This window comes from Betta splendens, chromosome 9 (assembly GCF_900634795.4).
Source record: "Betta splendens chromosome 9, fBetSpl5.4, whole genome shotgun sequence".
In the NCBI taxonomy this organism is placed as follows: Eukaryota; Metazoa; Chordata; class Actinopteri; order Anabantiformes; family Osphronemidae; genus Betta; species Betta splendens.
The window spans coordinates 17271261-17338482 of NC_040889.2; the positions used below are offsets into that span (position 1 = coordinate 17271261).

The window sequence follows — 67222 nt, forward strand, 5'->3', positions numbered from 1 at the left end:
TTCATAATCTTCCCCAATGAAGTTGTCGTTTGTAAATTGAATTTCTGAGCTGCTTCCCTAAGCAGCTTTCAAAAACCGCAGAGCGGTGAAGCAGTTCTCTTCGTGAGAGTGACCCACAGTCTTTATCCGGTCTGGGGAGTAAACGGTACGGATGTCCGGTCACTTTCCTGCTTTAGCTTTAGCTTTAGCCTGGGCGGGCTTTTTGCGCTGGTGCAGGGGGGGGCAGGCGGGGGGCAGAGGCCTGCGGCCTTGGTGCGGCCTGTTTCCCGGGCAGAGCAGCGCCAGATCTCTAGGCAGGAGCCGAGCGCTCTCGCCCTTGGCGGAGGTCAGTGTTTCTGACTTGGCTCGAGGGCCCATGACGACGGGGGCGCAGGTCTTGGGGGTGATGGTGGTCATGGTCCGAGTCAGCAGCCTCCCTCTCCTGGAGGCCGGCGCCGGAGCCGCCGCGGGCTTCGGCTTCTTGTCCGGACCCGGACTCTGTTGCATCTTCCACTGCAGGTCTCTGAGAGCGTGGTCGGTGTAGGCCCGCATCTCTCTGCGCATCTGGGAGATCTGCTCCTCAAACGCGTCCTTCAAGGCTTTCTGACTGTCCGCGAGCTTTTTCTCGAACGCTGCGCACAACTCGCCCTCGGCCACCTCCCCGTCACCTGCGCCCTCATCCGTGCACAGTCCGGCTCTGGTCTGCGCCGCAGCGTCGACGCCCTTGCCCTCAGGCTGAACCATCTCCATTTCCATATCCCGGACCTTTTGCACCAGTTCCATCATGCTGCTCTTCATTGCCTTGTTCCCCGCTTGTGATCTGATCTGCTTCCGTACCTGCTGGAATGCCGACTGCATCTTTGCCTGCGCCTCCGTCTCTGCAGCGCTGACCTCGGAGCAGTCGACGTCCGCGCAGACAGAGGCCTCCCCGTCGTCCCGCTGGCGCTCGCGCTGTTCACCGTTCACCAGTATTTGTGGATTGGCTTCAGTCATCGTGCTTTCTTGCCTTGAGATCTGCGCTGCTTCGAGCTGAGCTACTACAATGGGGGAGAGCTGCCGTGGGAAGGACCTAATTGAGCCAGGAGTCTGTCCTTAGAGAGGCCGATTACCAGAGGAGTTACGCTCACAGTCTAGCGTAATGCGGCAGCTCGATGTACGAGATGAACTTTAACAACATCATGGTGCAACAGCAATGTAACTTACATCAACTAATCAAACATTCAATTCATTAACATCCACTTTTTCAAGTACTACTAAAAGTTAATTCCTGTAATACTCTGCTAAAATAGTATGAGTGCTACGTACCTGCAGGTCTGTTTACTGCTACTTACTGCTACTGCTACCTCTTAAATGGCCAGGTTGCTGCTTCGAAAATCAGACGTAATTGTTTAATGCTCCATGTTGTTCTCCTCTGCCTGCATGTGCGTAGCTGCATCCCATGACAACAACAAACCTCTTGGCGTCAGGGCGAAAAACAAAAGGCCTTCAGGAACAGTCGCAGTGGGAGCTGTGGGTTGGGGGGGGGGTGTCTAAGTCCTCCTGGTGAGCTGTTGTTGGAATGCTGAGCTGCAGCACACAGTGATGTGCTTGGGTGCCATTAGGTAAGATGCACATTCACAGATTGTCCACATTCAGCACCGACAGTGCAGAAGGGGAGACGGCCACTCGTACCTGTCCATGCAGGCCTACACCGACCACACATGACTGGGCCTGAGGTGCAGGTTTGACCCAGATGAATCAGATCACACAGACACGATTAAGGAAGCAGACAGGAAGAAAATACATATTCAACATTTAAGGGTTCTGAGCATTTCAAGACCTATGAAGGTTTTTTCAGTTCAGTCGATGTGAGCCAATGAGAGTCCCGCGTGAGTGATCCTCCTCTCCATGCTAAATACTAACATATGGGCTATTTTCCTCTTCTAGGAAAACACACAATGTAACAAATGCTAAGAAGAAAGGCAGAATAATCACAACAACAGATGTTTGCGTCTCTATGCTGATATGTGACTAAACAAAAGTAGTGGATTCTTCATTAATGCATTATGAAGCACAAAAAAATCCTTGTCCACGCTGTGTTTTATTTAGAAAATGAAGTGATCCTTGTTTAGTGTGTGTATGTTTACAAAATGCCATTTATAACAATTATAAATGACACATGGCACTGAATAATAGGGATGAACATCTACACATCAGCGCTGGTCACCCCCTCGCCTCCTCCTCCTCCTCCTCCTCTTCCTCCTCCTCCTCCTCCCCCTCGCCACCGGGCGTGGAGTTAGAACCCTTCTCTTCAGCTTTTAAAAGTTCAATGCAGATTTGCATCTGACAGTCCGATCAGGTCACTGGGAGCGAGATGGTGAGTTACCGTTTGACTGTTTTTTCTGCCTGACAAAGTCAAGCAGAAAGGATCAAAGAGTTGCTTCATTTTCCTTTATAATATGATGATGACGTTATAATCTCCTGTTTTGATTACAGACAACGTACACAGACAAAGGAGAAAAGGTGGGTAACCCAACCAAATTCACTGTATTCTGTACTTATACACAGAATATTTAGTCATATTAGCATTTATCAAGAGTACTAAGTAGAAGGTCACTACAGTAATACAAGCATTTTTGTGCTGCTAGTCCAGCAGCGCGTCTCATGCGCGTTTAAATTGATTTTACCATTTTTTCTGTACAGACCAGCTATTAAAAACCTTTCTCCCTCCTGTCTCCAGCATGAACAGGGCAGATTCCTCTGCTTTGATCACACCACATTCTGGGTTGGAAATGCAAAACAGGTGAGTTGGGCCTCACACAGCTGCTTCTGGCTTTGAAGGGGCGACGTTTTGGGACTAACATGTTGCACAGACAAACCTGGAGACTTGTAGTGGACAAAGCGTGCAGGACTCTATGTCCTAACGTACTGAGTGAAACCTCACTGCTCACCAGCGGAGGGCACTGTGACACAGCGTGAAAGATCTCTAATTCAACTCAATGTTTTTCCCTCTGTCTCCAACAGGCTGCATCATATTACTGTAACAAGCTGGGATTTGAGCCTCTGGCTTATCAGGGTCTGGAGACAGGCAGTCGTGAAGTGGTGTCTCATGTAGTCAAACAGGACAAGGTAGGATGGTGGCATGGGCAGATTCTCATTACTGCAAACAGGCAAAAGCAGCTGGGCTGATGTTATTGTCCATCACTATCATTTTTCTATCACAGCTGAACAGAGATTGTGAATGATGTTTGCCTTGATATTGTCACATTGTGTTCGACAGATCATTTACGTGTTCTCGTCTGCCCTCAATCCTGGAAACAAAGGTAAAGCTCGGTTCAGTCCCAGCTGACGCATCCACCTGAGGCACAGTTTTAAGCTCTGTAAGACTGACTGCACGTGGCTTGTGTTCAGAGATGGGAGAGCACCTGGTGAAGCACGGGGACGGGGTGAAGGACGTGGCATTTACAGTGGAGGACTGTGACTCCCTAGTTCAGGTAATGCTACAGGCTGCTGTGACCCCCCCCCCCACGCTCATAAAGCACAATGATTTTCACTACCTCCATCCCAGAAAGCCCGGGAACGCGGTGCGGTGATTATAAAGGAGCCTCACACTGTCCAGGATGAGAGCGGCAAAGTCAGGCTGGCTGTGCTTCAGACGGTGAATACGAATCCTGCGACGTCAACGCTTCTTCAGTCAGTAAACAAGTGACAGGACCGGTGCTTGTGTTCGTTGCAGTATGGCGACACCACTCACACGCTGGTGGAGAGGACGGGGTACCGTGGCTTGTTCCTGCCAGGCTTCCGCCCTCCTCTGTTTGAGGATCCTCTTTTGAGGAAACTGTGAGTGAACGGAGCTACCTCAGGTTCATCACATGCGAGTTTCACTGTGACGACATGCGTGTGTGTGTGTGTGTGTGTGTGTGTGTGTGTGTGTGTGTGTGTGTGTGTGTGTGTGTGTGTGTGTGTGTGTATTGGTGTCATCTCTCCATGCAGGCCGAGCGGAAACCTGAACTTCATCGATCACATTGTTGGAAACCAGCCGGACAACGAGATGGTTCCGGTGGTGGAATGGTAATGAGCACTGTCCGCACGCGGGGGGTCGATGAGAGGTGGAGTCTGAGAGTCTGCTTCTTACGTAACTTTGCTCAGCATCAGCATGACTGTGCATTTTCTTAAGTGGGGTTCCAGCGGTTCTACACATCTGGATCTTGTTTCTATCAACACAGTAGGCGAGACAGGCAGTGTTCTAAGTGAGCGAGCTCATTGGTCAATCCCCGAACGTGGGGCGGAGCCCGGGCTGCAGGATTATAGACGTGAAGACGCTCGTGTCATTAGCTCACAGCTCAAAAAGCCACAGGTTCACATTTAGCAGCCTGCAAAGCAGTGAAGCACAAAAGTGTGTAATTATTTGACACATGGAGCCCAACGCAGAACGGTCCCCACAGGGCCAACTGTGAGTGTCTGTCACTGGCTCCTGACCTCTCAGGTACCGGAGGAACCTGCTCTTCCACCGTTTCTGGTCGGTGGACGACAAGCAGCTCCAGACAGAATTCAGCGCCCTGCGCTCCATCGTGGTCGCCAACTATGAAGAGACCGTGAAGATGCCCATCAACGAGCCGGCCATGGGGAAGAGGAAGTCACAGATCCAGGCATGTTGCGTGCACCAGAAGCAGCTCTACGACGCGTCCACCATTCACTAGCAGCTGGTTTTCACCTACAGGAGTATGTGGAGTACTACGGGGGTCCTGGCGTGCAGCACATCGCCATGAACACCTCAGACATCATCACTGCGGTGAGTATATGAAACCCACCAATGGATGCAACCCACCAGCGGCAACGATACCGGTCGGACCGATGGCTTGTTTGCAGGTTCGTAACCTCAAGGAGCGCGGGATGGAGTTTATGTCTGTGACGGACACCTACTACGATCAGCTGAGGGAGAAACTGAAACAGTCCAAGGTCAAAGTCACAGAGGACCTGGAAACCCTGCAGGTCAGAGCATCACAGGACTGGGCTGGTTCAATCACATGCATGCGTAGTAATAAACGGCAAACCTAAGGGTGGAGTGACTCACCACAGACACTTTATCTTGTGATTTTGCTTGTGCTCAGGAGCTGAAGATCCTGGTGGACTACGACGACAGCGGCTATTTGCTTCAGATCTTCACCAAGCCTGTTCAGGACCGGCCCACGCTGTTCCTGGAAGTCATCCAGAGACACAACCACCAGGTGAGGGCGCCGCCTGCCTCCCGCTAACAAGGAAAGTCAGCAACACTGTCCAGGATGTGAACTGCACGCCTTTCCCGCAGGGCTTCGGTGCAGGGAACTTCAAATCTCTTTTCGAGGCGATTGAAGCCGACCAGAACGCTCGAGGAAACCTGACGGTCCTGACGCCAAACGGAGTCGCAAAGAACCTGTGAACCCAGTGGATGTTCAGCAAAGTTTACCCTTTGCCCTTATTTTATGGCTCTTCATAATTCAGAAACAGTAAACCGCAGCATTTAGTATTTTAAGTGTTTCTTTATTCGATATCAACAAGAAAACCAACATTATTGAAAGCTTGACTCAAGCAAAACACAGTTTTATCTCTCCAATATGAACAGTGACATCATTTGAACAATGAGTTCAACTTGTATTTTGACAGAGGCCAGTAGCTTAGTGGGACTGAATGCTCCCTGGTGGAACAGATGCATGTGACATGTGAGACAATAATTGCCTGACTATGACTATACCTTGGAAAATACAACCATATGTAACCTTTAATGCCTTTTCCTTCTCAATAAAATACATTTCCAAATGCACCGTGCTATTACTGTCCTACATGCTGTTTATGTGTTTAACTCCAGCATTTGCCACAATGAGAGCACTTATGATTAGTTCAAGGAGCCCCTGCAGTTATCTGCCCCACACAGACAAGGAATCTTTTCTTCCTCGATGGGGAACTTGTAGTCGTACGTTATCTCTTCATCGACGCTTATTGGCTGCCGGGAGTAGATCACGATCTTCTTCTGGGACTCCACAGTGATGATCTTTGCATAACAGTTGGGCTGCAAGACATAAATCAAGATGTAGAGTTCTGTTGTATGAAATCCCGATTCTCATTAAACAAACAGGCCCCTACTCACATTGCAGCTGTGGTTAATAAACCGGGCCAAGTTCCCACATTTAGTGGCATCAATGATTGTGTCCTGGTCAACCCGGAACAAATAGCTGCTTCCGATGCCCTCCTCCTCATACCGCTGCTCCCTCATGTCAGCAATGACCTACACAAGCAAACACATTCACTATGCTTCTCCTCCAAAATGCTGTTTACCAAGATTTCTGTCTTCGCACCCACGGAAACTACCCAGAACAATGGCAGGGTCCCAGTGGGCCACTGGGAAAGTTCTGGAGCGTTAATGATGGCAAAGTGGCTGGCTTAAAAGCATGACTGTGTCCCTTGCTACTCGCACTCAGAACCTATTCCTAGTTTGTTCTTACTTGTCTGATGATTTGGCCCACATACTCGATCACCATCTCGTCCGCTGCTATCGGCTCCATGGCGAACAGGCCCCACTCGTGGATGTGGCTTCGGCTAAAACGAATCCTCTTCTTTCGGAACTGATGAAAAAATAACAATTAGAATGTGAGGCGCCGTTGATGTGGCCTCTATAGAAGAATCTAACCAGAGCAAGTCATGTATATCTGGACAGAAACATATGAATGCAAAACATCCCAGATACAGTAGTTGTTTACTACTCTACCTTCAGCTGGTTAAACTTGACCAGGTCACTGTCACAGCTGAAGGAGGACAGCAGGCGGCGCTGCTCGGACCTGAAGTCGGATCCCGCGCGCACCGAGGTCTGATGCTGGGCTGGGATGCACGTTCCCTGTTGAGATTCATGGTTTAGGCAACAAATCACAGCGCGCTGGCAGAACCACGACGTTCCCCATTTATTACCAGAGCACTGATAGCTGGAGGCTCGTTGGTGGCTTTAGTGTCATTGAGGTATTTAAGTTTATCCTTCCTGCTGATTCTGTAGAAACCTTCGCTGCGTGCCGACCCGGTCCTGTGCTTCGGTAGCCAGGATCTGTGCTCCTCACTTCTGTCTGTGGGGACTTTAGTCAGTAAGAAGAAGTTAAGGATGTCCCGCACACAATATGATGGAAAACTACTAAAAAAATCTAAAAATGTCATTTTTACATTTTTACAAGGATTACAATTTGACTTAAGTTACAAAGGATATGTGGGTGATGAATCCAGACAGTGTCGCTGAGCCACCCAAAGCCACTGTCCTGCTCCTGCAGCCTTTCATAGGCGCACAGCAGCAGCCTCGCATCCTCTTCATCAAGGCCCTCCTTCCAAACACTATGAAGGATCCTCCTCGCTTCGCAGAGCGAACGTCGCCTTCGGGGACGACCGTGAGAGGACAGTGAGCTGGGATTTCTCTTCGCTTGATGATCTCTCCATCGCCTCTTTAGCCTCCTTCGCCGCAGCAAGAACGCCTCCTTGCCCAAAAGGCCGGGCATGTTCTCCAGCCCCTGCAAAGGCTTTGTTCTGACGCACGAACTACTCCACGCACTCCTGTCGTCGGGGGGGTCGGATGAGGGGAGAGAGGCGCTGCCTGGAGAAGACGCTGAGGTGGGAGAGCCATGGAGGGAGTCGTCACATGGCAGAGGCCCTGCGGCTGCTTTCCTCCTGTGGACTGTCGCTCTCCTGGGAAGGATAATGTCTCTTCCAGGGGTCTTTGGGGCTGTAATGTAGGGATTCACAGACAGGTTTGAAGGAGGTGGTGGGCTGCTATGGTGCGTCACCGCGCTCCCTTCCAACATCTCTCTGCCCGGTGTTGCTAGAGTCCTCTCAGAGGTGCACTCGGTCCACCCGCTTCTCTCCTCCTCTCCGGGGGTTTTAGGCATCTCTTGGTAAAATGGGCACGAGGCCAGTGGGAGATCAGCAAGAGCTGGAACAAAGTCACAGAGAAGTGGGGAGAGGGCTTCACTGGCTTCGCCTGAGTCCTCGCCTTCAAGCTCGGCCACTATTCCCTTGCCCGGCGTTTGTGGCCTTTCCACCTCCTCCGCAGCCGGGGAGGTTGGTTTGCTTTTGATCAAAAGCTCAGGGTCATTGTCCAGCAAGCAGCCAGTAGGAGTCAGAGGCCTCACGGCCTCCAAGTTCTGTGGAGACTCCCTCGTCCATTCAGGGCTTTCCATCACAACCTCAAGGTCTGGGTCCACTGTTAAAATAATAAATGATCATATCCACATGAATTAATTATTGAAATTGATGTGGATCACAATTTTTTACATTTACTACCTTTTTCCGTACATTGGTACGGAAAAAGGTACCAAAAAACAATTTATCAAAACAATATCTATATAATATCTGTATGTGATCTAATTCACGGTGCTGGAATGAAGCACTGTACTATTACCTGGTAGTTCTACAGGCGATGGAGGCTGCAGGTCCTGTGGTTCACTATCGTGTAGATCCATCATAACATCCACCTCACAGATGTCTCTGTGGCAGCAGCTGGACTGTCTCTCCTTTGTTTGGTCTTTATGAAATGGATCCGACCAGCCCTGCAGGCCCAGGTCCAGCTGTGCACCCGGGGTGAGAGGGGCCGAGGGCGTGTGGGGGGACTCGTACTCCATCGACTCCTCATCTGACGATATCACTATGCACTCGACGCTCGCGTGGTCCCCGGCGTCCTCCTGCATGTCTTCATCTTCAGGACCTGTGTCGGAGAAGGAGGAATCCTCAAAGCTCTCAGAAGAGGCCGAGTCAGAGGAGCTGTACTCGGACGAGTTCTCGCTTTCCTCTGAGGCGCTCTCTGCAGCCTCTGTGACTGAAAACAGAGACAAAACGCATGTTAATCATCGCAATGAAGTTATTCATGTGGATGTCGGTATAAGTTGTGAGCATTTCATTGTACCCTCATCTGAGCACTCTGCTCCATCAGCGGAGGTGGTACTTTCATCTTCATCTATGCGTTTTCGTGTCAACTCCCTCTCTTTAGAACAAAAGCTTTCCTCCACATCATCCTGATCATTCTGCAAGAGAACATCATCCATCATCAGAATCTTCCCATATTAGCAGTTTAACATGTTAACATTTTACGTTTTTAACCCATCATGTAACTTAATAGTACAAACTTTACCATTATTTGAAGAGCTTCGCTGTCTACAACAAGATTCTCCACTTTATCTGGTTGTGCTTCTTCAACACACGTTCCGTCTTCACCTTTCCCTTCAACGTCACCCTCATTATCATCATCATCATCATCACTGTCAAGCTCATGAGGTCTTGCATGTCTGCGTTTCGGTGTCACTACATCATCCGCCAGTTTCACAACTGAAATCACAGGTTAAAAGAATGAAAACACAACAACTGAGCAGAGAACAGAGATAAAGAGTTAATATATTAAAGTAAATTGCATTAAAAGAACTGACCACTGTTTTCAGAAATAGAGCTCAATGGTTTTTCTGTCTGTCGTGTTGTATGAGGTTCATCTGGTGTTTTCCTTTTAACCTGCACAAGAACATGTTATTTTCAATAATAGTCAATTGGTTCATATACAGTAATGGTCAGTGTAGGAGTTTACCTTGAAGGACGGTAATGGAGGTTTTTTGGCCTGACCTCGGATGTGACTGAGAGGATTCAGAAGTTTGTTCCTCTCCCCCACGCTTCCTGCTCCACTTTTAAACTGAGGAACTTGTATCTTAGAATTAAGGTGGAAAAAGAACAAGAATATAATCATAGGCAAAAGAGAAACACTACAAGGAACCACTTATTCAAAGGAGACACCAGGAATATTACCTTTGTTTTCGTCTCCTGATGGTTCCACCAGTCCTCAAATGCCTTGAAAGCAACTCCCTCAATCATTCTCCGTGTAATGTCCTTCTTAATGATCGATTTCAGTTCATCCATGAGGACTTTCAAAACTTGGTCTACCGTGACCCTGTGAGGGTTTTCCTGCATTGGCGTGTAGTGTGGTGGGGGCACAAACGGGTTAAAGCTGGGAAAAGGTGGAGCGGACCAGGGTAGAAGAGGGAACGGTGTGCTGCCGTGCCTCGACAGGGTCCCGTTATTCAAAGGGCCTGGGGGCTGCAGGTGTAAAGGGTACATGTGTGCCGGGGGTGGAAGAGAAGGGGGCACCATCAGAGGCGGAGGGGGTCCTAGGAAGCTCGGCGGGGGAGGAAGAGAGGGTGGAGGGGGGATAGGGGGAGGAGGAATGGCCATACTGGTGTGATGGCTCTGAGGGGGGATCCAGCCTGGAGGTGGGATGGGGATGGTGCCGTTGGGCAGACGAGGTGGGACGGGCGGAACGGATGGGGGAAAGGGAGGAGGGGGGAAGGCGAAAGCAGAGACCGGCGGGCGGGAGCATCTGGGTCTGGTGGCAGGAGGGTTTTGGGGGTTAAAGGGAGGAGTGGTGTGAACGGTCTGAGGTTGAGCGTCAGTCGGTGCCAGAGCTGCGAGCTGAGCGGTGTGTGAGTGCTCCACATCCCCACTGGCCTCACGGTGGTTCTAAAGAAGATTAAAACAAAATATGAATGACGGATTTTCATCATGTCATAAATACAATATATGAGTGGAGACATCAGTATTACCTTTAGACTTGGCAGAGACTGGAGGTCTTTATCATTATCTACACCCGCACTCTGTTCAAGTACGAAATCACACAGAGAGGGAGACTCGGAGTTCCTTGTGAGGAATGAAACCGCTTGAATAGTTTCATCTTCTTCATCTTCCACTAGTGATTCTGTACCCACACCCCCCAAACCACTGCACCGTTGCCTGGTTGTGACAGAGCCACAGGACGCTGGGCTGCACGCAAGCGAATCATCTAAAAAAGGGGAGCTTTTAGCCGAGCGCGGCGAGTTGGGGCTGTCCTGAGAGTGGGCGGCAGCCTCCAGCGCCTTCCTGGCAAAGTACGACGGCTCGGACCCTCGGCTGTTTATCAGCAAACTCTCAATACGAGAGTCCAGGCTCTCCGCGTGCGGCCGCGGGCTGCCGGAGGCGCGGCCGCTGGCAGGGCGGCGCGGCGGCCGCGCCTCCGGCTCGTCTGAGAAGGAGCTGCAGCTCTGAGGGAACGCCTTGGGCTCCTGACACGGGGAGGCGGGGTCTTTTGCACCGTCGTGGCCGGAGGCGTGGCCGGGGGCGTGGCCGGGGGCGTGGCCGGAGGCGTGGCCGGAGGCGTGTCTCTGCGGCGGCGGCGGCGGCTGCCACCTGAGGCACCGGGCAGGTTTGCGGCGGCAGAGCCTCGAGTCGCCGTGCGCGCTGCCGGCGGGGGGGTCCCCCTGGAGGACCGGCGTCGCCTGAAGGCTGGAGTAGCAGGAGTCCTGGGAGAGAGGCGTCGCAGACAGGCAGGGCGTGCGCGGGGTTCCCTGAGAGCGCGGCGTGAGCCCGAAGCTGCAGGGCGTGTCCTGCCACAGGCCGGAGCAGGCGGTGTCCAGAGAGAGGGGCGTCGCGATGCTAGCGGGGCTGCACGCGAGGCCCGGCCGCTGCCGGCCCACGCCTGCCTGTGAAAGGCGGAAAGGGAGCGCCTGCTTTAAAGCGCACTCATTCAAAAGGGCAATTACACCAATCTTCACACGGTTACACGCAATTACCAGCAGTCGGTCGATGAAGGTATCAAGGGCTCTCTCACTGCTGCCCACTGGCAACGTCCAGGGTGTGTACAGGCCGTGGAGGAGGAGCTGCAGGTAGCGCGCTCTGTTTTCACCTGAGACACAAACACATAGGAACTTTACACTCAAGAGGGATAATGTGTATGTCAGGTGAGTCGCCGGTTGCATCCGTGTTACCTTTAGGGTCGATCTCGACGTGAATGATGTTCCCCATCACGGACGTTTGGTCAAGGTGCTGAACGGCGTCTTTTGCAGCCTTCACTGTGTCAAAGACGACCTTTGCGATCCCCAAATGCTTCCTGTTCTTAGGATTGTAAAAGATCTCCACCTCTTCTGCGTTTCCATGCTGTTTGCACATGTTAGTCAAGAAGGCCTCCCTCACATTGTCGTTCAGGCCGGAGAATGTCACTTCCTTGGGAGGAACAGGGCCGACGTACCACCCGTCCACCTGTAATAACACAGGTACAGAGGCTGTTACTAACAATATGATGACAGGGGCGTTTTAGTTTTTACTTTTACAGTAAAAATAATACCTTAAATTTAGGCACTACAAGGTGAATCGCGTTGCTTCTGCTCCACAGGCGACAGATGCGCGGATCTCTGACTGTATCCACGGGAAACAGGCCCAAGTCCTCGACCTGCGGAGGAAAAAGTCAGCGGGCATTATTATGGGAAACACCGAGAGTGCGTCAGTCTTAACATATGCGCCATGATCCGCGGGAGACGAGCGCGCAGGTGGAGACGCTCACGGGTATGTTGAAGTGGCGTCCGTCAAAACGATACACTTTGTACAGGCCTTTGGTCAGCGCCGGGTCAATCATCAACTTGCAGCTTCTCCAGTGCTGAGGCGACGTGTCTGTCTCAGTAGATGGGTTGTCGCTTTCCATCACATTCGTCAAAACCTGCGAATACAACGAACAGGCCGCCGGAGCCGTGAGCTCGGCTTTCTTCCTCCAGGTTAACACGCCCCAACAGGTGATGGAGAGCATCACCTGTTGCCTCGTTCCTCCGTGAAAAGACGGCGCACGAGACGAGTGGGTTTTTACAAATAAATAAGAAAAAATACTCGGAGTTAAGTAGAAGACGACGTGTCAGTCTTACCTGTGCCAAAGTGTCATCCTTTGAGGGGCCAACATGGTGAAAATGCGGGTGTGATTTTTCGGTGTTCTTGCAGTTCGACGCGCAGGTTGATAACGGATTCATCCGCGGGTACACGGAGACAAAATATAGGTCCGTATGGGAGGCGGAATAACACTGAGTGCTGAAGTCAGGCGGCTTTACAGGTAATAACAACACACAAATGTTTGTGAGGTAAAAAAGAAAAAACAATAAATAAATGAAACGTTTTAAGTATATATCCACCCACATTAAAAAAAATAATATATATATATATATATATATATATATATATATATATATATATATATATATATATATATATATATATATATATATATATATATATATATATATATATATATATATAATATAATATAAATATAATATAGAATCTGTCAGATAATCTTGTTTAATAAGTACATTAAATGCATTTGATGTGTAAACTCACTGGCCACTTCATTGGGTTCACCTGTACAGTGTAGTTTGGTCCAATACAGCATCATCTACTTTAACAAAGTTATTTATTCCTAGTTTATGCCTCTGAAATCATCCCGTCAAAGATCTGTAAAAAGATTGTCAACCTTCTTGGAAATCAACACAATTATGCATGTGTCTATTTCGAGTAGTCAAAATAGTGCAGTTAATGTGGACGACATCACATGTCTTGTCTTTATAAAGACATTTCACACTGTTGAAGGGTTTGGGTTTCAACTCTTTATCAGTAGTCAGTTTCACAGGAAGCACACATTCAAGGTAATTTCATGCATAAGAACGACATCTTATCTAGAGGCCAAGTGCAGTAGGAGGGTTGTTGTGCCTTTCTGTGATGCAGGCCTAAGGCTCTGGTTGATTGACAACATAGTCTACACTTAAACTGCATGTCAGGACGCATTTCCTGTGTGGTTCCCTTGACTCGACTAGATTATGTTTCTCTGTCTTTGCCGGGAATATGTATTCAAAAGTCAACACTCACAAATGGTTTCAAATGTGCTTTATTCAAACAAAAGTTCTGATGACTATCACCAGATTAAAACCACACAAACATTAAAAATACAGTATTTGCTAAGAAAAAAAACTCTTTTTAAAGCTCAGCATTGACACAAGCAGCGGCGTCTGTTTATGTACACTAACATAAACAGGGTTAAATAAATTATTCACGTTGGCATTGATCTCTCTAAAAGAAGTGTGTAACATCAGCCTGAATAACATACAGTAAGTTATAAGTTGATCAAACTGTCAATCAGCCCTGAATGTGAGAGTGTCCGTACCATAAAAAGAAAAACAGTAAAGAACTTAGCAAAATAAAATAATAATAAAATAATGTACCAGAAGATAAAGAGCATAATAACCTATATTGCACGCAAAAAAAACATAATGTTTACAAAATGTATGCAACAGTTCCATTTTGTGCATGCTTTCTATAAATAAAATCAATACTTCTTACAGTAACCATTTGAGTAGTATCGATATTTAAGTGACAAAAGCAACATAAATCAGCAACATTTTCCTTTGTTTTAGGATGAATCCTCTGAAAGAAAATTGCATTTTAAGCACGGACGCTAGTCTTACTGTACTGAATGATTGACATTTGGTTTTGATGTAAATATTATTATGCTGCAATAAACGAGAGCAAAGCCTGACAAGCACTTATTCAGTAAATGCTATGTTGCCTCAGATGGCATATAAATACTGCTGAATGTTAACATTCATAACACATCCTGTTTTGAAGGGATTCAAATTGTCCCATAATTTTGACACCATTTTATCACTGTAGTGACTCTGGTCACGTGTATGCTATGAACATCTGTACATACCAATAAGGCTTGATAATTTTGTTTAGATGTAGTCAAACATGAGTTGCGGAGAGATCAGTGCAGCCCATCCTGGGACACTGTTACAGTAAGACCACAGGTGGGGGGGGGCACAAGCGGTGGCAGGTTATACAGTATATCTGCATCAAAACAGAGAATAATCTGTTAATGTGACGGCTTTAAAGCCTGAAACCACAGCAAGAACAGCACCACTGAGGTATCTACTTGAACTACCAACAGGCTTCACTGCAGACATTGAACAACATTTTTCTTTTATAATGGTAGATATCTGTGAACATGCATTATCCAAATGTGGACTGAGTCAAAACCTGCAACAGTCTTCTTTTCAGCAAAGTTTTTAAAAATGTCAAAAGCTTTTATGTAAAATTTCAAAATGAAAGCACTGCTGAAGGTCGGCTGCTCTTGCATGCTGATGGGCTGTGATCAGGGGAAATGGACAGCATCCTTCAGGTCATCGTTCTCTGCCCTGTGGTCCAGCTGGTTTTGGAGGCGAATGACCTGCTCCAGCTCTCGTCTCTGTCGGTCCGTTTTGTGGCTAACCAGCGTGCGGTAAAAATGCACGGCGAACATAATAAAAACAATCCCAAATGGCACCATGATGCAGCTGGACGTAATGGCTGCCGCCTCGCCGGAACTTACAGTGCTGTTGTTTTCCCCAGTACTGCTTTTGAGCGGTAAGAACTTGACCCAGCATAGGAGCATCACCTCTGTGAGAAAGAGCAGGGTGCCGATGACCGTGGAGAAAGCCCAGGCCAGTTCGATGTGGCGATGCATGCGCTCATGGGGAGACTCGTTGACAGAGTTGAGGTTGTGAACGTTGCTGACAGCCTCGAGGTTAGGGAGGATGCAAGTGCTGATCATGAGGGCAAATAGGTGAACCGCAACCAAAACTGTGGTACAAGCACTGAAGGCGATCAGCAGCCCTGGAGGATACGGATAATCCCGCTCCAGCTGTACCTCCACCATGGCAACCTAAAGAAATAAAACAGGTACATTTATAAAGGTACACAAATATCTAGGCTTGCATCACCATAACACTATCAGTATCTGAAATAAAGCTGTTTTTCCCCTCAACGTAATTATCAAAACCACATTTCAAGCTACAGCTACAGGCTACATTTAAAACAAAGGGACTGTTTGCTATGATAGGACATATGTATTTGTTCTCTGCCCTATTGTTACATTCCTGTCAAGGGTTAATGCACAACTGAAAACTGCTGTGCTTGTCATAACAGCTGCATATAAACAGGCACCTATGCAAATATTGTAACATCAACTCAAACCAAACTGCACTGGTGACACAATAAATATTATGTTCACAGCTCCTGCACTATTGCCATTTTGCTGAGGGGGTTATTTAAAGGCACCTGGAGTTAATTAAAACATGTTTTTAATATAAAATGTAATGTAGCAGTTAGAGCAGGACAAATGCATTACTAAATATAGTTATTGACCATGCAGCTCATGCAGGACATTAACTATACACCTCCAATAAGTGTCAGATAAGGTGGACAGATATAGTACAAACTCGCATGTGTTAAACCGCCAGAGGAAGGACGTGTTAGAGCCCACTACAGGATGGACGGGCTGTATTTGTGTTCAGCGGCTCTGCACCTTGTGAAATGTGGAAGTTGCTGCAATGGGTAAAAATGAGGAGGAGCCTATATGGCTATATAGTAGTCATAAAGTTATTATAATTGCCTCTTTTAACCCTTTACGTTACATTTCATTATTTATTAACTGACGCACATTAAAACGAAGGGGGTCCAAAAACGTAAGTGTTCTCGACCCGGTCCGTTATTTTATTGTTGCGCTGACATATCACTAACAGATTGTTTCTGACCTTTTCACTGAGTTTATCACTTTCATAACTAAATATTCTGTTAATATTAACCGGTGGGAATCACTAGGCCCGTGTGTCAGCGCGGTTTTTGAAGCCAATAATCTGCGTCACATATTTACGGTTCGTGGCCAAGAGAGCGTTCAAACACATTAATAAGTATAAATATTTTGACCCGAGCGACGGGAACCAGTGAAGTCAAGGCAGACTCACCATAGCGAAGCCCGACAGCAGGGCCGACGTGCGGCTGGTGGCTTTTAGTTTGGCTCGACTCAAGTAGAGTTTTCTCCATGACAGCGCCTGCAAAGAGTGCTCGTTCAAACTCATTCCGAAAGTTTTCCAAACAATCTAAGGGCTGTGGTTGGAAACCGGGATGGCAGCGACGGATGAAACGCGCACGGAGAGGACGAGATCTCAGAAGAGGAGTCACATCTAGTAAAACTAGCAAAGCTGGGGAACTATGTCAAAACTTTGCTGCAGCAGCTGACACAGTGTCTCGGTCTGTCAGGAAACACACGATACCCACAATCCATCGCTCCTCGCAGGCGCCGCCGCAGCTCGCCGCCTCGCGCCAGTGACGAGAATAATAAGAGTAATATGCTGATGCAGAGTTCGGCATAAACCGTGACCTGTTGCTATTGACATTTCATTAATTCATACAAACTTTAAATATGTTGAAGAAACGATAACGGAAAATGAGATTTTAATTTCACAATAGTATTGCTTTTACATGTGTCATTTCTTGCATCAGCTCATAAATCTCCTATTAAACAGACCAATCCTTGTTAAAACCACATAATCCCATGCTCATACAAAAAATAATGAAGTAAGTTTTAAGAGGACCAAGGAAAGTTACTAAATTATTGAAGTTAGGACTAATATCATCATTTACAGTTTGACGAACTTGAGGAAGTATTTCTAACTTATAGTGACATTTTGTTTACTCTACAATATGTAAAAAATGACGCTGTTTAATGCAATGTAAACGCTAATTGTCTACCCTAATACCAAATTCTGTAAAATACATTTTACTGAACAGGCAGTTTTTCTTAAGGCTCCTCTTTCGACAGTACCATGTTCATAATACCACCACTGGGTGCCGCTAAACACGTTTCCCAAACCGTAAACACTGTATTTATTACATAAGACACTATCACTATCCTAGAGTGCTGGCCTCAGCAAGCCACTGGCACATTCCTTGTTATGTTGTAATCAAATACAGTGGCTATTAAATGAAGCAATGAGCATGAGGTTAAGGTGCTTAGTATCAAATCTGAAAGTGTTGATCAAATTTAGACAAATTAGATAAATAGGACAAATGTGGTAACGATATATGTTTATTTACAGTAATTAGATAGTTTTTGAAGAAGCTGTGTGGATTAAATTACAATAAATATTTATACATATTTTAATAATTTCCCACTAGGGTTTGGTATCTTCAGTGCATTTTTATATTGATGGCATTTTGAGGTTGACATCATCTGCCACACCTGCTCAGGTGGAATGAGGTCGAGTAACTTACGTGGCTAGATGAGAATGAATCACTAAATTGTTGTATGTTGTTTGGCCACTTACAGTAAGTAACCCCCCTCCCCCCTCCCCCCAAAAAACATTATTTAAACACAATATACTATACACAATCATATGCAAACCTTATTGAAAGCGTGTCGCCGTAATATGCGACCATCACAAAACCTGCTAAATGAAATAAATAAAATTAACGTTTAAAGCATCTACTGTCCGTTGAATCCCACATGCTACCAAAACCCCAAAAAGCTAATTCGGATATCGGTGGGAGGCAACCATCTTGTTTAGCTTGCTTATCTTCATTTCCTGTGCTGCGTTCCATTAACTTGTAAAAACTAGTTGCAACGCTAGCGTAGTCAGCCAGTCACAGTCACACAGTTACATTTACGCTATTTATTTAGACTACTGCAAGAAGTCAAAAATATCGTTTAGGATTTATAACGCTCGTGTAAATCTTATCATTGTCTTCATGTTTTGTTCATCGTGTGTGGCCAGGTTAAACAAGGGGGTGGGGTTTCCCAGCGTCTATGAACACAGCACAGCCAGTGAGCCGATCGGCTACTGGTGACGGCGCTCTGTGGAAGGAGGGGTAATGAGCTGAGTTGCAGCCCTGTTCAGCCATGTTAGTTTTCTCTGCTATTCACGAACGATGAGGGAGAGGAGCCATGGCCTTGTCATTGAGCGGAGACGATGAGGAATATGATTCAGAGTCCGAGCAGGTCAGAGCTCTAAAATATCTTCATGTGAGCCCTACGGTCGTTCATCTAAGCGTGTTGCGGGTAAAAAACAAGCCTTGCGTGGAGTGAGTGGAGGTTTTCTCCAGGTTAACGTATCCGCTCTCCTCTGTATCTAGCTAGCTTTAGTCGAGTGAACCGGGGGGAAGCTGTCTTTTAAAGCTTCCCATTCCCGTTCCAAAACCACGGAAACGACTAATTTGCTGAACTTGTACTTGGAGTTCCTTCGGACTTTGGCTCATTTCCAGGCCCGCCAACCCGACCGTCCAAACGAGCCGCGTCCTCCGCTCCTCGGACATCTCAACTGACCCATTTTGTGGTGTCCACCTATAGTTTCATCCAGTGTTGCTAACTCATGGCTGGGACCAGCACCTCGGCGCCCCGCAGTAACCTGGCGTAAAGGCCACTAAGCCTCGTACTGGTGGACTGGCAGTGATTCACACCAACTTGGCACATTTCTCGTTGTTTTTCTTGTGATCACTTTTCCTCATACTTCCTAAACAAGCCCCACCACTCTGTGCCTTTAAGACGGCTTTAGGCAAAATGTTGTTGAGGCAGGGACAGGGGAGGGGGGATGGGGAGAAGGAACAATGAAGTGGCTACACTTCTGTTTCCTGGTAGTCTAGTGATTACTAAAGTAGGCTTTAGTGTCCACTCCAACACCTGCCAAAATTATGCTGGGTGTGACCACAATGGCATTTTGTTCCCTTGTTTTCACCGGATGGAGAAAAATACTATATTGCTGACTTTGGTTTTGCATTGCATTCAACATGCTGCGTCTCATTAAGTTTAATAGGGGGAAGTTGTGATCTGAGCATCTGTAGTGGGCTGAATAGCATGAATGATTAATAACAAGGCTTTCATGGGCTATTGCACAAGTCTCCATTAGACACTTGGCATGAAATATAAGAAGAGCTCCTTGTGCTTAAGCAGTGTTTACACCCGCAACACCCACGAGCAGCTCCTCATCACAGAGTGCAGTTTGACTTCTGCTGTTGTGACACATTGTTGGACACTGTACATGAGCAGCAGGTGACGGGCCTTGTGACTTCCTCCCAGTGAAATCGATGCTGAAGCTGAGTCAGAGCATTGTGCTCGCGGTGTAAGCCGTGTTTTCGCTCACTAGCTTCTGCAACCAATCCCAGATTCCTTACATATTACTGCGCAGAGTTACAGTAAAGACGCGTCAGCTGGTCATTGCTTTGTTTGGAGGCTGCGCTCGGCGTGTTGGCTGAGGCCGATCTGATTTGTTTGTAGCCACAGTTTCTTTTCCACTCATTTGTTGTAATCAGAGGAAGAGCTCAAGGCGGAGGTACATGATGTTCAAGTAATGGAACAAACATAAATAATTAGTCGTGGTTACTGTGCACAGACAACTTTCGTTTAAATTGCTTCATGTTCAAAGTCTTTGCCAACACCGAACTTGGATATGATTTTAGAGAACACTTGACTCAGACACGGCCAGGATTGCTGAGAAATCTATACTACAACACATGGTGAGACTTCGATAGTCGTAGCCACCTCTGCAGCACCAGCAGCTCTTTATTTGATGCCTCCTTCCCATGTTTCCATGGTAGTAAGAAGGATTTGCAGAAAGCTGTCGAATGAATTAATCCCAGTTTTGACAAAATTAGCAACAGCCGTGAAAGAATAACCTGCATAAATGCACAGTTTAGAATAAACTTGGTGATAAATTCACAAAACTATCCTCTTGAGACAAATCGCTTAGAGGAGCAGTTAGTGGTAAACACGAAGGACAGCTCTCCTGATTGTATCAGCACGCCCACATATCGTTGATATGCTGAGGAGGAGAATACAATAAGGAATGTTTTGTCATGTTTTTTTTTTCCTCGTTTTACTGGTTTCGCCTGCCCCTCCTGCTCCCAGCCCTGTCTTATGAAACAAAACCCACAAATGGTATTGAACAGAATGTTTCATGTGAACTGAGTGGTAATTGCCCGCAGGGCTGCGTTTACTGTACCATCTGTAGTAGGTGGGCTGTGTGTAGCGATCAGTAACACATGACACAAAAGGTGTTCGCAGCCTCGTACTAAACCATGTCCTTCTCTGGGAGCTTTTTTTATCCATCTCTCTCTGTACTGTATTCAGTTACCACCACATGTTGCCAAGGTAACGTCTCCTGCAAGAACAAGCAGCACTGTAATGATTTGTCGTATTTTCACAGTGCCTCACAGTCCTGCCCTGACAGCTGCATGTGCTGTGGACTAAAAATACATGTGAGAAATGTGAATTTAGGGTCATAGATTTAATGCTGTGCATGTGGGAGATGAGACTCATCCCTTGTGTACATTTAAGATGAGTTGATTTACTGTGTTACCTTTCCTTTCATGTGCTTACACATGACTCACGCACACAGCGTATTTATGTAAGTCACCTAGAAAGGTCAGAGCACAATACGTAGGAGGTGTGTCACACTTTTTTTGTAAATGTAAATGCCGCTGGATGTTTGAGGTATGCTAATTCTTTTTCTTTTTTTTGTACTTCCTTGGGATTATGCTCAGTAGAGCATTACTGTAAATCAGTTCTCTGCTGAAAGAAAAAGCATTCATTTGGAACACCGATTGTCAAACATGGCAATAAATAGAATGATTCTAGATATTTGATTATTAGTTGCAAAATAAGATTGGGATATGGGAATTATGTGACATTGTAATGTCATTGACATAATATGTAATTAGTTTTACATCAATAGCTGTAATTGTAAATGTATATAGGAATAATCTATAGCTGTTGTGTCTTCTATATTCTGTCTTCATTATGTTGAGTTTATAGTGTCATGGTGCTTTAATTCATTAATACAACAGCTAATACAGTTATGGCAAAATATTAGTAGCCTTAAATTTCATTGAAACAGTTCCTTCTAAAAATGGCTACTAAACCTTTTGTGTGTATTTATTCAATTCGTCAACTAAGGCGATAAGCCTATTTAAATGAACTTCTTTTTATTGTGTCATTTCTGATCATGAAAAAAAATGTCTCATGAGATAAGATCACTGAATACTTAAGCTGCTGCCTGAGAGGCAGTTGTTTTTGATTGTTTGAGATGTTTAGTCATCCTGGTTACTCATGGTTCAAAATTTCAAGCTCACAGACACAAGGTATCAGTGAGTGCTAACAGGTCACAACGTCACATTTATTTGGGTTTTATCATGTATTTGGATACACTGTATCTTAGACATTTAAGTGTAAGGTATCTGTACCAACAGGTTTAACCACAGCTGACCTTATTGAGCCATGTTACAGCAGCCTCTGGCCTCACTGAAGCCTAATTTCAAACTCCCTGTTTGTCTTCTAGCAGCGTGCAGCCAACCGGCCGAAGCCCAAGATGGGGGTGCCATCAGCTGTCAAGCTGCCGTCCAACCGCAGCTCGTCCGGAGCCAGGCGCAGGCGGACACGCTGCCGAAAGTGTGAGGCCTGCCTCCGGACCGAGTGTGGGGAGTGTCACTTCTGCAAGGACATGAAGAAGTTTGGGGGACCAGGGCGGATGAAGCAGTCGTGCATTATGAGGCAGTGCATCGCGGTGAGTCAGCAGAATTTTGGAGTTCACACAGAAGCAACTGCACACTTGTGTTTTGGCGATATCTCATGCAAACGTTTGGTCTCCCATGTGCTCAGCCCGTCCTGCCCCACACAGCAGTGTGTGTGGTGTGTAAAGAAGCAGGGAAGGAGGACTCGCTGGAAGATGAGGACGACAAGTTCAACTTCATGCTGATGGAGTGCTCTATCTGCAATGAGATTGTCCACCCCAACTGCCTCAAGGTATGTAACAACCCCACCTTAGTTAAATCATTTACAGTGAGTAATGTGCCATGATTCACAAGACATTGTAATACAATGCGAGTCGTTCGAATGACTGTAGTCAGCAGGTAATTAGATCTAGAAATGTTCTTGTTTATATGGGGCTGAACATACTCATCATTCTTACATAACTCACATAATTTTATGACTTCACCAAGCTTATTATGTCTGTGTATTGTAATGTGACTTGTTATCACATACAAACTACTACATACTTTGTTTTTTAAATTATTGTGGCAGACTAGTGCTAAAGAGATTTTATGAGGTAAAGCGAAACAAAATGTAAAGCAGCACAAAACCTGTTTGCAAGTCTTATAACATCAACTGCTAGAACAGCCGTGGTCAAACCAGTTTTTCAAACATGTACTGTCTAGTTGTGTTGCAGCATACAACAACCAAGGTACAATATAGGTTCTTCCGCCATGTCTATGGTGTCACAGAGGGATTAATACATTGCACCAATTCAGAAGTGTATGTTGAAGTTCTCGAAGTAACATTTCACCCCCACTTCCGTTTTCCAGCTTAATGCCTCTGCAGACTGTGCATGTTAAGTGTAGCTGGAGTTGAACTGTGTTGACCTGCCTGACAGGCACATGGCATAACAGTCAGTTTCACTTCCCTCCGCCAGTTTGTGTAGAACTGTATGCAGGAATCTGTTAAGGGTTGCTGTTTTAGTAAAGCTTGTTGAAATCCATTGCAATTCCTTCCTTGGTGGTTTTCAGGTAAACGACGCTACAGGAGTGGTGAACGATGAACTGCCGAACTGTTGGGAATGTCCTAAATGCAATCATGCCGGGAAAAGTGGAAAAGTAAGTACAAATATGCGCGAGTCATAGGCTTTAGATTAGGTAAGAGCTTATTGAGTGTGGGGGTTGGAAGGTTTTTTTTTACTTTCAAATGTTCAGTCACAACTAAATATTTTGTTAGTTTAGGTATTTCTTGTAGACAATATTGTTTTCACTATTTAAGTATCGGCCTGCCACTTCCTGTTTATACTTTGTGAAAGTCATTAACATGTGACTGTGTTACAGAAGCAGAAATTAAACTAGCCCATGATATGAATGTTTTTTATTTGATTTATTTATTTCTTGTGTTTATTTAAGCGTAGTTATTTTTAAAATGCAGCTGGTTTTTCATTATTGCTATAGGCTAAAGGTATAAAGTTGTCTTGCAACTTTTGTTCCTTTTGGTATTGAAGCAAAAACGCGGTCCGGGATTCAAGTACGCCTCCAACCTCCCCGGCTCTTTGCTGAGGGAACAGAAGCCTATGAAGGAGGACAATGATGCTTCAGCTCTAGCCAAGAGGAAACCTGAGAGAGAGGAGACACCCAGGCACAGGCCCGAAGAATCTCTCCACCTGCCGCCACCACTGCTCTCCCCCAGCAACCTGCCCCGACCCAGACCCGAGGACAAACTCAGAAAGAAGAGGAAGCTGTTTGACGATGAAGAGGATGAAGATTTCGGGGTGAGGAAGAAGGTTGGTAATCATTCACAGAGCTGCTGGGTTTTAGAGGAACAACATATAGCACTGACACCAAGTGTTTAAAATTGGTACTGCAGTCCAAATCCCTCTATCTTCTAGAAGGGGCTGAGGGAGGAGGAGGAAATGGTGCAGCTTGTCTGCTCCACCGATGTGAACAATGGCCTTTAACATAAGCATGACAGTGCTAGCCAGCACTAGTCAGGGTTTCTTTACTGGCTGTGTGTCACTGCCTATTATTTAGTGTTATAAATATTTTTAAACTCTAAATTGTTGTTTTTAATTATGGAATTAATAAGTGAAGCTCATACTATTATTTTTCTCTAGGAAAAGTCAGATGATCCATATTTTGCTAAACTGCTTCACCACATCAAAACAGAAGATAAGGACGACGACGCATATGAACAGGAGCTTGAAAATCGACGAGAGGCTCATTTTCACACTGCTGTGGAGCGCAGGTGGCACTTTGGTGACACTGAAGAAGAAGTGGATGAAAAGGAGTTCAAGCATGAACCTTTGAATCCCTGCATTAAAGCGTCTTTGGGAGACAGTGACCAGTCTTACTGCAGCTCTCCACAGGCCGGCCCCAGCAGCGAGGGTGGAAGCGAGACCCAGGAAAAAGGTCCCCATCCAAAAGCTCGGCGGAAGCGGCGCTTACCTAATAAAGAACTGACCCGAGAGCTGAGCAAGGCCCTTAACCAGGAAATCCAGAAGACTGAGGACTGCCTGGCAAACGAGAACTGCCAACCCCTCAAGGTGGAGCCGGAGACGGAAAACACGGAACCCAAGAGATTGTTCTGCAATGGCAATGAACTTGGAGATCAGCGGGCTCACCTCAAGGCCAAAGAGATGAACGGGACGCCCTGGGAGCTGCGGCACTTCTACCCGAGTCAGATCACCCCATTAGGCTTCAACAGGAGCACTCCTACTAATCGACCGGTGCCCCCACGCTCCCCACCCAAATGTGTCCAAATGGAGCGGCACGTCATCCGGCCCCCTCCGATAAGCCCCCCTCCAGACAGACTGCCCCTAAAAGACGGCAAAACACACATGATGCAGCGCGAGGTTTGGATGAAGATCTTTCGCTACCTCACACACCAGGAGCTGTGTGTGTGCATGCGAGTGTGCAAGACATGGAACCGATGGTAAATGCAAAGCACACGCGTCACAGATTTTTTTTTTCAATCTGTTTGAGTGTACAAATGTGCTGAGACCAACTGAGATCGATCTAAAATGCAACAAATCTTGCTTTCTGTTTCAGGTGTTGTGATAAGAGACTTTGGACAGTGATTGATCTCAATCGCTGCACCTCCATCACTCCACTCATGCTAAGTGGGATTATCCGCCGACAGCCGGTTTCCCTGGACCTCAGCTGGACCAATATTTCTAAGAAACAATTAAGCTGGCTTATCAACAGATTGCCAGGTGAATAATAAGAGAATTCTTTCTCCATCTGTTGAATCGTGTTGTTCCGTTTGTGCTTCAGTATACTAAATGCTGCTGTGTGTTTCAGGTCTGCGGGTTTTAATGTTAGCAGGCTGCTCTTGGGCCGCTGTTTCTGCTCTCTGCACCACAAGCTGCCCTCTGTTACGCACTCTGGACGTCCAGTGGGTGGAGGGTCTCAAAGACCCACAGATGAGGGACCTCCTTTCACTGCCCACAGACAACCGACCAGGTATCTCACTCAATGCAAATAACTTTAGTGTTTTTTCTTTGTAAAAAGTTTTTGTTTATTGCAAGTTAAACTGTGGTTTTCCGGCATTTCATTTGTTTGTGTCCATATTGGCATAATATAAGAACTGGTTGGTCATGTTTTCTCTGGTGATCATGTGACAGGTCAGCTGGAGAACCGCTGCAAGTTGCGAAATGTGGAGGACCTACGGCTGGCAGGACTGGACATCACTGATGCGTCTTTACGTCTGATCAGTCGGCAGATGCCTTTGCTCTCCAGACTTGATCTGAGCTACTGCAACCACATCAACGACCAGTCAGTCAACCTGCTGACGGCTGCAGGGACCACGACCAGAGACTCCCTTACAGAAATCAACCTGTCAGGTGAGAACTGGGATCTTGGGAACAGCCGTGTGAGAATGCGCCAATGTGGGTTTACCAAGTCCGGTTTTCAAGGGGTGCAGTTAATAATGTAAATCGGCTGCAGGTAAAGAAGAGCTTAAAGATTAAATAAACTAGGGTTTAACCATTTAGACTTGACAATAACATGTCAGAGAACTGTCACATAGTGACAGGCACAATGGTGGATCCCTATTAAATTAACTGACCAATTTACATTCTGAAGAGTTGCTCACCTTTAGAAGTTGCTCTGTGGTTAAAAACTCTTAAAGGAAATGTGGATGCTATTAGGAGAATGAGTGTGGGATGAACCCTCTACATAAGTTTAATCAGGGGTCAGTAAAATGACCTGTGTGCTGCACCTCTATGAAGGGAAACATTATCCAAATGCTCAAGGTAATTGTTTTTTTGTTTTGTTTTTTTGGCTGAAGTGTGGCCCCATTTTTAGTCAATTTCTGTGCACATCCATTTTTTAATTTCCAACTTGTGACAGAGTATTTTACTATTTGTTTCTTTTTAGTTTGTAACCGAGTCACAGACCATTCCTTAAACTTTTTCAAGCGCTGTGGAAGCATCTGTCAGATCGACCTCCGTTTCTGCAAACAGGTGACCAAGACAGCATGTGAAAGGTTCATCGCAGAGATGTCTGTGAGCGTACCGTTTAAACTGAACGAGGACAAACTGCTGCAGAAGACGAGCTAGTTCCTAAGACTTATTCAGAGACAGTCTTTGCACTTACGGAAACCGTTTTCTTCTCTAACTCTGTGTGATCAAACTGAGGAGACTGATATTTGGATGGACACCTTAAGGGGACTTTAATTTAAGGAGATAAACATTCACTGGACAGATGAGAGGAAATGGCTTGCATGTGTTTGTGTTGAGATTGTTCTTTTTTTTTTTTTTTTTTTTTTTAACAAATAGCTTGTAAGTAACTGTTGGGTTATTTTTATTCTTTAAATATGTGAAAACAGTATTTTTATACACGTATCATTTCATGAGTTTACAGTGTCTCAGGAGCTAAATATCAGAGACTGATTACCAGTGTCTCCTATGTGCCAAAACCTGTATTTGACTTTAAAACAACTTTAGTATCAGACAAGAAAAATCTGTACAATAAAACATATGGCAAAATTATAATGTTCTGAATATTTGCAGCATATTTGAAAATATGGCATCAAAATTTTAATTTTCCTGTTGCTACCTTTTCAGTGAACTGTTCAATGTTGTGTTTGATGGCGTTTTCATCATTTCAACATTAATTTATTGATATTTTTTATGATAGTTTGTATTTATTCCTTTACTTAGTAACTTGACAGAAGAACTGGGTCAAATAATGTTTGCAAATAATTTATCGGGGTGTTTTGAGCCTGTCGCAGCACCCACGTTGTGGGGTTCAAACCCGAAGTCCAGGTTCAGGAAGCTGACTCCTTCCTTCACACTGACTTTCTTTACAGCCGTCAGTCCCACAAATCTGGTTCACTACACCGGTTTATATAATTAACTAGACCTTTGCAAATATCTCCTTTGCAGAAATGAACTTCACACAGTAGGTGTTGTGTGTATTTTGGGTGTTGTGCTGTAATATGCTATCACCTCAAGTGAATGTGACCATGTTTATATTTGTATATCTAAAATCTAAGTGCTAATATGCATTAAAAGAATTTGTACCATGATTGAGGCAGAAGTTGTCTTTATAATGGAACTGATGGAACTGAGTTTTATTCCTCCACTATAAACATGACAATCAATAGTAATGTTTATAGTTACAGTTAGGTCACTGGTTTCTCTTGTCCAGCAATTCCAAGTATTTAAAATAATATACAATCCCATTATTTTGACTAGATTTACCTAACAGTGTTTTTTATTTTGGTATATAGTGTCTTTCATCATCAAGTGTGAGATGCAGATATTTACAATCACTTGAAACAGTTCCCTGCCATCAGACCACCCGGTGTTTGAGGCTTTTATCTTTACCTACAGCTGCGCTGTCCTATGACTGATTGGTCTGGTGCTGGAAATTAGAAGGACACAGTCTGTAAGGTGTAATTAAACAAAAACAGACTTGAATTAAAAACTTTAATTACCAAAATAAAAAGTTCAACATACATTCTCAAAGGACAGAACCTTACACACATACACCGTTTGTAAAGCAAAAGTGCAACCTGCTCTGCTACTGTTTACGATTCTAGGGGGCGTCTTCACACTAATAGCAGCAATGTTAACTTTGTAGGTACAGTACAGAGCTTGATGCTCTCATTGAGCAGTAGGGGAAAAGGGGAAATTGGCTATAATGCAGTGAGGTGGCAGCAGCTATAACCAGTGTTGTACAGCTGTCTGTCGTGCCCTGGTTCAAGAGGGACAGTGAACACATTGAAACCACCACAGAGATAATAACCTGACATTTCAATTATGTGATTTAAATGGAAAAAATAGAGATTATACACATCTCAATGATCAATATATTTAAATATACATTAGCAAGTAATTAGTCTATATTTAAATAGCAGTAACACGTGTCAGTAAACTCATTGGTATTTCCTTGAATAGTTAGATACATATTTCCTACTATGACAATCCACTTAAAAGGATTAAGACACTTCATTCCACTCCCAACAATATCACAACAAAATAAACATTCAGATCATTGCATCCACAGCTGAGCTGGAAAACATGGATAAAGAGTTAGCACCAGGTTTTGTCTCATCTCAACAAGTGCTGAGACAGGACAGAGGTGACAGTGAAGATTTGCTATTGCTCTAATGAAAGCCTTAGTGTTGTCATTTCATGTGTAATGCAATAGTGTACGTTATTTAATAACATAATAGGCATGAGCTTCATCATAAATCACCAACATCCGTCACCATGGTGTTCGAGTAGTGGTGAGAGAGCATCTGATCATTTGTAGGTTGAACAAAACTAAACAGAAAACAGAAGGTCAGTGAAGTTTGGACCAGAGAAGATCAATGCTACCTTAACCACTTATACTGGTCATAGCTTTCACTAGGTGGTGTACTGCTTTCTGGTGTCACATGCTCAACAATCAACAGCTACACACTAGTGGACTCTATGCAGGGGGGAAAACAGATGATGTCCACAAGACTCATTTGGCACCTGGTGTATTCGCAATCTCTCTCCCTCCTGTGGAAAGGTCCAGTATGTCCATATTCAGTGTTACAGACACATGCAGCAGATGTAATGAGTTGCTCTGAAGAATATTCAGCAAAGTTGAGTACCAGCTACCATTCATAGGTAAACCCAAAAGTGTATAGCATTTAGCAAAACTGAATGCCAGTGTTGTGTTGTAAGGAAACCGAAACAGACAGCTGGCAACAAACACAAACCAGATACCTTTACTTGAGGATTGATTCATAAAATATGCTCTGCCCACTGGTGAAAACAAAATCTTTATGACGAAAAAACATCACTTATAATAGTTCAATGTGCAAATAATGTGAGAATATTAAGAATATAAACTTGGAACATCCAAAATGTCTTTTAGAGATTCAAAGGTTATGAGCTGTGTGGTTGTGATAAGGTTCGGCCTTAGTTCGAGGTGCTGGAGCCGTGCAACGGGGAGTTAGGACTTGAAGACGTGCACAGCCCTCACTACATACTGCCTGCAGATTGGGCACTCGTTCATCCTCTTGCCGCACTTGGTGCAGGTGACCATGTGACCGCACTCCAGAAGAACACAGTCAATCACAGCATCCATACAGATTCTGCAGAGGTTGTCGTCGTGGATCGACAGTGGACCCTTCTCCCCATCTGCATCAAACAGACCAATATTATTTAATGCAACACGGATGGTGCAAAATTCACAGCTCTTCTTATGAGGCTTATATTAATAAAGGTCATGCATTCAATCTCATCAGAAATGTCAATGCTTGTTATGACTGTAAGTCAAGATGTTTCCATGACAACCGCTATCTTTATCCAATTCTCAATGTCACTAGTGAGGAGAGGAAATCTACAACAATAACATCCTGCAAATCTCACTTTAAACACTGATCTTATATAATTATGACTGATGGAGACAGATGGTGAAAACATACAGAATTACGCAACAACTGCTTAAACAACAAATGAGAACAGGTTTGAGGTGAACATCGATGTGGCGTAGATGTGATACTATTTGTGGAGAGTCAAGTCACTGGCTCATTGTGTGACCACAACGACATTGCCAAGTAACTCAGAAGCCTTACCTCCGATGGCGCCATTACAGATTGGAGCAGGAAAAGCCACAACTTTAGCGTGGGAGAAGTAAAGTAAGCAAAACATACTGTGAATAAGTAACTCATTTAAATTAATCCCTCCATAGTTAGATGTGATCTGTGTTGCTAGTAAAAATTATTACTCCTGCATATAGAGATGCAGATAAGGTATTGAGTTTCCCGTGTTAAAAACAGGATGTGGTATGTGATAATAATATCTAAGACAATGTGAACGCATAGGTGCCAACTTACCTGTGGTTACTGAACTGCTCACATTTTCCACTGCAAGAAAGACATCAAAATTAAATACTGAATAGTAATCGACATGGTAACTTTTTAGTATATACACACAATATACTTTCATGCATACTAAAACTATAGGAAAACGCTGACATCATTATATCCAAGTACAGTCAGATTAAATACCCACATGATTTCCTGTTCTCTTCCGTCTCTCTGTACAGTCTGCTGACACGTTCCACTAATTCCCACTTTTCACAGCATCCTGAAAAGTTGACAAAGTTCCTGGCCAATATTTCTTTGAGCTGCCTCACGGACAGACTTTCAATGTCTCTCAAGCTGGATATGTCTGAAAGAGATGCTCTGGCCCGGCGTCGCGTCTGAGGGCTAACCTGGTGAATCACAAACAGTACTAAATTACATTTTTGTAAAAACTAAACTTGTTTGCTTTGTTACATAAACAAAAAACAGATAGCTGACTGACTATCGTCTTGCCACTATAGATGGTTTTACTAAAATCTGGAATAAATTTTAAATTTTAGGTAATTTCTTTGGAACAGGGTCTTTAAAACTGGTGTGCAACTAAGTCCTAGGCAATAAATACGACTTTGCAACCTGTAGAACACTCAACAACAGATGTGAAATTGATAATTTTAGCACAAAATGTAACCAGTCACACCTCAGGAGTGTGTCCACTTGGGTCCAAATTGAGGAGAGACTCTGATGTGCCATCGCCTATATCCTGCAACACAGAACAGGAACAACAAACATTAGTGTTCACTCCATGCAAACCTCAATTAACTAATCCTCTGTAACTGAAGATTAGGATTAGAATCTCTCCTCAGCCAACCCTCTGATATTTTAAGAAGAACAATGCCTCATGCATTCATTCATAGAAAAGCTTACTGCAAAGCAAGCCAAGTACAAGTATTTATAGGGGATTGTGGCTGCTTGGAGCTAAGCTTCGTTTCCAGCAGCAGCTGTGATGTTTATTCATTCTCTTCATGTCTGCTACTCTGCTTTCTGAAATCCTAAATCTGTTTCCTACAAACGGTATTATAGTCAGCATGAGATGAACAATAAACCCCACTATGTTTCTATATTTGTTGTTTACATGTCTAGTGCTGCACATAAGCTCCTTTGTCGTAACACTCTTCGTAAAGTAAAGTAAACACGAAAACTAATTGTACCAGTTAATGTGTAACCTTATGTGGTCTTCACAAATGTCAGTCTAGAACCTGCAAATGTTCATTAATAGAAAGCTTTAATTTAATAATTTAATTAATTAATCTACCCAAAATGAAACATTTCTGCACACATAATGACCTGATTATTATCAGAACTATCACTCCTGCTGAGCGGTTCCTCCTGAGAGGTGACGAAGGCAGACAGCTCAGAGGCGGACTGCGTAGTAGAGGGTGTTGGTGTATACAAGGAACGTGAATGGAGGCTGCCTGTTTCAGGGTCCTCCTCTTCCTCAATGCCTTGGTGACAGAGCACCAAGTCCACCAAGTCTTCCTTTTCCCTGCAGGTATCTGTGGGGATGTTCCGAAGCTGCAAGTACTGACGCAGATCCTTTACTCGTAGACGCATGAGGCGAGGTCGCTGGAAAGCCGTTGCTTTCAGCAAATGACATGTGGTACATATGCGCAGATTCTCTTGAAGCACAGTGCACAGTGAGCAGAAGTTCCTCTTGCAATCGCAGCAAATATACTAGGCAAAAAAAGACAAAAACAAAACATGATACAGCTTTCCCCCCCTTTCTGAATTAATCTGACTTTTTACATAGAATATAAGGAAAACAGATAAATATAGCAAACATTTAATACATGCATCCTCTATATCAAAGTTATATCACATGTTCTCTACTTCTCCAGGCACAGAAACAGAAGGTAAACCCATTCTTTTATTGACCAGTTAGTTAGTGAAGCACAGGGTTCCAACAGACACCCCCATGTGTCACAAATGATGATCATCATCTGTGCTGACATTACAGAACCAGTAGGTTGCCCATCTGTCTCCGCAAAACAGACGGGTTTTAAAGTAATTTCACTCCTAGCTTAAAGTCTTCTGATTAGAAGCATTAAAAACAACTCATTATGAATGTGGAACAGTTATAAAACATGGACTTTCCACATGCCAAAACCTACAGTAGATTCTTCCCTTTCCATTGGCATGTGCATATAATTACTATTTCTGTAAACCCTGTATCTGATTAAGTGGCTTTACAAAAGGAGTATCCAGGTACCTACCTTCCTCCTGAAGGCTGAGAAGGCTTGCTCACAGGCGTTGCAGACAACACTTGGAGTCCCTGAGCTGCTGGGCGGGTATGTAGAGTATCCTGCACTGGGGGCAAATCTGAAGGGTCCAGCGCCGGCCCCAAACCCTGGCTGCTGGCCTCTAACTGCCCCAGTACCCATGACTTCATTTAGCAAACCACAGCATGAAGCCCACATGGAGGAGGCCCCTGCCTGTCAGGGACAAAACACTTTACTTCCTGTACAATAGTGTTGTGGTACATTATACCTGAATAGGTGCAGCGGCATAACTTGGTTACCACAGAAACAAGTACCATTCTGTGTCACCAATGTGTAATTAGCTCCCATGTGGGAGCTAATTACACATTGGTGACTAAAAGCCTTCATCCACGGGACTAGTTAACACATTAATGCACAATAAAAGCGAACAGACCTTACGCAACACCAACACAATTAAGCTGGCTACATAGTTCAATTATTTAAATGGTCAAGTGACGCAACCTTGAGAGAAAGCAGGAGCATCGCTTAACAAACATCCACTGACAAACGCAAATATATCCATAGAATTACACAAGAAACATATCTCGATAAGCCGTGTTTAATGGAACCAGTGAGGGTCGGTTTTGACAATTAGCATAGCTAGCAACGACTCGACGGCTAAATAGCTAAATGTGTGTATTATGTAAGAAAACTGCACCTTCATTGCAGCTCCGGCGTGTCCACTGCAAACCAGCACACGAACGGTGTAACCATTGCAGTACGGAACGATACCTATTTAGCTGAACTGCCTGAATGCGTCTTGATAGGATGAGAGCAACTGTAGGAGCCCCGATACCGATGTCACTGCTGCCTTTATTTCTTCCGCCCCTTCTTCTCCTATGTGACGTCGCAGCAGCCAGATCGCAACGGAGCGCTACGCTGCCCCCTTCAGGTCAAATAAAGGAGTGAGCTCACTGTTTAACTGAAATAAAAAGCCCAGTATGACTATTACTTTTTCAATATTTGTAAAATGTGAATAGTTTAAACCAATGAAGCTGAAGGTTAAAAACCTTAATAATCAAGCTGAGAGATTCACAGACGTGACATAAATACTTTTAATCATGGTCAAAAGTTATGATACAGTAGATATGACATAATGATATAATAGTGTACTTGTGCCTCGCTATTTCTAATATTCAGCTACAGCCCTGCTCGTCGTAATGTATATAATATGAAAATCAGGATTTTCTGAGCGTTATCAGACTCTGCATTCTTAATATGCTAAAAAAAATCTTTGAAACTCAGTTCAGCAGATGTAATTTCTCAATCTTAGAGTATTAATTTGTGTCCCACGGTTCTAATGGTAAAAGAACTGTTTTCTCAAGACAATATCTAAACAAATGGAAATATCTACATTACATTTTATCTACAAGGTAAAACGTAAAAGTCAGAAGGATATACATATTTTAGGATACGCCAACTCTGCAGGGGACGACTTTTTTTTAAAAGTATGATAATTTTTGTATAAAAAATTATAATCCTAAGAATCCTAATACATACTTATACAGTATGCATTTTTGTTGATGTGGTAAACTTGTGCATATACTCCCTGATGTAGCCCCTATGTTGTTTACATGGAGATTTTAGCTGCACATATATATAAAACAATCATTAAAATGTTTTAAAATAAAACCAGAAACAAAACTTCCGGTCCCGCTCTCTCCGTCTCGCGAGCGCGCTAATAACAAACGTCTCCCCCAGATGACGTCACCTGCGCGTCACCATGTTTTGAGTTTCAGCGCGTTTCCACTCCACGGGTCGTTGCTTGATGTCACCTGCGGATTTCAGGATGGAAACCAGCGTTAGTTTGATGATCATGTTTGAGGACGAGTCTGTAGATGTCCGCTACGTTAACGGGTCCCAGTTGCAGCTGTCGCCGTGTGGCTGCGAATTCGTGTTGGTGAAGGCCAGAGACCCCTCAGGGCATCCGCTGCAGCCGACTGAGAGAGTCCGACAGAGGACGAGGTTCACCATTAGCATGTACAAGGTGAGGTGGTTGTCCACAGTTTGGTTTGTCATCTTTAATCATTCTCACTTCAACCCTTTGAATGTGCTGTCATCTTGCAGGAGTCTATGGCAGCTGCATTGCTCTTTAGGAATAAGTACGCAAGTCGCCCATATTTGCCACAGGAACTGATCTCTGCTGACCAGAAGAAGGTACCAAGAGCGTGTTCACAGCTTATGCTTTCAAATTATGTGTAAAATATGGCTACTTGCGTGTTCTGCTTATCGTCCTGCAGCCTTTTTTCAGCCTTGACTCGGACGTGCTGTGGCCTGAATGGTCTTCTTGTGAGGCTGAGTTGGGACCGGGGCGCGAGACCATCGTGAGATCCGAGGACGGGCGAACCGTGTTGGTGTTGTCGCCCTCGGGCGAGGATTTCACCATTGAATTCACATGCAGCCTGAGTCAAATTCAAAATCACCATCAGTGTGTCGGCACAGATCACGTTGAAGCTGGCAGTCGGCAGAAAGGAAGCAATGCGATTAATCAGACGAGCTGTGATGAGACCCAAAAGACTTATCGAGGAAGAAAGAATGAAACAATTAGGCCAAGGTCCTGTTCTCCTCAGTTCAACACCACTGCTCAGTCAACGGTAACGGAGGGACCTATAAGCATTACTGCCTTAAGGTTAATATCTTTAGTTTTCTATATTTATAATTTTGTATTTCATTTCCTACAGCCTGAAGACATGTACCAGTCCACTAAGGTCATCCAGCATCATTCCTGCTGTGCTGTTCCCTACATGTGGTCCTATCCGCTTTCCTTGGCTCTACACCACTGGACAACTCATTTGTCCAAACCTAAAGATGTCAGGACAGAAGGGTCCAGAGAGTGTAGCCAGGCAGATAAGAGGTCAACCATGTCAGACACATCCAGTGAAAGGAGAAGGTCCTGCCTGCCTCAGGCGCTGCCTCTCACATGTCCCTCACCACATTGGCACAGGTTAGCTCAAACTAGTACGTAATGTTTATTAAATGTTCATTATACTAATGATTGATTGATTTGAGCTTCTGATCATATGTGCATTTGAGGTGGAAGGTTAAAGACCCTCTAGCCTTACCAGAACCTTCAGACCAAGACCTTCCAACAGAACCAGTGAAAGTGATGTGGTGTCAAGGAGTCACCTACAGGTAGGCATACTTCATTGATCATCCACAGAGGGAGATTCCAGCAATATGATCATTCAATCTGTACCCACAATTACATACTCCACAAGACAACTGCTGAGCAACAGAACTTTCAAAAGGCAAAAAATGGCATAAATTAACTTTTAATGATGCCGTGTAGGAATTGAAAATCATTCTAGGGGCCTTGTGAATCTGATGGGTGTGGGAAATTTTGTATAATGACTCGCTGTGTCTCTAGCTGTGGGTTGTTCAAGCATTTGGTGGAGGGAGAGTGGAAGCTTTACTGTGGTTACCATGGGAACATTAGTAACGAGGTAAAAGGGGCTTTCCTGCATTCACGTATATCAAAAAGCAGTCAACATTCCACATGGGGTTTGTGACAGGGCATGAATACAGGTCTTGTGTCCTCATATATGATGATACTGTATATTTCTATACTTTAGGTCTTCACTTTGTATGTGACTGTATCTTCTATGTAGGATACTGAGTGGCGCTGTCCCAGTTATGGAGGTTTCCCCAGGAGATGGGTCTGTGATTCGATCTAATGGTGTCCTTAACAACTATTTTACCCATCACAAACCTAACCTTCAGTTTGGCCAGGTATGCTTAAGCCTTAGAATTAACCACATGACATTAAGAATACAGTGTGTTTATATTATTATTATTATTATTATTATTATTATTATTATTATTATTATTATTATTATTATTATTATTATTATTATTATTATTATTATTTAAAGATCTGCTGCTTTCACAGGTCAAAGAAGTAATTTACCATTTGAATAGTCTTCCACCTGATGTATTGGGACAGGCCTATTCCATAAGCTCCATTGTAAGACGTGCTAGCAGGTAAACTGCCACTTAGTCATGGTCTGATGAATTATATAACTGTCATTAATGTTCCAACCAATTGAGTCACTGTTTTACAGGATCCTTACATGCTACAACCAAGTCAAGCAATCGCTAAAACTACCTGCTACACCCAGCTGCTTACACGAGGTCAAAGCAAGCCCTTTTTATACAGCATTTAAACAGTGTACTACTATTTGGTAGTTACAAAGAATCTTCTCAACAAATAATAGTATAATTTGTTTGCAGGATGTACATTTTGCTAAACCAGTGATACTTGAAAAGCATCCTTCTACTGCTACTGGTGTTGAGCAGTATGTGAGTGGCACCCAGACAGTAGAAAGTCGGTGAGGTATTTTTAGACTTCCTGGTCATCTCAAATTGGTTACGGTTTTGTGTAAAATTTCTATAAAACACAATATGCCCCTCTTTTCACTCCAGGTCAGACATTGTAGCTGCAGAACTGGAAAAGATAAAACGGTTCAACTGTATCCTTTGATTGGAAGAACCTTTTAGTTGTGGACACAAATTTGTCTATGACAAAGGCACGCCTACTGTAGCACTGTTCACGTTGAGGATGTCTGTTCTTTAACGTCATACACTCAGTCATCCTGGAGAACAGCCACCTACTAAAAAGTGAGAAAAGATGTGTTGATCTGAAAGCTAACACTACAGAAGTGATAAAAGAGAGCTGCATCAGCGAAGCTCTTGTGACGACATCCAGAGTTATACAGGACATTGATGCACTCATATCTGAAACCATGCTGAAACAGTGAAGACATGCTCAACCTTAAAAATGAAAAGATTCTTTTATTATTTTGCACAGTGACTCAAATAAAAGCTCATCCCTACAGTATGTGAGAATTGCATTGTAGTTTTTGTTGACATTTGCAAATGTAAATCTGTGTTTTCTAGTGTTTGTGACTACAGCAAAAGAGCCTGGGGAGAAAACTCATCTAGTTTACTGCAGTTACTTAGAAAACACAGTTCAGAGTAATCTAGAAAGAAAACAAATATCCCACTGTCAATGGGGAAGTGCAGCAAACATGACTTATGGTTTTGTATCAGTTGCATGGGCCACACCTGCCTATCAGAAGGTCCTTGTGTACTACATTGAACAGGGTTAGGCAGATGTTAGATAACATGAAAGTATAGAACAACCCATTTGAGTATTTCCTAAGAAATAAGATGAAGTGTTTTTCTTTGTGATCAGTATCAGAATGACAGCTCACCCAACCAGACACGCAGAAATCAGGTAAATAAGTTTTCAGTTCCGAGACAGATTTGTGACATTCATGTGAACATTTTTGTATTTTATTTTCCTATTATTTTAAAAAGTGAAGGTGAAACTAGACAAAATGTGAATTCCTTAATTTTCATATCTGCTGATCAACATGCGGGAGCAACATCCATAGACCAATTAAGATTCTGCTAAATGCTACTATTGCAAACAAGCGATGAGCAGTTTTATTTGCTTTGAAGTATTTTTTCCAGTAACGTGAAAGGTGTTATGTATTAACTTGTAATTGTTTGAAAGCCATCAAATTAAGCTCAAATCCTCTTGCTACATCTGCTGTTTAAAAAACATATTACGCATTGTTAATAATTACCTTGGACTTCACGGTGGTGCAGTGGGTAGCATTATCGGGCCAAGATTCGATAACTGGGGCACACCGGGTGCCTTTCTGTGTTTGCATATTCTCCCCGTATTCGCATGGGTTCTCTCCGGGTTCTCTGGCTTCCTCCCACGGTCCAAAAACATGCATTTGGCTGATTGGTCACTGAATTGCCTGTGTGTGTGTGTGTGTGTGTGTGTGTGTGTGTGTGTGTGTGTGTGTGTGTGTGTGTGTGTGTGTGTGTGTGTGTGTGTGTGTGCGTGCGTGTGTGTGTGTGTGTGTGTGTGTGTGTGTGTGAATGGTTGTCTGTCTGTGTTGTCCTGTGATGCGACCTGTCCAGGGTGTACCCTGCCTCTCGCCCAAAGACAGCTGGGATGGGCTCCAGCACCACCCGCAACCCTGCATGGGAATAAGTGGTACAAAATGGATGGATGGATGAATTACCTTGGCAATTGTTTTTGTGATTGTTTATGCATCATGCATGTTTTTTGGGCTTAGTAATTGGTCGGGTAAAAAACAGTGTTATAAACTATATTTATTATTAATGCAAACAATACTGTTACAGCTCACTTTTGACTTTCTTATGTGGCTCAACTCAAGTGCCTCTTCTTACTAAGGATTCTGAAGAAGAACCAGCTGTCCTCAGTTATTCCGGTGGACGCCTACCGCTGCACTATAGAACGCATCCTCACCTTCTCTGTTACAGTCTGGTACAGCAGCTGTTCTATGGCAGAGTGCAAGGTGAAAACACATTAACACATCATACGATCACCACTTCCAGCTATCGAGGATGTTCAGAGGAAACGCTGTCTGCGTTGAGAGCGCAGCATCTCCAAGACTCCTCCCATTACGCCCATAGACTGTTCTCTCTCTCCTGCCGTCTGGCAGGCCCTTCGGGAGCCACCGGACAACAACCAGTAGACTGAGGAACAGCTTTTTCTTCCCAGAGCTGTCGCTCTACTGAACATTAATTTTGCACTGCTCTCATCAATAGTAATTGCACTACTGTACCTTCATATGTGTCATTTGCACCCCAGCAATACATACTCTATGTCCACATACGATCATTTGCACTATTACCAGATCTTTACATATTGCACCCATTTTTCTACAGTTAGCACATTAAACTTATATATATATATATATATATATATATATATATATATATATATATATATATATATATATATATATATATATATATATATATATATATATATATATATATATATATATATATATATATATATATATATATCCATCCATGTACATATTTACCATATTAGAAACCACATTATATTTTTAGTTGTACATCTGCTGCCCACTGCACTTCTGGTTAGGCCCAAATTACATTTGCCTTGTACTTGTACTTGTACGTGTAATGACAATAAAGTTTAATGTAATCTAATCTAATCTAACAAATAAAAATCAAGTAAATCTTGGGTGTGGTGAAGTTAATGTTGACTTAAAATTGTATTGTAGTATGTCTTGATAACTAACAGGTGATGAGTGTTCAATAGCTCCCTTTACACTGTCTGGTACAGGAGTCAGATTTATATTTTCTCTCAGATAGGATTAGAGGGGGATTAAATGTGGGTTCATCTGATCTCAGATCTGTGGGGGATCTGCTGTCGCTCTGTCGGAACATCCCCCCGTTACGTATTTTCTCGCGATAAACTGCGAAGTTTCCGGTGTTGTGTATGTTCCTGGAAACATGGCGGCCAGCTTCCGCGGCCGTCCTATCCGGAGTCTTCGGATGCGAGGTAAGCGTAAAAAATCCGATTCAGTGTTAAGTGTAATAGCGGCCTGCTGCAAAAACAGACATTCTCAGGGACGCAATGGCCTTGGTGTGATCACTCACCATGCCCGCGGTGTGTGTATTTGACAGGTCGGAATGACAGCGGAGAGGAGAACGTACCGCTGGATCTGACCAGAGGTAAGCAGAGGCTTCATCACATCACCCTGAAAGCGATTATTGTTCAAAATGGATGAGAAGGATTTCTGCAAACACTAGCCTTGTGAAGTGAGGGCAGAGCTAGTCGATGCATTTGTTCTGTCTTTGCTGCTGTCATTTCGTCAGATTTTACTTTGTTTAGTCTAATAACATTGCTAACCACATCATAACAGGCGGTAGCTGGCTAACTAACTAGCTGATTTAGCGCTAGCTAGCTACCACAGCTAACCAGCCATGACGACACTCCGTTGTTTTGATTGGTGTGAGTGGGCAAGATAGCCTGTTATTTGGCCAACCAGCCATAAGTGATGTAGTCATGCATCATGCTCATCACTAGCTGTAGGAAAAAGTCGGTTTCATGACTGAGTAGTACTTAGCATTTGAACAGCACACAGGGCGCAGGGTGTTTTTTTTCGAGTAGCACACAGCTGCACACTCTGGTCAGCTTTACTCCTCCAGTGGCAGCTCTGCATACCAGTTTGTTTACATGGAGCTGCGGTTCCTGGAACCTGCCGGTTCCATTCCACATCTGAGTTATTTTGCACCTGAAATTCCAGATGAACGCAGCATAGTAACACAACAATCGTGGAGTCCCATGCATGACTGGATTTTGACGTTATATCAGCTGTTTCATCATGCATTGCAGAATAAATGTGTATAATATGGGTTATACCTTTCTGACTATGGGCTTTGGAAAATGCCTCCTCATTTTCTCTTAAAAATATTATAATTTTAGATACTTAAAAAAACTAAACCCATTATTTGTATCATAGTTTGTGAAACACCACTGTTCTCCATTCATGCATTTAATTTACAGTCATTCTTTCGCCCTAACTTAGACTGCAGTGTCTGGACGTGGTTTACTCTTTACTCTGTTAAAATTGTTTGCCTTGTGCCAGATCATAAAGCATTAGAGTAAGCACGTTGTGTGTGAATGAAACTGAAAACAAAGAACACTTCTCTGCTCGATGCTTGCGTTTACCATCTAGGTCTTGTTTTGACTGTACACACTAAATATGTTTGACCAGCTAAACCAGCTTCCTTCCTGCAACATATCATTAGGGTTCAACGACTTGTGTTGCGGCAATATAGCTTAATGCTTGTCTTAGTTACATTGTATTTCCTTTTTATTCTTCTGCAGAACCATCAGAAAACCTCCGGGAAATACTTCAAAATGTGGCCAAACCTCATGGTGTTAGTAACATGCGAAAACTGGGCCACCTAAACAACTTCATTAAGGTAAAGCTGTCAAGCTGTACTGTCTTTACCCCAGTGTGTTTTCTGCCTATTTGTTGCTGTTTGTTTGGTATGTGATGATAACATTTAGTAAAGATATGGTCGTAATCTCCTCAGATTTTTCCCATAAAGCCCTGTTGAATCTGTGCATACCAAAACAGTGTTTTTCACATGGTTGATTAGCTGTTTCCCCTCCACTTTACTGTCACCATTGAACTCTCCTTGATCCTCTCCTCATGGGTGTTGCTGCCAGCAGGCCTAGCTGTGCCTGTCATTGGGAGGCTGACAGTGAATGTAACAGGAGCTCTAGGGATGGGAGCCATCTCTGGCCTATTGTGCATCAAGAGCAAGGCAGTGATTTTTAATGTCTGTTCAATTTTGGGCGTAACTTGTTTTCACATCTAAACTAAAGTGTAAGTGCCTAAGGGTGTGTTTTGTCTTACTCACAGCAGATACTGGCATAGTCCAAAGTCTTTGTGTTATTTTGACTAGAAATATACATGGAAAAATTATTTTATCAAACTGCTAAGGATCAGGGGAATTGTGCAGTGTCTTGTATTTCTTCAGCATTACCCTATTGAGAAATGTCACACAACTATTTACACAACTATTGAGCCCTTGGCAATGATATTTATTCAGATGTTTGGTTATTTTTAGAGGCAGGCTGCTGCCTTAAAACACTCCTCTCTGTCATGACTATGTTTTTGCCAGTTCTTAGAAGCCAAGCTGCCAACGGGTGTTGGCCTTACAAAAATTGTGCAGCTGGTAATGTAGCAAGCTGAAGGCCGTGCGTAGGGTTGCATCTCTAATCTGTAAACCAAACTCTTGTTTACATCTGACACTAGGCATGACCTGCGTGTGTGTGTGTACATCTGTTGGAGCGCTATGCCTCCGATTCCTTTTAAGGATTCCAGAACAGTGAGGGTGACCTAATCCCCCTGGAGAGTGTCACATGCCCCTACCCCATCTCCTCTTTACCTTCGTGCCTGTTTGGTCTCTGACACCACAGCTGGCTCAAAGCAACCCCCCTACTCACTATGCCTCTGCTCATCCATTCTATCCTGCTTTACCTCTCCGTCTCTTCTGTTCTGCAGTTTATGTTAATGTTTCGAGATACCACTGGATACCATTATTAATAATATCCTATGTTGACAGAAGTTGTTACCAGTCATAACTGGTGTGTTACAGTAAATGGGTAAATAATTGCACTGTTTGCAGAGACAGAATTAGTCGGTTTGTTTAGTTAGTATAATATCTAATGGCACCTTTTTATTGTTCTACTGTAAGAAATATTTACTCAGCAAATGATGGACATCTCAAGCAAACACCCACTACTGGACCATCATGTGTGCACATGTATTTATAACCAGCCACTATCTGTGAAAGCGTTACGTTGTCCATTCACGTAGTCTAAAGACAAAACCTTCTGTTTTTCAGCTGCTATGCAGCATTGGCCACCGTGAAGAATGCTTTGGGTTTACACATGAAGAAATCATAATTTGGTAAGTGGAGGCAGTAGATACCGATATTGTATACATACATATATATATATAGATCTGTCTTTTTTGAGTATAATAGTTTGTGAGATATGTACAGTGTGGGATAGAATTTAGCACTCTTTGGTCATTTGTTTTGTTGTTGGACTCATCTGTGTGTTTGATTTTTAACTCCTAGTTTGCGACTAGCTCTTTTGAATGAGGCTAAGGAAGTGCGTGCTGCAGGGTTGCGGGCACTCCGCTACCTCATTAGAGACACAAGCGTGCTGCAGAAGGTCCTGGGCCTACAGGTGGACTATTTGATAGCCAGGTGAGATGCTTTGCCCACACAGCAGATGACCTGCTCTGTTATAGGTCAAAGAATCTTGCATTCAAACTGCTTTAGTCATATCTACAGCCAAACTTGGATTTTTCCTGCAGACATGTTTTTTTTTCTCACAATGTTGATTATGTGCTGTTGTAGATGCATTGACATCCAGCAGAGCAACGAGGGGGAGAGGACTCAGGCTCTGAGGCTTGTCAGAAAGGTAGGGTAACGTGAATGTCTTTTTATATTTGGTATATCCTCACAAGTGTGAAGAGAAGTTCAAGTTATTTATAGCTCATAGTGTAGTTTACTGTAAACTGTCACACACACACACACACACACACACACACACACACAGTCTGTCTTTGCTTTAAGGAAGATCTTTAAGGCGACATTATACTTGTGCTCATCTCAGCCTGACTTCCTTTGATGCAGTTTACCTTTTTATCACTTATATTGTACATGCTGTATATATCAGAAAACACATAGGCTTAAAACGACAGAACATTTTTGGCTGCTCATATTGATGACTCATGTTTGTCCTCTCTGTGTCCCTCTGTAGATTATCACTGTCAACGCGATGCTGTTTCCCACTTCTATTGCAAACTCTCTAATTGCTGTGGGGACTGATGGATTACAGGAGAGAGACCGCATGGTCCGTGCTGCGATAGCCATTGTTTGTGAGCTGGGTGAGTCTCGGTCTTTGTGAGAGACCCCAATGACCTCTAGGATGTTATATTGAGAAAAACCACCCTGTGAAATTTCTTTGAAAGTTACAAGGAAAGGTTTCTAATATTACTTTGTTTTTTCTTCTTTTAGCCCTGAAAAACCCAGAGGTTGTGGCCAAACGAGGAGGTCTTAGCACCATCCTGAAGAGCGTGATTGACTGTCAGTTGAGTCGCATCAATGAAGCACTGATCACCACCGTGCTCCATCTACTCAACCACCCACGTACCCGTCACTACGTTCGTGTGGATGTCGAACTGGAGGTACTGCTGTTTATGAAATGAGTCATACCAGTCAAGTTTAGCAGCTGTAGGTTGCCTATTCCTTTCACATTGAGCTTCCTGGTGGAACGTTCCTCTGAAGCCTCATTGTCTGTAAACAGACACCTTGGACCAAAGCACCTCATAACAGTCATAATATCCTCAAGGATGTCATGTGAGATCATTAGCTGGATAATTATTACTGCAAGTTGTCTAGTGGGTATTTTTAAGACTGTGTCCATGTAGTTTTAAGAAGCTAACAAAGGCTGTATAAAACATGTCTCATTTTTTGTGTGCTTTTTCTGTCCTCCAGCAAATCCTCGCGCCTTTCACAGATTTTCACTACCGACACAATGCAGACACAGCTGAAGGGCAACTAAAGTGAGTATTTGTGAGGGAAATGAATGGTGCCCCTGTTACAGTAGAAACAAAATGCTAGTGTTCTGACCTTTCCCTCTGTTTTCTATTTGTTATTTAATTGTAACATCATGCAATGAGAAAGATGAGCATTTTATATAGTCTTACGTGATATGGCCCTTGTTATTAGGGCTTTTTGATGTTTGGGTTAAGTCACATTAATCTTTTCTGTCACTTTAATTATCGGTATAAAACATTTTTATCGTATCTACTTCTTGGAGTGAGTGTTTTGCTTTGGTGGTGTAGTTTGTAAAATCCATTTTAAAATGCTTTTTTTATTGATCAGTGAAAACCGCTTTACAGATATCGAACTGATCCTGTGGGTATGAAACATGTTGTCCTGCTTTTCATGTGTGGGTGCTTCTCTGTTCACAGGGAGGACAAAGAGGCCCGTTTCTTGTCCAGTAGAATGGCCATAGTGGCAGCATTCCGCTCCTGGTCTGGTAAGGATTTAGATATAGTGATACATGTAGTTGTCACGTAATACTGTAGGTTATGAAGCTTATTAAGCAATGAGTCAGTTTTTAATTTGAATGTGTTTTCTTATTATGAGTTTACATGTCTTTATTTATCTCCTTTTTAAAACCAGGAATTATCCACCTATGCAAGGCAGGAAATTCTGGAATCCAGTCTTTAATTGGCTTACTTAGCATACCAAACATAGAGGTTAGGGTGAGTATCAACACAGCTGCATACCAAATATTAAAATGTGTCTGGGTCTGACTGTTTCTTTTAGCAGCCGTGTTTTTACTAGTGTGACAGACCCCCCTGACTCACAAATGTTTACTCCTGCAGAGGGTAAACTCTGACCAAACTAAAAAACGTATGTCTGGGTGTTGTCATGGGATGTAATTGTCATGATAAAGACCAAAACATTATATTTGCTGTAAGTCCAGTGTGAAACCAGAGCGCCATTGAGCATCCAGAGCTATTGTGTAACGGTAACATTAGGATGACTCAAGCGCTTTTTCCAGTGCTGCTCAGTAGACTTTGCGCTATTCAAACATGAATGTATCTGAATGCATTAATGCCATTTCCCCTGCAGAAAGGCTTGTTGGAGGTGTTATATGAAATATTCAGGCTCCCTGTGCCCATTGTAACGCAAGACTTCACAGAAGCTCTTCTAAGTGTTGGTGAGAACCATCTTCCCTCTAACTCTAACCCATATTTACCAGTGTCGATTAATCCAGTGGTCCCCAACCCCCGGGCTACGGATCAGTACTGGTTAATGGGTCAATTGGTATCTGGCTGTGAAAGACCACTTAACTCAAATTTTAACTTACATTATTTCTTTTTTTTAATCATTTAACGATGTATTATTTTGAAAAATTACCATTATCTTTTCGCTAAATTTGTCCACGACTCACGTTTGACAAATGTCAGGACTCTTGCCTCGGTCGAGCATCTTACCTACAACCTCTGCCTTCGTTAAGGGGCTTCTCCAGCCGGTAGCACGTAACACATTACTGCTGAATTGAAACTCCTAAGCTAGCAAACAAATATGTTTGGAAAGTTTTTTTTGCGCAGTGTAAAATAGCCAGTGAGGAGACAGAAGAAGAGAATATGACTTCAAAGAAAAAGAAAGCTGCATTTAACAGACAATACCAGGAGTCCTACTTTAAGCATTGACTTATTGCGACAGGTTGCTCCCATGCATCAAATCCGCTCTGCATAATATGCAGCTACCGACTCTCTTAACAAGGCAGTGAAGCCTTCTAACTGCTTCACCACTTCGGACCAAAGATTCTGCGTGTTACGTGATGTTACGAGGTCAATGCTAATTATTTTGCATACACAGTGGATTCACGTTTGTTATTTTATTTAGAAAATACTGTTTTTACGCCAATCTTATCATTTTATTTTAGTGCATATTTCCACTACGCCTTAAAGACTTGTCCTTGAAAGTATTGTTTGACATTAAAACGGCCAATGATGCAAAAAAGGTTGGAGACCACTGATTTAATCCACTGGTTTGGGTTGCTTTGTGTGGCGTGGTATTGCGCTGCCTACTTGGCTCTGTGTGATTACAATAACAAAAACACTGGCCACTAATATACTTTCCTCTACTTCAGACCCTGCCAGGTTCCAGGACACTTGGAGACTGTCTGATGGTTTTGTTGCTGCTGAGGCCAAAGTTATCCTCCCCCATAGGGCCCGGTCCAGGTGAGCGATTACTGACAGAAAGAAAACACATTCATACGTTGATAGAATTGTACAGTTCAGTGTTTGTGAAGGCAACAAAATTCAGATTGTGTTTTCTGTTCACTGCATTAGGCCTGATCTGATGGACAATTACCTGGCATTTGTCCTTTCTGCCTTTATTACCAGTGGGCTACTAGAAGTGAGTTAATACACAAGACCATTGTTAATAACCTGTTTCTGTATTGCTGCTTTAAGCTATTGCTGTTAAGCTTGAACCTTTTCACTAGTCTTACTTTTGTTGTAGGGAATTGTTGAAGTTGTGACCAGTAGCGATGATCAGCTCGCTGTCCGAGCCACGATCCTGTTGGGAGAACTTCTACACATGGTAAAGGCAAACTACTGTATAGAAGGCACTTGTGAGCCATGGTGTACTAGCTACAAAGTATTATTTAATTGTTGCAGAAATAAACACAGAAAAGTCTTGTGTAGTTTCATAAACGTCTTTCTGTGATTCAATTACTGATTCTAATACTTGCATTTTTGCTTTTCCCTTCATCTCTCTTGTTTAGGCAAACACCATCCTTCCTCATTCTCATAGTCACCATCTGCACTGTCTTCCCACTCTTATCAACATGGCAGCTTCCTTTGACATCCCCCAGGAGAAACGACTGTGAGCACATTCTGTCACACACGCACACACACTTATCAATTGTTCCTCGCTAAAATTTCAGTGCAAACACACTGTGTTCTCTGTGTGTTGCATTCCTGTGGTTAGTGGTGCTCAGTACACTGCCAGAAACAGAACTAATTGTGATTATGTATGATGATTAGCAAACTGAATGATGTAAAACAAAGATCTCCGTGTTTGTTCTAGTCGGGCAAGTGCAGCAGTAAACAATCTGAAGCGCTTTCATGAGAAGAAGAAGAAAGGGTTGAAACCGCACAGTCTTTACTTAGACCACATCATCCGCAAGTCAGTGTCGTCACATAACCGCAGAGAGTCACATTCACGTTCCCACAAGGACATTTATGTCATTAAGGTAAATATGATTATGTTTTTAAGATTTATTTTAACTATTATGCGTGGCTGTGTTTGTTTTTGTGAACAATACAAAATTAAAAGAAAAAAGAAAAATCACATTTTATTTATTGCTTATGTTTAATTATTAAGGTGAACTTGCACATAAAGTCCTGTTTTAGCCGGTTATATTAATGTTTCATCTGTTTGTGTTCAGGACACAGAAGAAGCACTGATGATGAATCTGCGAGACAGTCACATTCTTAACCACAAGCAGAACCTGGAGTGGAACTGGTTGCTTATTGCCACCATCCTAAAGGTCATCATTCATGCAGTGCATGCTTCTTTTTGACTTGGGTTGGCTTGTTTTCATCTTCTAATATTTAAATATTGGTTTTCTTTCCCAGTGGCCACATGTAAACCTCAGGAACAACAAAGATGAACAGATGCACAAGTAAGACCTTGTCACCGTGGTCGTAGTTTAGTGTGTACTTCTGGTTCATTATTTAAAATGCTTTTTGTTTTGTGTGATGCAGGTTTGTGCGGAGGCTGCTGTACTTTTATAAGCCTAGTAGTAAATTGTACGCAGGGCTTGCATTGGATCATGTTAAAGCCAGGCAACTCACTGTGGTTGGGTGCCAATTTGTTGAGTTCCTCATGGACTCGGATGAGGTTAGAGAAGTGTGCACAAACACACAACCACACGCCATTACGGTTTTCCCTTTTGTCAGCTACTAACTTTCGGTTCGTGTCGGCTGTGTGTTTTCTTTGCCTCTGCTACAAGGACGGTCAGGGTTACCTTGAGGAGCTGGTGAAGGACATGGTGTCATGGCTCGCCTCATCCTCAGGGCTGAAGCCTGAGCGCTGTCTGCAGAGCAATGGCCTGCTTACCACACTCAGCCAACACTATTTCCTTTTTCTGGGGACACTGTCAGCCAACCCACAGGGAGTAAAACTGCTGGAGAAATGTGGCCTGTTTCAGTGGTGAGTGAAAACAAATGTGTAGCTGTAGAGAGTGTAAGAATTGTCACGTTACAGTTTGCTAAACCAGCCAAAACAGGTTGGATTAATGTTGCAGTATATGAGTATAACATCTGCACCCGCTTTCTGTATATGCAGCCTGCTGAATCTGTGCTCTGTGAAGAACCAGGATGCTGTGCTGAAACTTGCTGTATCCACACTGGATTACAGCAGAGACGGTCTGGCCAGAGTCATCCTCTCCAAGATCCTCACTGCTGCTACTGATGTAAAATAGCTATACACAAAAACATAGACGTTTCTGAAACATGCTATTTCTGTCTACCTATTTGTCCAAACGATTATAAGAAGTAGCAACTGAATAACAACAATATCTGGGGGCTAATCTTTCTATTGAGGATAATAAGCATGACCTTTCTCCTTTCCACATTGTCTCGTCTCACTGAGCAGACATGCAGGCTGTATGCCACCAAACACCTCCGTGTGCTGCTGCGCGCAGGCGTGGAGTTCTTCAGTAGCTGGGGCATGGAGCTTCTGGTCACACAGCTTCACGACCACTGTAAAGCTGTGTCCATGGAGGCGCTGGACATACTGGACGAGGCCTGCGAGGACAAGGTGTGTAATGCAATGTATACGCAGCAACCTCTGAGTTCTTCTGTTGACAGAGTGCGCTTTCTGTATGTGGTGTCTGACTTGTGTTGTGCTGCTTTGCAGGCCAACCTTCACGCTCTAATTCAGCTAAAACCCGCCCTGTCCCACCTGGGAGACAAAGGACTTTTGCTGCTCCTCAGGTAAGTGTCTACATAGAAAACACTGTTTTGTTTAAACATTGTTTTCCTGAAGCTTTTTCAAGCCTTTTTATTTTTTCCCTGTTTTAGGTTCCTGTCTATTCCTAAAGGTTTCTCCTACCTCAACGAGAGGGGTTATGTCAGCAAACAGCTGGATAAGTGGCAGAAGGTATTTTAGATTACTGTATCATAATGGGACCATAAATATACATAATCTAGCTATAATATAAACAATTTATTTGACCTGACAAATACATTTTTAATTGCAGGAGTACAATCTTAAGTATGTAGACCTAATAGAGGAGCAACTTAATGAAGCACTAACAACCTACCGCAAACCTGTTGATGGAGACAACTATGTCAGACGCAGCAACCAAAGGTGAGAAGCTGGAGTTTGTCACCAGGTGATCTGCAGGACACGCTACAGAGTCTGAGTCTAATGTGTTTGTTTGTGCCTGTAGGTTACAAAGACCAAATGTCTATCTCCCTGTGCACTTGTATGGGCAGCTGGTCCACGATAAGACCGGTTGCCATTTGTTGGAGGCTCAGGTAGAAGTCTCAAGTTTCCTCTATCGCTTACAGTTTGTTGTTTCATTTATTTATCAGGATTTCTGTAGTAACACTTAGCTTTTTGTGTGCTGTAGAGTGTGGTTCCTGACCTCAGCTACGCCGTTCGCTCCCTGATGCTGGACACCTGGGAGGGCATTAAAAAGTTGAAGGCTGCTCTCTGGGCGCTGGTAGGCAACACTGTCCATGATCACGTCACTGTAACAATAGCCTCAGAGAGATGGCTCCTGATGGTGCTTGTTGTTTTTCATGCAGGGCAACATTGGTTCGTCAAACTGGGGTCTGAATCTCCTGCAGGAGGAGAATGTCATTCCAGACATCCTTGCGTTGGCTCAGCACTGTGAGGTGCTGTCAGTACGAGGGTGAGCCTTTTTGCTGCGTTTTCCCGGAACATTACGTTAGGAGGACATGTCAGTTAGATTTGCACGAAGGGATGAAAAAATACAAATTATTTTGAATACTGCACATCAGTAACCAAAAATCTCTATTTTGACCTGAAATACTCTGATTTAACATCTCAGAATAAGGATATTGAAAATACATACATGAAATATGTATATAGTTATAGTATAAGTAGTTTAGGCTATTGGAATTAACTTAACCACAACTTTTCTTTATCCAAAAGTGAGCGTAAGTAACTGTCCTTTTCCATTCCTAGGACATGTGTGTATGTGCTTGGCGTGATCTCCAAGACCAGGCAGGGCTGTGAGGTACTGAAGCAGTTCGGTTGGGACGCAGTCAGACACAGTCGCAGGACGCTGTGGCCTGTCACTCCGGACGAGGTCGACACACAGTTAACGTCTGAGCTCTCCTCTGTGCCGAGCACACTCAGCCTAAACTCTGAATCTACCAGTTCACGTCACAACAGCGAGAGCGAGTCCCAACCAAGTATGTAGGACTTGATATCGTTATGTGCTTCATTGCCATCAAGTATGCAGTAGATTTTAGAAAAGCTCAGTTAATGTCAAGTTTTTAACCTTTTGTTATGTCCGTGTTGTGTTTGTTGCTTTCAGACATGTACATCCTGGATGATGACAAGTGCGATGTTGTGGAACAGTCAGACGAGCCCTCTTTTTATCTACACACCAAACAAGTCAAGGATCGCAGCCCGTTCACAATATTGGCCTCCACGCGTATGGTTCGCAACCGCCTCCTCAACTCTCTCTCCCTGCCCAGCAAGAAGCTGCGCTCCACTAGTGATCCCAAGACCCCGTCGGGATCCTGCACTCCCACTGAACTCAAGAGGCGAAACAGGACAGTGACAGAGCCCTCTATTTACAGCCCAAATCAAGGGGACGTCTTCACCTCGGTGTTCAATGGCAGAGGAATGCCGAGGAGTCCCACCGTCAGCCTGGAGACTTCCTTTGTTGGGACCAGGGGCGGCTCTGAGGAGCAGCTTGTGGATGGAAGGCTGGTTAGAGGTGGGGGCTCAGGCTTTGGACTCAGTGGCCTAGTAGGGCACGGGACTGTGGAGCACCCTATTAGGGAGAGGGAGCAGACCAGCAGAGAGCCCCTGGCAGGAGGCGATGGTGGCTCTTCTTCTAGTGGAGGCAATGTGGGAGGAGGTGGAGGAGGCGGCGGAGGTACTCAATTCAAAAGCCGCAGTCAGAGCTTTAACACGGACACCACAACCAGCGGCATCAGCTCTATGAGCTCCAGCCCTTCCAGAGAAACTGTAGGGAACCCAGAGCATCCTGATCCTGAGCCAGACTCTTCTGACTGTGTTAGCCTGAACACCGTGGTTTCTGCCAAGACTGTGAAAACACTCTCCTCCCTCACTCCCCAGTCGCACATCAACCACATGTCCACATCGAAGTCCTCCACCGTCTCTTTGGTACCGCCCGGCTCCTCACACACTCTTCCACGCCGGGCTCAGTCTCTAAAGTCCCCTTCAGTAACCACCATCAAGAGTCTGGCTGACTGCAGCTTCATGTACACCAGCCCCAGGGATGCTCTGGGCTACGCTACTCTGAAAAGGCTGCAGCAGCAGAGGATACATCCATCTTTGTCTCACAGTGAAGCGCTGGCTTCCCCGGCCAAAGATGTGCTGTTCACTGACACCATCACCATGAAGACTGGCAGCCTGGACTCCAGGTTAACTCCCCGCAGGTGAGTTGGCCGTTGCTACATCAGCAGTGTCATTCGTGCTACTGTAGCCTGAGCAGCTATGTGTCTGGTTAGGTTTAATAAATAATAGGTGTGAGTGTTTTTGTTTTTTTGCACCTTTTTTACTGCCTGTCAGGATTTCTGACAGAAGGCGTACCTGTCCAGAGCCCAGCGTCTTAAGTTCGTATCGCAGACTGTCCAGAACTTTTGTACCACGGTGGGTGGACCTGCAGTACCCAGTGTTTTCCCTGAAGAAGTAGCTTCCAGCACCAATCCACATATAGTATAAATCTGTCTTTGCTGCTTTAGTAGTAACTCGCCTGTATTCCTACATTTGTTTTTGAGTCCTTTAGCCTCATAGTGTGAGTCGGCCCAGTTTAGAATGGTCAGTTACTAGTTGTTCCCTGTTTCGTGCCTTACAGGTATGAGTGACACACAGGTTAGTGAAAAGCTTATATAGAAGATGTGACTGAACCTTTTATTTAGACATAGGATAGATTTCATTTGTTTAATCACACATTTTTTCTCTGCATGTGCACGTTCTTGGTGAGTAAACACCAAAAGACAGAACATCAGCGAATGTTTCTACCTCTTTGATTTTTTTATTACAGGAAATAGAAAAGCGTGAACTCTTTATATCCCAATTTTCTGCAGCTTTAAATAGTCTAAATGGGTAAATTAAAGGACTAGACTATAAAATATAACAATAGTCAAAATGTGATGTTTGTTATTGTCTATGATTAAATAAGATATATACTTTATATATGAATATAAATATTAATACATAAATTGTATACATTTTAGGAAAGACCGATTCTGCAAAGAACACAAAGTATTTTTTTCATGTGTTTTCTGGAGAAATTTCAGATTGAAGCGTGTTTACTCTTTAAGCTGCTCCATGTCTCATTTATACGGCTGCTGTGATTACACTTGTGGTTGCTGCCCTCATAGGCTGCCACAGTAGGTTTACAGGTTTACAGCCACACAAACACAGTATGGCTCTAAACCTTTCTTCCCAACGTCCGCTCACTGCTTCTGTCCTTGTGCTTTTATCCAATGTTTCTTCCACTTACATTCCATGTTCCCTTTCTGTCCCAGTCTCTCCCCCCGGATCCTCTCACGCACCTCTCCTCTTGCCCTCCCTAGGTTTTTGAAAGCTCTAAGCTTTGCCTCTCTGGATAAAGAGGAGCTTCTCAGTCCCATCAACCAAAGCACCCTGCACCGCTGCTCCTCAGTGCGCTCTATGGTCTCTAGTGCCACCTTCGGGTGCAATGAGGACTACATTGGCCTAGCACTACCCATGGACATCAATGATATGTTCCACATTGGAGACTCATCCTACTTCCAGCAGAGAATCAGCCCGCCATCTGAGGAGCGGAAACGCTTTCTTTTTGGCGATGGAGATGGTAGAAGCATCTCTTACAATTTATGGTAACTGATCCAATTCTATTCAGAAAGTGAGACTCATTTTTACTGTTCTTTCTTCTGTAGGTGACCGCCCTCCTATTCCCCTGCTAAAGCAGCAGTTCAGTATTACGGAGTTGGTTGCGAGCCGGGGTGACCCCCAGAACCACTTGGTTGGTTTGGAGGAGACAGGACTGCAGGAGCACACAGAAGAAAACTGCCTGTACTGTGTAGGCGCCATCGTTCTTGGATACCCCACACAGCCCCAGATCAACAGCACACACCCTCGGACAGGTGGGTTTATTTCACGCACGCGAGCCATCGCACGGACACGTTTGGGAAAACTCAATGACCATAGCAATGATCCATTTTTAATGTTGCCAGACTATCTCGACTTTCAAGCGTGGGGAGGTCAGAGTGGCCATCGCCTGGAGGTGATGCCTCAGTCTAAGTTCTCTGGAGTGTCAGGCTGCAGTGACGCTGCGGTTTCACAAGGCTCGATGTGTAGCACCCCCACACCAGGTGACATTGTCATCGGTAAGACTTCTAATGAACAAATGCAGCCTGTTGCAAACTGTTTTTATCGAAGCTGAATTTTGTCTAACCTACAAATGAACATGGGTGATCACAAACTAATACAAAAGAAAGGTAATGCAGATTAAATAAAGAAACGTGAATATGTATTTCTAGAGCACTGGTCCATTTTTTACACATTGTATTTATCATGGGGTCTTTTAGGTGGAAAGTCCATATCAGAAGATGGCCCTGCCTCTCGAGTTTTGCTGAGGAAAGAGGTGCTGCGCCTCATCATCAACCTCAGCTCTTCTGTAGGAACCAAAGGCCATGAAACAGGACTGCTGACGTAAAACTCATTTTCTCAACATACTTTTTATTAGCTGTAAAATCAAAAGAATAACACAGTTTAAAACATTTCCCCCTCTTTTTTTTCAGGATAAAGGAGAAGTTTCCGTACGCATTTGACGACATCTGCCTGTACTCTGAGGTCTCCCACCTCCTGGCTCACTGCATGTTTCGCCTGACCTCTCGACGATTTATACAGGAACTTTTCCAGGATGTGCAATTCATGCCAGTAAGACAGTATAGCACTGCGTCCTCTACGTTTTCTAAACCTCCACTGCTACCACATGTAATCACTCATTTTCATCACTTTCAGATGTATGAGGAAGCCGAGGCAATCCTGACGAAGCTACCAAAACCTGTTGAAGAGGATGTCGATCCTCCGGCAGAATCCTGATCATCATCCCTTCTTTTGTGTTCCCTGCACAGCCCAGGTCCTGCCACTTTATAAACATGGAAAGAACACGTGACTGCGAGGATACTACATGTTATTATTAATATTATTGCTAAATGGGGAGAAGAAAGGAGGCACGTTTCCTGTTGCTCCAAACAGAGCAGCATAGCCAAGGATGATGAGTGGATGGTCATCATCATCACCTTCCTCCTGGCAGACAGGAGCTGGAAACAAAAGACATCAGTATCGCTAAACAAATCTAACCCGACACACCTATCGATGCTGTCAGAATTTTTTTTTTTTAAGGAAAAAGGGGGAGCAGTTTAACCAAATACAGATAAGTTGTCTATCTTGAGCAAAACTCAACGATACATCAATGCTTAAGGACGAGTTGGATAATTAAGACAAAGACTCCTGTCTGTGTTTGAATAAAAGAAGAAGAAAAAGCCCCGTCAACAGTTTTATCTCATTCCGGAGGTGTTTTTCTTGTAATGAAACAAATAAGGCATGTTGTTGTGTCTACCCAGTGATTCCTCAGACCCTGCATTCTTTTCTCCGTATGGAACGTAACACTACAGAGGTCCTGTTGTTTTCAAAACGTACCTGGAGTCTCCTGGTTCTTATCCCAGCCCGACCTGTGACCTGTAATAACAAGATATGTGCTCTTGCTTCTCTTGCCTCACCTTTTCCTACAACCTGTAGCCTCTTGTCACCACAGACAGCCAATTACTTTTCTATTTCTTGTATCTCAGACAATCAAACATCACTAGTATTATATTCTCTAAAGCACTATATATGCCACAAATACAGAGTACATGAGGAGAATAGCATGTAATTTAATAGTAGTATATGCCATCCTCTACTTGCTTAGGACCTTTAATATTTTTCTTCAGCCATTGCATTATAAGTTTCTCAGGAGAAGGTTTGGTCTTTGAAACGATGCTCAGTTGTAAAAGCTTCCAGGGTTATTACAGATTTAGTTTTAGACTCTGCTCGTAGTGACATTTTAAAAACGCAGCGTTAAGCCAAGCAGCTACCCGACTCTATGCCTTCATTCCTCTGTGTTTCACCTCCACTGCATGTGCAACAAGCATGGCAATTTTGTAACGTCACTTTAGTGTGTTTCTTGCTTGTAAAACTTAAAAAAAAATCATAGGTTGCCATTACATACTGCCATAACGTTGTAGGAATAATATTACCCCTGAATCTGTTTCCACAATGCAATATCACTGTTTGTCATTGGCTGAGATGGAGGAGGGAGGAGAGGAAGTTATGATGACTAAAGGATTTGTAAAAGGTTTCTAGGGAAACGGGGATCTCCGTTTCCATTGGCTTGTTTTTGCTATAATGCTGCTACACAAATGGACTCGTAGAGAGATGATTCATAGATCAGCTGAGTGATGTCAGATCCGATCTATTTATTATATGTCTGTACCATAGAGTGCGCTCAACCAGAGAAGAAAAAAAGTTATTTATATTTTTTCCTCAAGACTGTATTATAATTTAATTTTTTTTGCCTGAATCGTGGTTTCCCCTGTATAATGTGTACAGTATGTTTTTGGGGGCATTGATGACCTGAAGAAACATACAATCCTATCAAAGGGATGCATTGTTAATAAAATGAAAGTTGAAATACACAAGGTGCACATTTCTTCTGTTTTTACATTTTGCACCCAAAGCTGTTTGCGTGTTTATTACAGGTTTTCTAGATTGCTTTGACCTGGTTAAAGAAACTAGGATCTACTCTGTTTTCATCATCACTATCCCAGCAGAGCAGAAAACACGTCATGTAGATGTGTTAACCTGCTCTAGATTGACACATTTTCTCAACAGTTGACATGGATGTCATTCAAGCAGTCCAAACTTCATGTTTTATCTTCGGTGACCAAACAGAAACCTAGCTATTAGAAACCAGCAAGACCAGTATAATATCACTGAAATGCAAACAGATACCATCTATTCCTAGCTATTAGAAACCAGCGAAACCAGTATGAAATCACTGAAGTGCCTGTTTGACACTCATTCACACAAATCTTCTCTTAGTGTCACTCTTTAGGCCTTAAAAAAGGTGCCAGCTCTGTGTTGTCATGGATGGATGGAGGAGGTCTAAGAAAATGACTGTATGAGTGTGAGTGTTACGGCTTTTATTGGTCACTTTGACCTGTTTTAAGAAACTAGATTCCACTCAGTCTTCATCATTACTATTCCAGCAGAGCAGCAGACATATGAAACAAATGTGTAAACCTGTTTCCATTGGATCGACATCTGCACCTTGTTGCAAAACAGGTAACACTGATGTCATTCAAGCAGTTGAAACTCCCTTGTTTTAGCTTTGGTGACCAAACAGAAACCATCTATTTCTAATTTTAAAAAAACAGCAAGACCAGTGTGAACTCACCATTGCAACTGTTTGACCCACGTTCACACAAATCTTCTCTTAGCATCATTCTTTAAAAGGCGCTAGGTCTGTGTCTTTACCAGCATGGATGGAGGAGGTCTAAGGCAGAGACTGAGTATCAGTAGTGGCTATGTCCTATACTCCAATAGGTTTCACTGTATTTTAGTTTACATGTATTTGCTGTACTATTTACAATATTTTAGTTTTTAGCCACAGTTGAATGTGATGGATTCAATAAAAGCTGCATGGAAACATTTCTTTATCTAGATTCTTAGCAACAGGCTTCAATGACAATGAATAAAGCACTGATTCACAAAGATCAGTGGTTTGTATTTTGCTGTCGATTGTGTATTACTGATTGGACGTGTCCATGAACTTATTTGAAGGCAAAATTAGCTTTTGCTGCAAATTGTGTTTTGTTTGTGTGTGTTGACACAGTTTTGTGTAGTATTTACAATATTTCAGTTTTCAGCCGCAGTTTAGAAAAAATGAAAAACTCCATCCAAAACAAATGACAACAGGCTCCAATGACAATCAATGAAGCACTGATTCACACTGAGGTGCTTTGCATTTTATTGTCCATTTTGTAATGACTGATTAAAAGTGCTCATATACTTAATTACAAGTTGTGTTGCATCTGTGTGCTGCATGTTGTTTTAGCACGGTGCCACCGATTAGGTCTGTGTGTTAACTGCTTAGACAATGTGGAGTTACATTTGGCTGCTGCATCAAAGCAATCAAAAAAAAAACTGTGCCCTGAAGATAGTTTTCAGGTGTGTATAGGTGTGAGGTAATCGTTTGCTGAGGAAAGTTCCCTTCACCCATATTGGAGTCCAAAAAGTCAAGAGCTTGCTCCACCACTAAGGCCGCACAATGAACCATCCATAAATAATGATTGATGGGGCCTCCACAGTAAAGGAGGGAAAGTGGTTTATCTGAAGTTGGTTTTATCAAGGCCTCACAGAGAAAACTGTTCAGATGGCTACTTTTTCAGCACTGCAAGCACGTACTGTGGAGGATGGACGACGAGAGACGTCTTCACAGCTCTGTGAGGTGCGTTACTTTGTACTGACGGGACTCAGAGGGTCAAGCCCCCACACTTACATATGGACAACATCATATGCAGAACTGGAACATTCATTTTGTATGATTGTATAGTAAATGTAATTCATGTTTAACATATCGGTTTAATGAATTTGACAATAATGTATTGTATCACTTTATATATTTATTGTGGTTACATCCTGTTTATTTATGTCATGGTGACTTGCATTAACAAGTGTCCTTTATTTTTAGTCTTTAGTGTAATCTGCTCCTGCTGTCGGAGTCCAACCACTGATTCATTCCCCACATTATTCAGGTGATATGTTTTGCATAAAACAGCCTTTCCTCAAATTACAGTAGTTTGTCTAGTTAGAGATTCTTCACTTCCTAATGCCTCTGGTTTAATATTATATATTAACACATGCACAATATATGTTTTACAAGTCTTGAAATTTGTCTTGTTGATAGGACAAAATGTAGCAGCAAATATTAATATCTGTTCTTCGCCCTTGTTTTTTATTTTAATTATTAATTATTTCCTAAATGTTATTTCTAATAAAAAATGTTTTTAAATTTTTCCTAATGGTTGTAAACTATAATTTATGAATGACCAGAGTCCCTTGCATGTGTGCTGATAGTCATCATAAAAATGCCTGCCAGATCACTCTGACCCTTTCAAGGTTATAGAAATCAGATGAAATGGGAATAAAAAATTAAAACAAATGAGACCTAAGATAAACTAATCCATGCATGAATTAGTTTAGAGAGACAGAGAGAAAGAGAGCAGGGTGAAACACATAACAGAACATAACAGAAATCATCTTTCACTTTACACGAAGCCTGATTGTAATTCTTTGGTTTTCAGTAGTGCAAAGTCACTGCTAGGGCTCCTACTCACAACCAAAAGCAGATAAGTATGTTGTCATGGCAACCTATCACCCAATTTTTGTTTTGATGTGCGAGTGATCTGTGAGTGTGAAATCAAGCAGGGGCAGATCTGATGGTGGGGGGGGGGGGGGGGGGGGGGGGGGGGGGGGGGGGGGGGGGGGGGGGGGGGTTGGGGGGGGGGGGGGGGGGGGGGGGGTGGGGGTTTGGTTGGGTTTTGTTTTTTTTTTTTTTTTTTTTTTTTTTTTGTTTTTTTTTTTTTTTTTTTTTTTTTTTTGTTTTTTTTTTTTTTTGTTCTTTTTTTTTTTTTTTTTTTTTTCTTTTTTTTTTTATCTGTTTTTTTTTTTTTTTTTCTTTTTTTTTTTTTTCTTTTTTTTTTTTTTTTTTTTTTTTCTTTTTTTTTTTTTTTTTTCTTTTTTTTTTTTTTGTTTTTTTTTCCTTTTTTTTTTGTCTCATGTTTTGTGTCTTGTTCTTTAAAAAACAAAGACAAGGAACTAATCTGCAGCCTAGTCTGTGTGGACCTGCAACAAACAGCACAAAAGCATCCAGTCCCTCGTCTCCACCCACGCCCCACCCTGCTTGTACCTCATGCCACCTCTTTTGTGACCATCGTGGCCATGTTACAAACATTTCACTGTTGCTGTAACTTATCAACATGCACAAGAACAATGTACCTGCCACATTTTGTCTTGTCCTTCTCACCATCTCTGCTTATCACTGAATTAAATGCTTATGCACCTTAGACCTGATATCTGTGATGCAGCCGTGGTGTGGAGCCCGTGCTTGTCTTCTTTATCGTGCATTTGTCCTTGGCATGTGATAACAACAGTAATTGCAAAGCCATAATCTTAGGTGGTCGGATGTGAGCCAGGATGTGCTCACGTCCTCCTGGCATGGTAGCATGCAGCTGGAAGGTGGAATTTTTGGTGGAAAAGTTTTTCCTAAGGTGCACATACATCTATGCACCTGAGGCTCTGTTGTTTGGTAAGAAAGATTCTTTGTTTCTTTATATTCACCGAACCCACAGAATGCGCTGCTGGTCACGGAGGCCATGACTCAGCGGAAGTCGACAAACATCAAGGTGGAGAACTGGGTGCAGATGCTGTTTTGGACAGGCCCATTTACTTTCGTCCTGCCGTGGGTCTCCCCAGCAACCCGCTCATAGTCCCACCCAAGTTTAATTATCAGACAGAAGAATTGATCACCCATAGCTGTGATTGGGCAGCAGCGACATCACGCCAGATAAGAACGCTGTGACGTTGGAGCTGACGTTTCCCCTTTCCCAATCCTAACACCAGGAGACAGGCAGACAAGGAGAGGACGAGTCAGATGCTCCTCTACTTTACTTCTGTGATGTCTCTTCCAACAGGACATTGCTAATTAGCGCACACACTCCGTCCTACTGTATCTGGGGATCCTCACTCTTCTGCTGCTCAAACACTCTCAGGAACCATGATGCGTGTCACGGTCCTGCTTATCTTTCTGACATGTGTGGTGAGTTGGTCTGCTTGTTTTTTTGTCACTAGTGACAGGTTTGTACGCGTATGTGAATGCATACAGCTTTAGGAAGATTAGGAAAACAATACAGTGAACAGTGTATGCATTTACAGTGACATGATTACAGTAACAATACCGTGAATGCTGCATGTATTCACAGTGATTATGGAGAATCTTAAGACCTAAAGAAGCCTCTTCTGTATCAATGATGTTGGACACCCTATAATGAAAAAACACATACTTTTGATTTATTCAATATACCATACCATATTAAATTTTTTGTTAAATAAATGCCCAGAGAAGAATTGACTAACCTGGAAATACCAGGACCCTCTGCGAGCACCTGCAACTCTGTTGTCTGTTGTACGCATTCATTCAGTCAGTGCTAAATGCGTTTTAAGCTGTGAAACGGCATTTTTTGGGCCTTAATGACTAATGACTCTTCTACATGCAGGTGCTGTCGTTGGCCCAACATGAGGCAAGCTACTGTGCTTTCTATGAGGAGTGCGGCAAGAACCCATTGCCAGGACAACCTCTTATCCCTCCAATTGTCCCCTGCCTCAACTACAGCAAAGCCCGACCTGTCAGCGGAGAACACTACAAGAAACTCATAGAGGTGTGTATATGCTGGTGAGAAGAACAAGGCTCAGTAGAGCAGTGTTTTTCAACCTTTTTGTGCCAAGGTACATTTTTTGAACTGTAACATAGAGCAATGCTCTATGTTACGCTGCCATCTCCCTGACCCTAACCCACACAATAATGCAAACATGCATCTTAACAGAGTTTACCATACGCACAACATCTCCCCCCACAAAAACTAGGTCTGAGTATCATTTTCATACATCACAGTATTATAATAAGGAATTATCACATAATGTTAATATTCATACACCACTCCCACAATGTTTTATCTAAATATTCATCAGCCTGTTCTTGGCTATATCTTAATTTGCACATGCCATTATATTTATGTTTAGGCATCAATACCGTTACTATTTTTAATGTCCTCAATTTATAGTCCATAGTTTTACACCATTTCTAGAAATACAATTTTTTTGGGTTGTGAATATAGCATGGATTTTGAAATGAATTAGTCGTAATAGTCTACGATTCCCAAATACCATGAAGTTTGTTTTAGTTCACGTGAAACCAGTCCAAAGTTTTCACTAGATGCCCATATAGTGGTGTCATCAGCAAAAAAAACATTTCACCAATTCAGGACTTGCATATGTCATTAATGTAGAATATAAATAATTTATTTCCCAAAACTGACCTCTGTGGCACTCCACATACTAACACACTAACTGTCTAACTCACTTGATTGATTTTCACTCAACTTCACAAATTTACGTCTCTGTGCCAAATAACTTTTGATCCATTTCCCTGACACCAATGATGTTGATGGGTTTGACCAAAAAACTTATTGGCAATCAGAGAGTCTTTTTTGTAGGATTTTAGAAATTTGTGATGACAGAGAAACCAACCTCTTCTCAAACAACTTATCACCAGATTTATACAATGCATTTATACAGTGTTTTCATTCTACTGGGGAACTGCCCGAGTCGAAATGACACGTTGAAGATATGGGTTAAAAGTTTGCATATCCCCTGAATAATATATAATATAATAATATATAATATAATATAATATAATATAATAAGAGGATTTCTCTGACAGGTCCTTAAATTGTTTATAGGTGAAATTGAATAGCTGCCCATGGCACACTGCTTGAAAAACACTGCAGTAGATTAGGGGCATTTGTCATGTGGAACTGTTCTGTTACAGGTGTGTCCCATGCTGGACCGTGGAATAGACAACACCTACGCCTGCTGCTCCATCAAACAGCTGATCTCTCTGCGAACTAGTCTGACACTTTCCAAGGTTGTGCTGATTCGCTGTCCTTCTTGCGTTGAGAACTTTGCCCACCTGCACTGTATTACCACATGCAGCCCTAATCAGTCCCAGACAGTAAAAGTCACAAAAGTGATTAATAACATTGTTCAGAACCAGATAAAGAAGGCAGTGGTGGGCTACCAGGCTTTCATCAATGCCAGCTTTGCAGAAGGCGCCTTCCAGTCATGTAAAAATGTCCGGATCCCCGCCACAGGAGACTTCGCCATTGGTACCATGTGCGGTCGCTACGGGGCCAAGCTGTGCACTGCCCAGCGCTGGTATGACTTCCAGGGAGACTCCAGTAATGGCTTGGCTCCACTGGACATTGACTTCCAGCTGATAAAAGACGGAGACACCACAGTTCTACCAGAGGGCGTGGTGCCCTATAACGGAACAGCGCTCAAGTGTAACGAGACCACGCCATCCGGGGGCGAGGTCTGCTCCTGCCAGGACTGCCAGGAGTCCTGCCCCGTTGTGCCCCCTCCCCAGCCGCCCCCCGGCCCCTTCTAAGTGTAGGGATAAATAAGGTTGTCTGTAAGTTCTGTTTATTTCACCTCGTGATGACGTTGACTGTCTGTCAAATTCACTACCAGCCAGACTAGACAGACTATTTATGACTCATGAAGCAAACTTCATTGCTTTAGCTTTGGTGACCAAATCAGAAACTTTCTATTACTAACGAATTAACCAGCAAAATCAGTATGAAATCATTGAAGTGCCCATTTGACACTCCTTCCTTTAGGCCAGGTGGCCTAAAGGTGCCAGGTCTGAGTTGTCTTTTACCAGCATGGATAAACTAAGGTAGAGACTGAGCATCAATAGTGGCTGTGCCTCATACTCCTATATATTTGACTGTATTTTGGTTTATTTTATTTTCTGTAATATTGACAATTTTTCATGGACTCAATAAAAACTCCACCAAAGCATTTGTTCATTTGGATCCAATTTTTCAAATTTGACACAATTTATATAAAAAATACACCAAATAACAACAGGCTACAATGAGAGCAGTGTTTAGTATTTTGCTGTTCACTGTGTTATGAATGACTGGACGTACTTGTTTGCACGTTGTGTTGTTTGAGGGCAAAATTAGCTTTTGTTGCATATTACAAATGTTTTGACTCAGTTAGAGCCTTTAGCAAACAAAGCGAGTCATTTTGACCATGGTACCACTGATTAAGTCTGTGTGGCAACTCTTATGAAAATGTGGAGGTTCATCAAAGAGGTGGCTGCATCAAAGCGATCAAGAAAACTGTAACATCCTTGTGCCTAAAACTGCTAAAGTATGTTAGTAGCTATGACTGATTTACATCGGTAGCATTAAACCCACCTCGTGGATGGAATGCAAGCCGGAAGCATGTGATGCTATAGGTCTATGGATTATCCAGCGACAGTAAACAGTGAACAAAACAAGACAGTCAGCAGCCTGTTTGCATGAACTCTTGTTGTAGCTCTTGTGTGACATCGCACATGATCATACAGTACAGTGTATACAGGCTGTACCTCACCAATGTCAAATACAATAAAACACATAATAGAAACATTTGATAAAGCCCCTTACATTTTAAAGCAATAACATAGAACCCAACTTGGAGAAACTATAAAATGAAATTCTGGAGTGTGGTGCCTTTAATCAGTTCAAGCAAACATAATGAGACATATTCATACAAATAAAATAATTGCATTCAATAAAAAAAAAATACAAACTTTCAATGAATTCAAGAACACTGCTGCCCAGTGATTCCACAGTTGATAACCAGATGTTGCCAAGCTGTGGTGGTGGGGGAGGGGTGTGTAGGTGACTGTCTTTGCAATAGTCCATTCATGCATTGCTCAAAATATTGCACAACTGCTTTTTTCCCCCAGTATCACTGGTTCATTTGTGATTGAGGTATGTAATAAGTTAATAGGATCTCCTCCCTTTTTTCTTGACCAACTGTTGGTCGTTGCAGCTTGGTACAGAGGTATTTACTCAGCAGAGCTTTTTTAAACAGATTGTGTTGGTGATGATCAGAAACTGGAAACTCTTGCCTCCTGCTGGGTCTCTATCAACTCTGAAGGTCTGCTGTGGTCCGTGGGAACCTTCATGGACTTAAGGTCTGGGTTCTGTTTTGTCTCGTTGTTTTCGTAGCTCATGTTGTCATAGGCTTGACTGGTGCTCCTGATCTCCAGCTCCTCTCTGGCCTTCGCCTTGGTCTGCTGAAGCTGGAGCAACACTGCCTTGTTCACGCCAGGCCCTGGCGAAGGGAATAGCAGAAATTTAGCCCTCGCTCTTACTTCGAGTTAGTGCTTCGTGAAATATAAAGACCACGCAGTAAACACGACATGTACCAAAGTAGCTGAGCAGCACAGGGAGGAATATAAGTCCGTGAGCCATCCCCAGGAGTGTGATGACAAGGTTTAACCGGAAGAAGAAGATCTGGATGAGCTGCGCTTTGGCCAGCGCCAGCACAAGGATGCCTGGTAGATTGGTCATAGCAACGCCAGCAAAGACCTTTCAGGCACAAAGTAAACATATATAACTCATGCTGTATTGGGATATTCATAAAATATACTGGGTGAGGCATTAAATATACACAATGTCTGCTCTTGATTGCCTTGTACAGTATGTACTTACGGCGCTGCCCATGTTGGCTGTAGCCTCCATGGCTCTTTCCACGCGTGTGGGTTTGATGCTAAGCGCGAACGACCTCGTCATATGTGACACAAACTCCACGGAAATGCCCACAGCCTGCAAACAGCCGAACAGCACAAAGAGAATAGGAGCTGGTATTTAGAAGCTCTTGCATGAAATCGCCATCAATCCCATGAAAATCTAGCTACAGAGCGATTCATATACGTAACATAAACATTCAAACGATTCAAGAGATTCAAAAGACGCAGAAAACACTCAAACCCACATTACCCACAATGCATTTCAACAGCTATCAAGTACGTCTTAATGCTTGTGTGCTTACCGTGACCAGATTAATGAGGGCCACTGCGTTGTAGTCGATGCCCCACAGCGTCATGACGCCGACGGTGTCCACCACGATCATGATGATGGTGAGCAGGTTGAGCAGTCCAGAGCGCAGGTCCAGGCCCAGCAGCAGGCAGCACACCACGAAGGTCGGCAGCAGACACAGGGAGATGTTGAACAGGCCCTCTGGCACAATAGTAAGATACTGCTCATAATAAACATAAGTCAACCTGGGGGAACGAAGGAGGACAAATAAATGAATTCATTCACAGCTGTGGACGCAAATCGGCTCGTTCTGTGGATAAAGTGAGGACCCACGTGTAAGGGAACACTTCAAAGTCGCTAGCGGTTCCTGGTATTTTCCTCATGCCCATGGTGATGTTGTGAGCCAGCTCTCTGGCCATTTTCAGCGCGGCAGTGAACTCCTGGGAGTTGGTCAGAGGTGTGTGGTAGGCCATGAACCGAGACGCTGCGAGAACAGGAGGAGAGCAGCGTTTTAAAGCAACCAGCCATCGAGTCTTTTACTGCCTGGAGATGATTTCTAATGACTCACCTATAATATCTCCCTTTTCGTCTCTCACCACAGCTGTGTCATAGGCACCTAGACCTCTGGTAAAGGACCCAAAGTCAGAATGCTGTTTTATTGCGATGTTTTCATATGTTAGTGTGCTGATACTATACACACCCTTTGCCACACTTCAGGTCAGGTCTGTTACCCAGGAAGTCAGGGAGGAAGCGGTCAAATTTTTCCACACTGGGCCTGAGGACTCCGTCAGTAGGTATGGGCATACAGTTTTCTAAACACTTCAAAAAAGCTGCAACGTGAGAAGAATCACAGTTTAAAAAGCCTCCTGTTGCACAATAATAAAAAAGAATAACAGCAAATTCGGGTTTTCTCTCACGTTCGCTTGCAGGACAGAACTTTCCAGCATTTGGACCACTGCTGTACAGGCGACAGCATTTAGACCCGGGGTTGAGCCAGTCGATGAAATCATCAACCCAAGAGTTCGCAGGAATAGAGATGTAGGACCTGGAGATCACATGATGCACGGGTTAAGCAAATGTTGAAGTTGAATTAGACTTGTGATATTTACACCTGAACAGAGCTCACAAACGCACGGCCGTGCTTCTTTTTTTCTAAGACAGCTGGAAGACTGTGTGTTTGCTGAGGCCTATTTTTCACCATGGATTAAATCCACAAATAGAAGTGGGAACAGCTGGCGTGGCTCTATCCAGGATTGTCAGTGATATCTACACATTTGAAGCGAGTGAACACCTAGTTCTTGATCATTAGCAAAAAAAAATCCTCTTTGGTTTGCTGTTTGGTACTAAAGATACATTAGTTCCCCACAAAGATTCAAATCAGTTGAAAAACTGGGCATGATACTTTTCTATAATAATTGAATTAACCCATTTAGATGTATAAGATGTACAAAACATTTAAACTGTGAAGGTATCTGGTTGAGTCATAGCCAACGGATTAATTGAAACAGTGGCTAAGAGGAAGAAAGCTAGATGCCATGACTCAGCTTCCAGATATGTGAGCAGGTATTACAGAGGGAAATCTG

At 43.4% G+C, this 67222-nt stretch overlaps 9 protein-coding genes across 18 annotated transcripts in view; 5 read left to right on the forward strand and 4 right to left on the reverse strand.

The window, feature by feature from the left end:
- Positions 1-2246: 2246 nt before the first annotated feature.
- hpdb (4-hydroxyphenylpyruvate dioxygenase b) lies at positions 2247-5758 on the forward strand. Its single transcript, XM_029163791.3, has 14 exons — positions 2247-2335; positions 2455-2481; positions 2699-2761; positions 2983-3087; positions 3239-3281; positions 3370-3452; positions 3527-3616; positions 3695-3798; positions 3952-4029; positions 4445-4607; positions 4679-4750; positions 4828-4950; positions 5070-5186; positions 5267-5758. The coding sequence occupies exons 1-14, from the start codon at positions 2333-2335 to the stop codon at positions 5375-5377; spliced, it is 1182 nt and encodes a 393-aa protein (XP_029019624.1). The 5' UTR covers positions 2247-2332; the 3' UTR covers positions 5378-5758.
- A 9-nt stretch (positions 5759-5767) lies between these two features.
- Positions 5768-12922, reverse strand: LOC114862833 (histone-lysine N-methyltransferase SETD1B-A-like). Its single transcript, XM_041072427.2, has 18 exons — positions 12663-12922; positions 12311-12463; positions 12095-12199; positions 11739-12009; positions 11544-11656; positions 10542-11453; positions 9751-10458; positions 9536-9652; positions 9384-9462; positions 9092-9285; positions 8867-8984; positions 8366-8779; positions 7184-8167; positions 6898-7064; positions 6701-6826; positions 6438-6557; positions 6083-6220; positions 5768-6004 (listed from the first exon to the last, which is right to left on the reverse strand). The coding sequence occupies exons 1-18, from the start codon at positions 12762-12764 to the stop codon at positions 5831-5833; spliced, it is 4995 nt and encodes a 1664-aa protein (XP_040928361.1). The 5' UTR covers positions 12765-12922; the 3' UTR covers positions 5768-5830.
- A 734-nt stretch (positions 12923-13656) lies between these two features.
- On the reverse strand, positions 13657-16890 carry LOC114863061 (calcium release-activated calcium channel protein 1-like). The gene is made up of 2 exons (XM_029163890.3): positions 16566-16890; positions 13657-15484 (listed from the first exon to the last, which is right to left on the reverse strand). The coding sequence occupies exons 1-2, from the start codon at positions 16677-16679 to the stop codon at positions 14936-14938; spliced, it is 663 nt and encodes a 220-aa protein (XP_029019723.1). The 5' UTR covers positions 16680-16890; the 3' UTR covers positions 13657-14935.
- A 1556-nt stretch (positions 16891-18446) lies between these two features.
- On the forward strand, positions 18447-27655 carry kdm2ba (lysine (K)-specific demethylase 2Ba). Of its 5 annotated transcripts, none has more exons than XM_029162405.1 (10): positions 18447-18598; positions 21930-22154; positions 22250-22393; positions 23155-23241; positions 23622-23909; positions 24240-25057; positions 25174-25337; positions 25426-25587; positions 25749-25967; positions 26503-27655. In XM_029162405.1, the coding sequence occupies exons 1-10, from the start codon at positions 18545-18547 to the stop codon at positions 26682-26684; spliced, it is 2343 nt and encodes a 780-aa protein (XP_029018238.1). In that variant the 5' UTR covers positions 18447-18544; the 3' UTR covers positions 26685-27655. The 5 variants fall into 5 exon arrangements, with proteins under 5 accessions (XP_029018238.1, XP_029018244.1, XP_029018242.1 ...); XM_029162411.1 differs by having other exon boundaries at positions 26589-27655; XM_029162409.1 differs by having other exon boundaries at positions 23622-23897.
- A 389-nt stretch (positions 27656-28044) lies between these two features.
- On the reverse strand, positions 28045-33575 carry LOC114862269 (E3 ubiquitin-protein ligase RNF34-like). Of its 2 annotated transcripts, XM_029162412.3 has the most exons (8): positions 33389-33575; positions 32686-32904; positions 31760-32146; positions 31113-31175; positions 30624-30825; positions 30446-30475; positions 30185-30226; positions 28045-29747 (listed from the first exon to the last, which is right to left on the reverse strand). In XM_029162412.3, the coding sequence occupies exons 1-8, from the start codon at positions 33392-33394 to the stop codon at positions 29560-29562; spliced, it is 1137 nt and encodes a 378-aa protein (XP_029018245.1). In that variant the 5' UTR covers positions 33395-33575; the 3' UTR covers positions 28045-29559. The 2 variants fall into 2 exon arrangements, with proteins under 2 accessions (XP_029018245.1, XP_029018246.1); XM_029162413.3 differs by lacking the exon at positions 30185-30226 and having other exon boundaries at positions 33389-33574.
- Positions 33576-34419: 844 nt separating this feature from the next.
- c9h5orf34 (chromosome 9 C5orf34 homolog) lies at positions 34420-37567 on the forward strand. 2 transcript variants are annotated; one of them, XM_041072506.2, is made up of 11 exons: positions 34420-34717; positions 34798-34887; positions 34971-35324; positions 35412-35674; positions 35764-35862; positions 36339-36459; positions 36620-36711; positions 36792-36861; positions 36961-37063; positions 37153-37199; positions 37318-37409. In XM_041072506.2, the coding sequence occupies exons 1-9, from the start codon at positions 34499-34501 to the stop codon at positions 37060-37062; spliced, it is 1410 nt and encodes a 469-aa protein (XP_040928440.1). In that variant the 5' UTR covers positions 34420-34498; the 3' UTR covers position 37063; positions 37153-37199; positions 37318-37409. The 2 variants fall into 2 exon arrangements, with proteins under 2 accessions (XP_040928440.1, XP_029019986.1); XM_029164153.2 differs by having other exon boundaries at positions 34421-34717; positions 36961-37058; positions 37318-37567.
- A 2389-nt stretch (positions 37568-39956) lies between these two features.
- On the forward strand, positions 39957-56618 carry LOC114862490 (rapamycin-insensitive companion of mTOR-like). 3 transcript variants are annotated; one of them, XM_029162835.3, is made up of 38 exons: positions 39957-40090; positions 40216-40263; positions 41423-41520; positions 42955-43019; positions 43192-43323; positions 43477-43540; positions 43883-44009; positions 44140-44309; positions 44620-44687; positions 45099-45166; positions 45313-45395; positions 45769-45856; positions 46796-46886; positions 46998-47064; positions 47170-47250; positions 47435-47535; positions 47740-47905; positions 48101-48202; positions 48291-48337; positions 48420-48555; positions 48668-48867; positions 49003-49129; positions 49312-49476; positions 49576-49652; positions 49740-49818; positions 49919-50028; positions 50111-50198; positions 50294-50386; positions 50472-50578; positions 50875-51104; positions 51230-52325; positions 52459-52539; positions 53421-53728; positions 53814-54020; positions 54111-54263; positions 54465-54588; positions 54678-54816; positions 54901-56618. In XM_029162835.3, the coding sequence occupies exons 1-38, from the start codon at positions 40042-40044 to the stop codon at positions 54979-54981; spliced, it is 5316 nt and encodes a 1771-aa protein (XP_029018668.1). In that variant the 5' UTR covers positions 39957-40041; the 3' UTR covers positions 54982-56618. The 3 variants fall into 3 exon arrangements, with proteins under 3 accessions (XP_029018668.1, XP_055367761.1, XP_029018667.1); XM_055511786.1 differs by lacking the exon at positions 52459-52539; XM_029162834.3 differs by lacking the exon at positions 52459-52539 and having other exon boundaries at positions 39958-40090; positions 53469-53728.
- A 3975-nt stretch (positions 56619-60593) lies between these two features.
- On the forward strand, positions 60594-63621 carry LOC114861919 (NPC1-like intracellular cholesterol transporter 1). Its single transcript, XM_029161652.1, has 3 exons — positions 60594-60799; positions 61257-61418; positions 62588-63621. Exons 1-3 carry the CDS (start codon positions 60758-60760, stop codon positions 63203-63205), a joined length of 822 nt encoding a protein of 273 aa, XP_029017485.1. The 5' UTR covers positions 60594-60757; the 3' UTR covers positions 63206-63621.
- A 58-nt stretch (positions 63622-63679) lies between these two features.
- The window catches only part of npc1l1 (NPC1-like 1), a 12472-nt gene continuing 8929 nt past the window's right edge, over positions 63680-67222 (reverse strand). The window contains exons 13-20 of one of the 2 annotated variants that reach the window (XM_041072264.2): positions 66557-66684; positions 66340-66469; positions 66208-66263; positions 65973-66123; positions 65653-65884; positions 65313-65426; positions 65027-65189; positions 63680-64932 (exon numbers count right to left, since the gene is read on the reverse strand). In XM_041072264.2, coding sequence (XP_040928198.1) covers positions 64706-64932; positions 65027-65189; positions 65313-65426; positions 65653-65884; positions 65973-66123; positions 66208-66263; positions 66340-66469; positions 66557-66684 — 1201 coding nt within the window. In that variant the 3' untranslated portion in view covers positions 63680-64705. The remainder of the gene's footprint in view (positions 64933-65026; positions 65190-65312; positions 65427-65652; positions 65885-65972; positions 66124-66207; positions 66264-66339; positions 66470-66556; positions 66685-67222) is intronic. The other variant, XM_029161646.3, reaches the window with a different exon arrangement.

Coding starts and splice junctions, on each gene's coding strand:
- hpdb (XM_029163791.3), top strand. Junction 2,762..2,982: donor GGGTTGGAAATGCAAAACAG/GTGAGTTGGGCC, acceptor TGTCTCCAACAG/GCTGCATCATATTACTGTAA. Junction 5,187..5,266: donor TCCAGAGACACAACCACCAG/GTGAGGGCGCCG, acceptor CCTTTCCCGCAG/GGCTTCGGTGCAGGGAACTT.
- LOC114862833 (XM_041072427.2), bottom strand. CDS start 12,764: ATGAATCCGTTATCAACCTGCGCGTCGAACTGCAAGAACACCGAAAAA. Junction 12,464..12,662: donor AGGATGACACTTTGGCACAG/GTAAGACTGACA, acceptor TTGTATTCGCAG/GTTTTGACGAATGTGATGGA. Junction 8,780..8,866: donor AGCAGAGTGCTCAGATGAGG/GTACAATGAAAT, acceptor CTCTGTTTTCAG/TCACAGAGGCTGCAGAGAGC.
- LOC114863061 (XM_029163890.3), bottom strand. CDS start 16,679: ATGAGTTTGAACGAGCACTCTTTGCAGGCGCTGTCATGGAGAAAACTC. Junction 15,485..16,565: donor TGCTGTCGGGCTTCGCTATG/GTGAGTCTGCCT, acceptor TTATTTCTTTAG/GTTGCCATGGTGGAGGTACA.
- kdm2ba (XM_029162405.1), top strand. CDS start 18,545: ATGGCCTTGTCATTGAGCGGAGACGATGAGGAATATGATTCAGAGTCC. Junction 22,394..23,154: donor TCCACCCCAACTGCCTCAAG/GTATGTAACAAC, acceptor GGTGGTTTTCAG/GTAAACGACGCTACAGGAGT. Junction 23,242..23,621: donor ATGCCGGGAAAAGTGGAAAA/GTAAGTACAAAT, acceptor TTGTTCCTTTTG/GTATTGAAGCAAAAACGCGG.
- LOC114862269 (XM_029162412.3), bottom strand. Junction 30,227..30,445: donor GAGCAGTTCAGTAACCACAG/GTAAGTTGGCAC, acceptor CCCACGCTAAAG/TTGTGGCTTTTCCTGCTCCA. Junction 29,748..30,184: donor CTGTAATGGCGCCATCGGAG/GTAAGGCTTCTG, acceptor TGTTTGATGCAG/ATGGGGAGAAGGGTCCACTG.
- c9h5orf34 (XM_029164153.2), top strand. CDS start 34,499: ATGTCACCTGCGGATTTCAGGATGGAAACCAGCGTTAGTTTGATGATC. Junction 35,863..36,338: donor TGTCAAGGAGTCACCTACAG/GTAGGCATACTT, acceptor TCTTCTATGTAG/GATACTGAGTGGCGCTGTCC. Junction 36,862..36,960: donor CACCCAGCTGCTTACACGAG/GTCAAAGCAAGC, acceptor ATTTGTTTGCAG/GATGTACATTTTGCTAAACC.
- LOC114862490 (XM_029162835.3), top strand. CDS start 40,042: ATGGCGGCCAGCTTCCGCGGCCGTCCTATCCGGAGTCTTCGGATGCGA. Junction 52,326..52,458: donor TCCAGGTTAACTCCCCGCAG/GTGAGTTGGCCG, acceptor ACTGCCTGTCAG/GATTTCTGACAGAAGGCGTA. Junction 54,264..54,464: donor ACCAGGTGACATTGTCATCG/GTAAGACTTCTA, acceptor GGGGTCTTTTAG/GTGGAAAGTCCATATCAGAA.
- LOC114861919 (XM_029161652.1), top strand. CDS start 60,758: ATGATGCGTGTCACGGTCCTGCTTATCTTTCTGACATGTGTG. Junction 60,800..61,256: donor TTATCTTTCTGACATGTGTG/GTGAGTTGGTCT, acceptor TTCTACATGCAG/GTGCTGTCGTTGGCCCAACA. Junction 61,419..62,587: donor ACTACAAGAAACTCATAGAG/GTGTGTATATGC, acceptor GTTCTGTTACAG/GTGTGTCCCATGCTGGACCG.